General features: G+C 37.2%; 1 protein-coding gene across 1 annotated transcript; it reads right to left on the bottom strand.

Annotated features, from left to right (window-relative positions):
- Positions 1-44,798: 44,798 nt before the first annotated feature.
- LOC131166778 (pollen receptor-like kinase 1) lies at positions 44,799-48,453 on the bottom strand. The gene is made up of 3 exons (XM_058125347.1): positions 47,541-48,453; positions 45,727-46,386; positions 44,799-45,499 (listed from the first exon to the last, which is right to left on the bottom strand). Exons 1-3 carry the CDS (start codon positions 48,451-48,453, stop codon positions 44,799-44,801), a joined length of 2,274 nt encoding a protein of 757 aa, XP_057981330.1.
- Positions 48,454-72,089: the final 23,636 nt, after the last annotated feature.

Here is a 72,089-nt window from a genome sequence, read left to right as displayed (position 1 = left end):
GAGCTATTTGTCTAGCATTTAACTATTTAAATAGGGTGTATGGGCTTGGGGATGTGTAATAGTTGCTAATCTGGGATTTGAATTGATTAAACTAGGAAAAATATGTTTTTAGGGTTTTGGAGCCCTGTATTGCCGTAGGGTGGGCTTTAAGAGCGTCGTAGGAACTGTAGCGCGCCAACCCACCATGTGGGCCCGAAGTGCTAGAAAAATAAATAAACATTCTCTGATACCACACATACACAAATATATAGGAATACAACCTGCCCTAACCAGGGAATCCTGGGTGCACTTGCCAATATTTGAAATAAAACCATACAGCAGAAGATTACTAAAACATCAACATTCTTTACCAGAATTCTAACTGTTCCCCAAATATATACACACCACTATCCGTCTATATAATACAATCCCCAAAAACAATAAAATAGAATAATTGGTATCTCACCAACACTGATAACTACTCCCAAAAGTCTAACTCCCACCTCAAGGCAAACTAGGAACGATTCCCTGAAGGACCTGAAAAATCATTTGTATAATGGGGAAAGATACTTCTTAGTAAAACAAATTATATTAACATCAGTGTGTGACTATCATGGGTTCTCGTGTGAAATAAAATTTCATCATTCAAATATATATGAAAATTGCATTTTAAAGAAAATTGTACTATACTATTTATCAGAAGATACATAATTTACCAGTAATAATGATCGGTTCAGCATAGCCCATTTATAGTAAATCTGCTCATATATGCATAAAAGATGCAACCTGGACTGCCAAAGTAGCATCGTCACGCTATCACATACTCATATGACATGCTTCCCCCTATGACGGGTTGTGCGACCCGAAGGCTGAACTCAACTCGTAGCTGGCGGTTCCGCAGCTGAATCAAACTGTCATCACAAGTACGATTGTACCTACCTATGGTTACCCAGTATACCACGGATGGGGCCTCCCGGAAAAAAGGCCAGAGTAGTACTGCGGCCCAGGTCTCCAATCGACTTATCACACCTCCATGCTCGTGTGATTGCACTCACTACCACATATAGTTATGGTATCGTGCTCACAATATTACATGTCACAAATCCACATGGTTCTAGAATCATATATACCAATTTACATAGTAAAAATTGCATTATAACTCATTTCATATATAAAAATTATCATTCAATAAAACTCAAACCCCCAGCCATCATATCAAACTCGGCCCCCTTCTATTATATCGAAACTCGGCCCCCGACCATTATATCAAAACTCGGCCCCTGGCAGTTATATCATATACAGTGTAAAAACCAATTAAAACACTCTGTTCACATATACCATTTAAAATTGTTCCCATGCAACACAATTTTCATTTGTTAACCATAAATAAAATAACCTAACTGGGAAAAACATGAATTGCTGGAAATAGGGTGTGAACATCTCCAAGGTTTTATTTAACTCAAAATACACATTTAATAGAAAATAGGAAATGATTAACCAACCACAATAATTTTCCCCAAAAACATATACTGCATTTTAACCAGTATACTTGCAAGAAATCCCACTAATAAACCAAAAATCAACGACCTACTGCGTTTGCAGCTCAAAATCCTAAAACCACATTTCCCCCCAGATAAATCAACACAAACCCCATAATATTCCTCATTTAGCATTTTCTAGGCCCCCTATACTCCAAAACAACTATAAAACCTTAAAATATCCTACTTATCCTGATTTTGGAGTAATGCCTGAAAAGTTCAAATCAAAAATCCACTCCACTAGACTTGTAAAGAATCTTCCCTAGATTCTTGTGGTAACTTTCGATCGTCGAATCTGGAAACGAATGGCGAGAAATCGTAGAGAGAGAGAGAGAGAGAGAGAGAGAGAGAGAGAGAGAGAGAATTTGAGTTTCTTAATCACTAAGGAACTAAAAATCCTATTTATAAACCATTGACCCGGTCACATTCATCGACAAAATGATGCCTTCTTTGATGAACTGCAGAAGAATGTTCATCAATGAAAGAAGGCCTTTGTCGATGAAATCTAAGCCTGAAATTTCAGTTGTTCAGGATTTCTTCATCGACGACGCCCTAAACTTCGTCGGCGAACCACAGAAGGGCCTTCGTCGACAAAAATAGGGGATTCGTCCACGAAGCCAACTGAAATTCCATTTTTAAATTTCCTTTTCTTCTTTTCTTATTTATTTCTTTATTTTTCAAGTTCGGGATTCTACAATCTTCCCCCTTATAAAAGTTTCATCCTCGAAATTGCTAATTAATACCAATCACATCCTCCCCTCACAATCCCTCTCTATCGAAGAGTCAGAAGCCACCCACATAGCGGCCCTGTCCCAGATTTATTAAATACCATCACTTATGGCGGAGGAATACCGTGGTTACATATACTATCTTTGGAGATTACAATATCCATACCAAATTCTCCCAAAGACCAACCATGAACAAACTATAACCTGTAGATAAAACTAAACAACCTACCCTAAGAAACCTATATACAAAATTAATACTTACCAATCCTTCTACTTACTTGATTACTGCTGAGCCTCTTTGAATAGTTGTGGATACTTCTGACGTATTTCTACTTCTAATTCCCGTGATGCCTCTTCTACTGCATGATTACGCCAAAGTAACTTTACCAACTAAATCCTCTTAGTACGCAGCTCCTGTTCCTTATAGTTTAGAATCTAAACTGGTGTCTCCTAATATGTCAATGTGTCCCCACGCTCCAAAGACTCGTAAATGATCACATGCGAAGGATCCAGAATGTACTTTCTCAGCATGGATATGTGGAACACTTCATGAATCCTAGACAGTGCTAGGGGTAATGCTATTATGTACGCCACCGGACCAACTCTCTCCAGAATCTCGAATAGGCTGATGTATTTGGGGCTTAGCTTCCCCTTTTTTTCCAAATCTCATTGCCCCTTTCATCGGAGCAATCCTCAAGAATATGGCATCACCTATCTCGAACACCAACTCCCTTCGATGAGTATCCGCATAACTCTTCTGCTTCTATGCTGCCTTTATTCTTTCCCTAATAAATTGGACCTTCTCAGAGGTCTACTAAATAAGCTCCAGCCCCAAAATCAGTTGCTTACTAACCTCGTCCCAGTACAACATAGATCGGTACCTGCGACCATACAGTGCCTCATAGAGTGATATCCCAATACTGGCTTGATAACTATTATTATATGCGAACTTAACTAACGGCAGGTATTTAATCCAACTACCCTCGAACTCCAGTACACACGCCCATAGCATATCCTCTAAGATTTGAATAATCCTCTCTGACTGACCATCGGTCTACAAGTGACAAGTGGTATTAAAAGTGAGTTGAGATCCTAAAGCTTCCTATAGACTCTTCCAAAATCGGGAAGTAAACCGCGAGTCCCTATCTAAAATGATAGACGCAGGCAACCTATGCAGTCTAACTATCTCCTGTACATAAAGCTCTGCTAGCTTATTCATAGAATAACTGACTTTAATCAGAATGAAATGAGTAGTCTTCGTCAGTCTGTCAACAACTATCCAAATAGCATTCTGTCCTTGAAGTGTGATGGCAGTCCCATGACAAAATCCATGGAAATGTACTCCCATTTTCACTTAGGAATGAGATGTTGTTGCAACAGTCTTGTCGGCCTTTGGTGCTCAGCCTTCGCCTGCTGACACATCAGGCACTACTCAACAAAATGGACGATCTCTCTTTTCATATTAGACCACCAGAAAGATTCTCACAAATCCTTGTACATCTTTGTGATCCCTAGATGAACTGTATATAGAAAGCGATGTGCCTCTTCCAGGATAGTTTATTTAATCTCAGTGTCATTCGGCACGCATATCCTGGTGTGAAATATCAACACCCCGTCATCTGAGACATTGAAATCTACATTCAGCCTATCCTGTACTCCACTCACAATCTTTGCCTGCTCTGTATCTTTCGACTGAGTTGTTCTGATCTTTTCCAATAAGGTCGGTCGCACTACCAGGCTAGCAATGAATACTTGGTGATTTTCTTCCACTAATTCCATGTCCAACCTTTCCAGGTCCATTCCAATCTCATGCTGAACCCCAACTACTGAAATTGACACAGGCACTGACTTCTAACTCAAAGAATCAGCTACCACATTAGCTTTTCCAGGGTGGTAACTAATGGTACACTCATAGTCCTTTATTTATTCTAGCCATCTTCGCTACCTCATGTTCAACTCTTTCTGAGTGAAAAATTACTTAAGACTCCTGTGGCTGGTAAAGATATCACACCTTTCACTATATAGGTAGTGCCTCCAGATCTTTAATGCATAGACTACTGCTACCAATTCCATGTCATCCATTGGGTAATTCTTCTCATACTCCTTGAGTTGGCGAGAGGCAAATGCAATTACTTTTCCTTACAGCATTAAGACATACCCGAGTCCCTTCTTAGATGCATCACTGTAGATCACAAATCCACCTTCTCCTGATGGAATAGTCAACACTAGAGCAGTAACTAAATGCTTCTTTAGTTCTTGAAAACTCTACTAGCACTCATCAGACCACTCAAACTTCATATTCTTCCTCATGAGTTGTGTTAGTGGACCTAATAGTTTAGAAAAAACCCGCTACAAACCGACAGTACTATCTTGCTAGACCCAAGAAACTTCTAATCTAATGCACGTTCTTCCATCTTGCCCAATCAACTACTGATTCTATCGAGCTTGGGCCCACTGAAACGCCTTCCCTGGACACTACATGTCCCAAAAATGCCACTTGCACTAACTAGAATTTGCATTTATTGAACTTCTTAAACAATTTCTTTCTTTCTAAGTACCTGGAGTACCAACCTCGAGTGAGTTGCATGCTCCTTAGGACTCCTTGAATAAACCAAGATGTCATCGATGAATACCATTACAAACTTATCTAGGTACTCGTGGAATACCCTATTCATCAAATCTATGAATGTCACAGGAGCATTAGTCAACCTAAATGGCATAACCAAAATCTCCTAGTGGCCATACCTGGTACGGACGTTTTAGGTACATCTTCTAATTTAACTCTCACCTTATGATACCTGGATCCTAGATCTATCTTGGAGAAGACATGTGTGCCCTATAACTGGTCAAACAAATCATCAATTCGGGGTAACGGGTATTTATTCTTACTGCCACTTTATTAATCTCTCTGTAGTCAATGCACATCCTCATCGACCCATCCCTCTTCTTTACAAATAACACCGATGCTCCCTAGGGTGATACACTCAATCTGATAAACCCTTTATCTAGAAGTTCATGCAGCTGCTCCTTTAACTCCTTTAGTTCTACTAGAGCCATTCTATATGGAGCCTTAAAAATAGATGATGTCCCTGGAATCAATTCGATGACAAACTCCACCTCACGATCAGGAGGCAATCTCAGTAAGTCCTTTGGAAAAACATTTAAGAACTCCCTTTGTAGTAACCCGGATTATTATAGAAATTAAATAATAAATAAAGGAGAGAGAAAGGAATTTCAAAAGGGGCCTTAGCAGGGTCTCGTCAACGAACAGCCTTCTTAGACATGTCGACGAGGATGTGAGTCTCATCGACGAGGTGATATCGAGAGGCGTGATTTCAGAGCATATGGATCGTCGATGAGCTCCTTACTTTCATCGCTGAGATACCTTCTACGGCTTGTCGACGAGTCCACGTGGCAAACATCATATATATACGAAAATCACATTTCAGTGAGAGAAATCACTTTCTCTCTCTCCTACACGGCTCTCTCTATTTCTCTCTAAATTTGTCGCCCCATTTCTCCCCGTTTCGATGATCAGAAGTCGCCACGTTGATCCTGGGGAGATTCTCTACAAGTCTGCTAAAGTAGATTGTTGGTTAGGCTAACTTGAGCACGATCCCAAAATCAAGGTAAGTAGATTATTTAGGTATTTTTAGTATTATTAGACTTATTTGAGCTTAGAATTTGTATTGTATGAGAATATACTGGAGTTCTATAGAGTAAAATTAGGATTTTATGATTTCAGGGTTTTGGACTGCAAGCAAGTTGGGGAATCTAGTGGGTGTTTCCAGGAACCCAAGTAAATAATAAATAGTTTGTAATTTAGGAAATATGAGTTTGAGAACTATTCTGGGAATTTAGTTGATTGAAAGGGAAGTATGTATGTGTAATATCAAGATTTTTGGTATTATGGATGTTTAGGTGTGAGTTCGAATTTAGCAGACGAGCCTAATTGTTGACCTTATAGATCACACCCGGTTTTGAAAATGAAAAATACTTAGGTATTTGATGATTTTCAAGTGTTTATGTAGGCTTAGATGAGCATCTTAATGAATGACACTAGAAATAAGACATGAAAATCTTGAAGATTTTAATTTGTATTGCCAAATCAATTTATGTAATACGGGTCTATAATAGTAACTAGGAATATGGTCTATATTACTTACCTGCATATCATGCATATAGGATATATGGTAAGCTCAGTAAGACCATAGTATGACTCTAGGTCCAACAACTCTCACATATATCATACAAAATACAGGAGTGTTAGAAATGCATCTAAATTGAATAATATTAGAGAATTTGAGGGAGCTCGGGCGACCGAACCTTAGGAGTTCAAAACTCCTCGAGCGCCCGAACTGTTGAGAAGTCAACAGTTAACTTAGGCTCTCGGGTGACTGAACCATTTTGTGCATACTATCCACAGGCGCTCGAACCCCTTGAAAGGGACATTCCACCAACACGAGCTACCGAGCTGTTTAGTTCAAACTGAGCCCCGGGCGATCGAACACACAAGTTTGGGCTACCGAAGCAATGACCGGGCACCCTAAGTTATGAAGAGATGTTTTTGACTTTTATTCGGGTCACCGAACTTGAACTCGGGCTACCGAACTGATTTTAATAGCTTTTATTATTGTGTCTATTCATGTAGTGATCCAAAATATACATATATATAATAAATAAATAAACTCAAAATAGAAAATTAAATTAAATCAAATTAAATTAATTAAATAAATAAAAATAATTTATTAAATAATTATTATTAATTAAATTATATAATATAATATATTATTATAATATAATATGTTGTTATTATTATTATTATTATTATTATTATTATTATTATTATTATTATTATTATTATTATTATTATTATATGTGTGTGTGTGTGTGTGTGTAAAGGATCCTGACGCTGGAAGCTTCAGGATCCTAAATTTCTTCAGAGCAAAGAAGGCCGCCACCCCCCTTGTTAAAATCCCTGTGCCCCAGCTTGCATCTGTCTCCGCCTCTCTCTCTCTCTCTTAATTTTTCGACGGATTTTCAACGGATCAAGAAACGGAAGGTGTCGTTGGATTCCTGGTTCTGCTGTCGACATTTCTACTGGAGCAGATTTGTCGTGAAAGTGGTTTAGACACTATTTTTGGGATAAGGAAAATTTTTCCTAATTTCTCAATTTCGCTTTAAATCTGCCGTTAAATCAACGATCGGGCACTACTATGGTGTCCTAGTCACAATCGTCATCATTTTACCTAGAGTAAATTTCCAATTTGGGTTTTCTAGGCCCCACTCCAAAGCGAGAGTGAGATTTGGGAAATTAGGTAAATTGGCTATATTTGAGGGTATAATTAATGATTTGGAATTCATGGGCCTAGGAAATATTAAAATGATATTTTATTTAGGGTTAATTTAATGGAACTAGAATTTTTAATTTTAGGGTCCGAGTGAGCGCCGTAGGCATCTTTTCGGGGTCTCTATTGGTGCAGTGTAAGAAATCAGGTAAGGAGAAAACTATATATTAAACCAGAATTTTTATGAATTTAATGAAAAAATAAATTGTATTATATATACATGTATATGTTTCGATATGGGTTTAAAAATATCAACCATTTAAATTACGTTTTCTAAGCTTAGGGTTGTTTATTAGATACGTATATACGAAAATCAACTGATGAAAGTGAAAGATATTTTTAGGATACTTATATAAGAAATGAAAGGTATATTTTTAGCATATAAATGTCAAATGTAGGTTGGCTTATTTTACAAGAAATATATGTATGAATTTTACTGCTAAATTGTGTGGCATGAGTAAAATAGAATTTTGTGTGGAATTATGTTATATATATGAGACGTAAGATATATAGAAAATGAACTGAGTATGAAAATGATATATGAAATATGCTGCATATGAGTGTTAATGCAATCATGGAAACAACCACGGCTGAAAAGATGCTGAACAACTACGGCTGGAAAATGCCAAACAACCATGGCTGAAAAATGCCGAGACTAACCAACAATGGCTAAAAAGGTGTTGGGAATGTTATGAAATAAAATGAAAATGAAATGAAAAAGAACGAAATGGAAATGAAATGTGATATGTGAACAATGCAAAATGGGAAAAAGTCATATAAAGTGAAATGCTATGAAATGTCAAAGCTAAGAACATGAAGAGATGTGAATTACAGAATAATGAAAGACAGAATAATGTATTATGATATTATTAGTATTTATACTAGTAGAGCATATTACGTTTGGGCGGGGCGTACTCTTTGCCTGAGGGCTTGCTGAGAAAGGTGAGTGCCATGGTTGTATCAGGTGTAGCAGTAAGCTGCATAGCGTGTTAGGGCAGAGGGAAACTACTTGTATGGGCAGGTAGATTTCCCTATTCTTGGGAGCCTTCATCGGTAAACTTTTGGTATGAACAATGTGAGTACGAGATTAATTTATCACTTAAGGGCTTACTGAGTAAGGTGAGTGCCCTGGTATACTTTAACTATGACCTATGGGTTGCCTAATGTATTCGAGCCGAGGTGTGCTACTTGTATGGGCGGGTAATCACCCCTATCCTTAGGTAATCTCGTGAGTAAAATATCTTGCATGTGTTTGAATAAGATCACAAAATGATTTTAGAAATTATGTTAAGGATTTGCAAATGATAAATAATATGTTGTATATACAAACCTCATGTTGGCCACACACTCTTTTAATATATTGTTTCTTCACTTACTGAGATGTGTCTCACTTGAATACGAACTTATCTTTTTCAAGACCTCCACGAGATCAAGCTTTGAGAGCTCGAGCTGTTATTGCACTTTTGAAAAAAATGGTATAATTTTAATAATTTTTTGGGATGTAAATATTTTATGTTTTATGTTTTGTATTTTAAGTCTTATGAGAAATGGATGGTTGTGAAACATACTGGTGGTTGTGAATACTGGAAGTGTTGGTTATGTTTTGGAGATACGTATATATGTGAATACAGGTGGATGTATGATTTATGTTTGAATGTAGATGGATTTAGAAAACTTCAGTATTATATTTGTTGAAAGATTGTAGTTATGTTTTCCGCTGCACAAATGATATTAGAATGTGGATTATCAGGTAACTGAGTGGATTAGTAGCACTCCGAATCCACTTAGGGGGTTAGGGCATTACAAATGGTATCAGAGCAGTGTCTAGCCAGAAGTGTGATTAATTTCACATTGCCTGGATATGGAAATGTTAGAGTGCTATATTAGAGATAATTTATACCAGAGTATAAGAAATAGTTAGGATAAGGATGCTAAATGGATAGGTTAGGTTAGGTGTTTAGAAGTAGGTATGGTGTAGGGAAGTATAAGATTCTGTTTTGTAGTTTAGAGGCAGAAATACATCGATGATTTCCTATGATTTTTCTGAAGCAGTCAATGGCCTTAGAAAAGTCACGGTAAATCTTATATGATTTCGTTTCTAAGCTGCGAGGCTAGTCCTTATATGGAGAACTTGGATGCATATTGGATTTAAATTATATAATTGTATTGTTGAGGTTATGATATGGAACTCTTATCTCTTTCTTGTCCTATTTTTAGGATGGATCCTAGAGATGAGGATGTAGAGGCAGAAGGAAGAGATGATTCAGAGACCTCCAGTGAAGAGGAAATTGATACCTCTATGATGTTGAAAGGTATAGCCCAGCAGGTCAGTGTAGAAATGAGGAAGGATTCAAGGGAACAAAACTGCCCAAATGTAGATAAGGGCAGTAGTATCAAAGAATTTATGAGATTGAACCCTCCTACTTTTGAGGGGGGACCTGATATGGTGATTGCAAAGAACTGGGTTCAACAGATAGAAGAGATATTGGAGGTACTTGATTGCACGGACGAGTAGAGGGTATGTTATGCTGCATTCAAGATGACTGGAGAGGCGAAGCGCTGGTGGCTTTTTGCGAAGCTGCTAGAGGATCAGAGGGTGACAAAGATAGCTCTTACTTGGGAGAGATTTAAGGAGCTGTTCTTTGACAGGTATTTTCCTTCATCTGTTAGAGAAGAAAAGATTGAAGAATTTACTAATCTGACATAAGGGAATATGACGGTCGGTGAATATGCGGCCAAGTTTTATTTAGGGTTAATTTAATGGAACTAAAATTTTTAATTTCAGGATCCGGGTGAGCGCCACAGACATCTTTTCGGGGTCCCTATTGGCGTAGTGCAAGAAATCGGGTAAGGGGAAAATATATATTAAACCAGAATTTTTATGAATTTAATGAAAAAATAAATTGTGTTATATATACGTGTATATGTTTCGGTATGAGTTTAAAAATGCCGACCATTTAAATTTCGTTTTCTGAACTTAGGGCTGTTTATTAGATACGTATATGCGAAAAATGAACTGATGAAAGTGAAAGATATTTTTAGGATAATTATGTAAGAAATAAAAGGTATATTTTCAGCATATAAATGTTAAATGTGGGTTGGCTTATTTTACATGAAATATATGTATGAATTTTACTGCTAACATGAAGAGATGTGAATTATAGAATAATGATAGACAGAATAATGTATTATGGTATTATTAGTATTTATACTAGTAGAACATGTTACGTTTGGGTGGGGCGTACTCTTCGCCTGAGGGCTTGCTAAGAAAGGTGAGTGTCTTGGTTATATCAGGTGTAGTAGTAGGCTGCATAACATGCTAAGGCAGAGGGAAACTACTTGTATGGGCAGGTAGATTTCCCTATTCGTGGGAGCTTTTGCCGGTAAACTTTTGGTATGAACTATGTGAGTACAAGATTAATTTATCACTTAAGGGCTTATTGAGTAAGGTGAGTGCCTTGGTATGCTTTAGTTGTGACCTTTGGGTTGCATAATGTATCTGAGCAGAGGGATGCTACTTGTATGGGCGGGTAATCACCCCTATTCTTAGGTAATCTCGTAGGTAAAATATCTTGCATGTGTTTGAATAGGATTACAAAATGATCTAAAAAATTATGTTAATGATTTTCAAATGATAAATAATATGTTGTATATACAAACCTCATGTTGGCCACACACTATTTTAATATATTGTTTATTCTCTTACTGAGATGTGTCTCACTCGAATACGAACTTATATTTTTCAGGACCTCCATGAGATCGAGCATAGAGAGCTCGAGCTGTTATAGCTGTAACAACCAAGGATTTTTGTACAGGGTTCATTGACGAATACAGGGGATTCGTCGACGAGTTCATAAGGGATTTCGTCGACAAAGTCAGATCTCGTCGACAATAAAATACCGAGAGAGGTTTTGGGGCAGCCTAAAATTTGTCGACGAGGTGACGTGTTTCGTCAATGAATCTGGCCCTGTAAATAGTGAAAAAGTCAGATTTTTATCTAATGTCAAGATTCCTCTCTCCTCTCTCTCTCTCTCTCTCTCTCTCTCTCTCTCTCTCTCTCTCTCTCTCTCTCTCTCTATGTCCCTCTCTCACTTCTCTCTTCGTTTCCAGGTTCGTTTCTCACTGGATTGAAGATCTGAGGCTACCACGATGTTCCTAGCAAAGTTCTTTGCAAATCTGACGGAGCTGATCGTTGGAAAAGTTGAGTTGGAATTTGTCCCAATCTCCGAGTAAGGCATTTTATTCAGTATTTGTCTTTCCCTCAATTATAAGAAATGTTGTAGGTAAGAAAATATAGATATTTTGTTCTAGGGGATTGTGTTTTTAGGATGTTGAGCTAGGAACTCTGTAGGTATAGAGTCAGAATTTTATAGGGGCTTTTCAGAGTTAAGGTAAGGGAAATATGCTATGCTAGGAGTTTTCATAATTCTATCAGAGATTTCATAGACATATATTTATACCAGTTTATTATACAGTATTTATAGAATATGAGTTTAAATGCTTGTGTGGCCTGAGTAAATTTTCATGAGATGAAGAAATTTATATAGCTTTTATAATGTATCATACTATACTGAATACATAGATATAGATAGTATATATAGTTTATATAGTTTTTCTCAGTATATGGAATTATACAGAATATACAGATATAAATATATGTTCACAGAGACTATATAGAGAAATGTACATGCATATACAACTTTTATACAAATAGTTTCATGAGACAGATATATATACAAATACATGTATACAATTTTATTCAGACCAGTATGTATATCACAGCTTTATACAGAATAGTATATACAGAGTTATAGCATACCAAGTATCCTATTACCATAACATACAGAGTATACAAACAGAGTATACAAACAGAGATATAGAGGTAGCATCAAGATGCTACAGATAAAGTATACAGAGATTACAGTATTTACAGTATAAAAAGATAGCATTATGGTAATTTTGGAAACATGATGAGAACAGTAAAAGAGTATATATGTATATATGTATATAGTATCAGATCCCTGTGGAAAGATTACAGACAGATACAGTACAGATATAGATTACAGAGCACGGTACCGTTGCTATATACAAATAGAGTGCAACCATATATCTCAGATAGTGTGTGGGTACCGTCAGCCGTGCTCGGAGAGGTTGCAGCACCTCAGTTCACTAGGTGGAGGGGGCCGATTTGACGAGGTAGTAGCTAGTCCCAAGCCTAGGAGTAGATGCAGTTTGGCCAGGCTGAGGTAGTGTAGATTATATTGACTTATCTGGAGGGCCGACCAGATGAAGTCCCGCCTACGGGCCGCACAACCCTATCATGAGGGGTCAAATGATGATGTACAGAGTCCTAGGGATAAAGCACAGTAATATATATATATATATATATATATGTATACAGTTTTACAGTATATGATGAGTGTAGTATGATATTATCAGTATGAAAAGTGGAAAGTACGGATGATACAGTTATATTTTAAATTGTGAAAATAAATATATGTTTTATAGATTATTTTATTGCATTACAGTTCAGTTGCTATTTAAAAAGTGTTCTTAACTTAGTTGTCACACACTAGTAATAGCATATTTCCACTTACTAAGCATCGACTCATACTTTAACATTTTTCAGGTGAGCCAGTTAGGCGAGCAGATCAGGCTCGCGGATAGAGGATGTTTTGATCACCCTGGTTATAGGGTGAGTTTTTGACAGAGTTGTGTATATTTTTTAATAGATGATGCTGGAAGGGTATTTTGTATGGCTATGGTCTGTATATACTGGATTTTGGTATTGCATAGTATATATTTGAATGGTTGTATGATTTATGTTCCCGCTGCTTAGGTATGGATGTAGATACATATATATATATAAATGGTATGAATTTTGAGGACGTTACAATAGCACTTTTGAGAAAAAAGGGTATAATTTTGACAATATTTTGGGATGTAAATATTTTATGTTTTATGTTTTGTGTTTTAAGTCTTATGAGAAATGGATGATTGTGAAACATACTAGTGGTTGTGAATACTAGAAGTGTAGGTCATGTTTTGGAGATATGTATATATGTGAATACAGGTGAATGTATGATTTATGTTAGAATATAGATGGATTTAGAAAATTCTGGTATTATATTTGTTGAAAGATTGTAGTTATGTTTTCCGCTACATAAATGATATTAGAATGTGGATTATCAGGTAACTAAGCGGATTAGTAGCACTCCGGGTCCACTTAGGGGGTTGAAGGCGTTACAGTTCGGGCGACCGAATCACGGTTCAGCCACCTAAACCTCGCCGGGTTAAAATTATTTTAACTATGATAAAATCAGGTTAAGTTGGGTTAATTGTGTTTAAATTATTTAAAACTTTTCTAGTAATTCTCAACAGGTCCCAAACGATTATAATTTTACCCTTACCTATAAATATAGGCTCATTTGCAAACATTAGCAATTAATTAGCAATTTTCATTAGCCAAAATTTTCTCTTTTGAAAACATTCGCTTTGTCCAAATACTCTTAAATTTTCATTTCCTTGATACATTATGAGATCGTTAGAGCATATTTAGAGTGCTTGTGATTGCTAGAATTTGCTACAAACTCCCATTTTTGTGTTTGATTGTGATATTATTTTTGGGGAGTTTAGTTTAGGTTTATCCCACGGATTTTCATATTATAAATCTTGTGTTGGGATAAACTAAGTGAGCTTAGGATATTTGCATTGTTATTGCAAGTGTTCAATAGCTTTGATTTTTGTTGTGCAAAGATATTTTCAACAAGCAAAATATTTTCAAATTAGTAGTGTGCTTATTTCATTAAAGAAAATATTCTTGAACTAGTTTGAATATCTTATTGATATCTTTGGAATATTGATTTGCTACTAAACTGTGCTTTGCTTAAATTCCAAAATTTTGCTTGTATTGAACACTCTTGAGCATTTCACCGATTATTCCATATTGAGTGTTGATAGCACAACTATTTGCATAACTAAGCTTACACTATATCCATATCTTTGATGTGTATGTGACTGTGCGTATTGGGTACATATCTGCTTTACGTGAAAGCATAATCATTGTACCAGTTGATTAAGAAAATACTGTTGTATTCCAGGCGTGGCCTGAGGGGATGGTAATCCATCCTGGTAAGGATTGTGTGTAAAGGTTGAGGTCAGCCTTGTGCTAATTGACGTGATTGTTTAGGTGCTGCTCCACCCATTTAAGTGAGCATTATAGTGGCAATCCTTGTGCTTGTTAGCCAAGGCGGGGACGTAGGCAATTTTTCGAACCTCGATAACACTCTTGCGTGTCACGTCTCTTTACTACTTTCTAGTGCATGCTTAGTTGATTAAATTGAGTTATTTAATTTTTGATATATATTACAATTGATTTATTTTACTTGCACTAGATTGACTTTAGGGTTGTGAATATACTACTGTTAGGATACCGACCTAGGGCATTAATTTTAAAAATACCAATTCACCCCACCTCTTAGGATCATGGTAAAGCTAACACTAATTGTCAGATAAGGGGAATAAATTATATCAGGTATTTTCAGAAGTTTAACTAATTTAAATAGAGCATGTGATTATGGAAATATTGAATATGATTATTTCTAGAAAAATTTTATAGGTATTCTAGGCAGATCATTATACCTGAATTATCACTCAAGTTGCGTGGCATGAGTAAATAAATATGATATAGCATTTATTTTCAGAAATTACATATGTTATAGTATAGTGTTTGGGAATACTATTGTTGAACGGGAAAATAGATTTAATATGTATTATTAGAGAATGTGATATCAGGGTAGATTTTATGTTTAGAATATAACTTATACTTGTGTGGCACGAGTATGATTTTCTATGGAAATTATGTTATATCGAAATACTACGATTTCCCAAAATAAGCATGTTATAATAAGTTTTCAGGAAAACTGTAAAACAATATAGGAATTATGGTTTAAAAATATTATGTTAACAGAGCAAAAATTTAATGTTCTGTAATATATGATATGACTGACTTTAAACCGTGATCGGTATGAAATGCGATTGTTTATAGAGTTATGTAAATAAGTATAATTGTATTCCCTCCTCATATACGGGCCAACATGAGATTATTCTCCTCGCATACGGGTCAACATGAGGATGGGTATAGAGTATAGTCCCTTCTCATATACGGGCCAGCATGAGGTTATCCTCCTTGTATACAAGTCAGCATGAGGATGAGTATAGTAGAGTCCCTCCTCATATATGGGCCAGCATGAGGTTATCCTCCTCGTATATGGGTCAGCATGAGGATGAGTATGGCAAAGTCCCTCCCTGTATATGGGCCATCGTGAGGTTGTATCCTGCTCGTATACAGGTTAGCATGAGGATGTGTATAGCAAATTATTATAGAAATATGATATGATAGTTTTATATGGAATTATAATATGACAAATGTATGTAGTTTTATGTAATGGCAAATTATAATAGAATTATGTTACGATAATTTTATGTTGTAATACAGTTCAACAGTGTTGTATAAAGTTATCATTATTTATACAGAAATGTGAATCTATACTAGGTTATGTATGCATAGAGAAATATGATTTTATACCAAGTTATAGTTATATAGGCATGTATATATATTTTTGAGAATAAAGTATTTGGTGAACTAAAATACATTTTGAAATGAAAATATGAATTTTCAAATATATGTAAATAAGTGTGAGAACAGTATAAATGATATTACAGTAAAAGTGCATTAATAAGTCATTATATCTTGCTTACTTGACAACTCACCTACCACACACTGATAATAATTTATCCCCCACTTACTGAGAGGTGTCTCACCCCATGAAAACTTTAACATTTTACAGATTCACATGGAGGATAGAAGTAATCAGAGTAGCACAGCAGAAGTGTGCGTGGGATAGAAGGTCTTACCTAGAATTGTATTATTTTATTATGTCTTAATGATTTTTGAGCAATAGGGATGTAATTTGTGAAGTCATTGATGATATTTTATATTGAGATGAATTAGTACTCTGGTAATTGATTATTAAGGTTTTCCATTGGATGAAATGTTCAGGTCGTTACAGGTGGTATCAAAGAAATTGAGCGAAAATTTTTGGGTCGTTACACCCTTACCACGGGGATATCCTCCAATTTAAGTTCCTCCCTTGGTGCTTTTTTTACGAATGCTAAGTACCCTTGGCAACCCTCCAAATGTAACCTCCTTGTTTGCATAGCTGAAAGGATCTGTGGTGCAGAGCGCACACACGACCTGACAAATATAAACTTCGGCTCCTCAGAAGGTCTGAACACTATCTCCTTCTTGTGGTAGTCAATGCTTGCATAGCTAGCTGTTAACAAATCCATTCTTATAATAAGATCAAAGTCATGCATATCAAATATAATCAAATTAGTAGGTATCGTCCTCCCCTGAATTTCCATTGGATAGTCTCGGATTACTTTGCTACACACTACCACTGCCCCTGTCAGTGTAACCACCTATAACTCAGCATCTAATGATTATGTTTCTACTCCGCACAATTTGATGAATTCCCTAGAAATGAAGGAATGTGTCACACCTGAATCAAACAATACAATGACACTATTTGACAAAATGGAAATAGTCCTATCACCATGTCACTAACGCTCTCAGCATTGCCCAGAGTTAAGGAATACACCCACGCGTGGGTCATACCCCTCAGTTAGTTTCCGCGTGGTACCTGCCCACCTCCCCGATACTACTGTTGTCGAGGTGTGAAATTTAGCATCTCACGACATTCTTGCGCCATATGTCCGAGCTTTCCACAGCAGTAATAGCCACGTGGTCTACCCCTGCATTCACTTGAATGCCACCTGCCACACTTAGGACAAACAGGGTGTGATGAGGTACCCTGAAATGCCCTAGTACCTGTATCCTATCACTAGCCTCTACCGTGATCATACCTCCTCCAAGTACCTTGCCTTGCACTTAAATACGAACTAGAAGGCATCGTTCTCTTCTTCGGGTTTTGTACCTCCACATCACCCTATAGACTTGTCTCTGCTACAGTGGCCTTATCCACCAATATAGCAAACTCCTGCACCTGTAGTACAGCCACTTACTTTTTAATCTCCTACTTCAAGCCCATCTCAAAATTTCAAGCCTTCGCAGGCTTGTCTGGTACCATATAGGGAGCAAACCATGACAACTCCACAAATCGGGCAACATATTGCTCAACTATTAGTTGTCCCTGAGTCAGGTTCAGGAACTCCTCTGCCTTCGCTTTCCTGACAGAGGCTGGAAAATACTGATCAAAGAATACCTCTCTGAAATGGCTCCACATCATCGCCACCGGTATCAGTCTCTACTCCACTAGCAGCTTTACTGCTTCCCACCATCTCTCAGCCTCTCTGGTCAACTTAAACACAACATATAGCATCTTATGCTTATTAGTGCATAGCAGTACAGCCAAGATCTTTTCGATCTCCTAAATCCAGTTCTCCGCAATGATTAGGTTGGTACTTCCCGTCAAAGTAGGAGGCTTCAGGCGAGTGAACTTCTCAATAGAATCTCCTAGCTCAGCAATGGGACGATTCTACCCCCAAGAACTCTGTGCAACTTCGGCCATAAACTGCTGGGCAAAATCCCAAAATGCCACTATAGAATCACTGCCACCCTCATGGGCAGCTCCCTCACTGCTACTTCTTCCGGTGACAGCATTACTGTCTTTGGGATCCATCTTAAAGAAAGAACCAAACGAGTTAGAATTCCTATATCCTAACATGTCTGGTGCAATTATAACACAAAATACTCACTTAAATAAATTCCACTACTGGACTAAATCATTTCCCCCTAATTAAAGACATACTCCGCCAATCTCATATTCCAGTTCTAATTTTCAAGTTTCTGCCCCTCCACTTGGAAACAAAAGCATCAATGGATTGTCATGGTTTCCTGAACCCCTCGACTGATCTAGAAAAACGCAAAAGTCTGTTAAGGAATTTCTGCCTCCAGGCTTACAAAGAAAAACTTGAATTTCCTATTCTACCCATTCCTATCCTCATCTTATACTCTGGTAAAAATCATTCAACCTAGTCTACAAAACCTAACAACCTGGGCGCTCTAATACCACCTATAGCGCCCCCACCCGCCACGTGGGCCCAGAGTGGTAGAAAAATAAATAAACATTCTCTGATAACACACATACACAGATATATAGGAATACAACCCGCCCTAACCAGGGAATCCCGAGTGCACCTACCAATACTGAAAATAAAACCATACAGCGGAAGATTACTAAAACATCAACATTCTTTACCAGAGTTCTAATTATTCCCCAAATATATACATACCACTATCTGTCTACATATTATAATCCCAAAAAATAGTAAAATAGAATAATTGGTATCTTACCAGCACTGATAACTACTCCCAAAAGTCTAACTCCCGCCCTGAGGCAAACTAGGAATGGTTCCCTAAAGGACCTAAAAAATCATTTGTATAATAGGGTGAGACACTTTTCAGTAAGACGGATTATATTAACATCTGTGTGTGACTAGCATGGGTTCTTGTGTGAAATAAAATTCTATCATATATATATATATATATGAAAATGGCATTTCAAATGAAACTGTACAATACTATTTATCAGAAGATACATAATTTACCAGTAATAATGGTTGGCTCAATATAGCCCATTTATAGTAAATCTGCCCATATATGCATAAAAGATGCAATTTGTACTGCCAAAGTAGCGTCGTCACACTATCACATATTCATATGACATGCTCCCCCCCCCCCCAAAATTACGGGTTGTGCGGCCCAAAGGCTGGACTCAACTCGCAATCGGCGGTTCCACAGCTGAGTCAAACTATCATCATAAGTACGATTGTGCCTACCTATGGTCACCCGGTATACCACAGATGGGGCCCCCAGCAAAAACCTTGGAGTAGTATTGTGGCCTAGGTCTCCAATCGACTTATCAGACCTCCATACCCGTGTGATTGCACTCACTACCACATATAGCTATGGTACCGTACTCACAATATCACATATCACAAATCCACAGGGTTCTAGAATCATATATGACAATTTACATAATAAAAATTGTATTATAACTTATTTCATATATAAAATTGTTATTCAATAAAATCCGGCCCCCGGTTGTCATATCAAACTCGGCGCCCAACCATTATATCAAAACTTGGCTCCCGAACGTTATATAATATACAGTGTAAAAACCAATTAAAAAATTCTATTAACATATGCCATTTAAAATTGTTCCCATGCCACACAATTTTCATTTGTTAACCATAAATAAAATACCCTAACTGGGAAAAACATAAATTGTTGGAAACAGGGTCTGAATATCTCTAGGGTTTTATTTAACTCAAAATACATATTTAATAGAAAATAGGAGATGATCAACCATCCACAATAATTTTACCCAAAAACATATACTGCATTATAATCAGTCCATATTTCACAAAAAAAAAAAAAAAAAAAACTGACATAATATAATCCCCTTACTTGACTTACAAGAAAGCCCACTGAAAATCCCAAAATCCATGCCCTACAACGTTTGTAGCTCAAAATCCTGAAACCACATTTCCCCCAAATAAATCAACACAAACCCCAGAATATTCCTCATTTAGCATTTCCTAGGCCCCCTATACTCTAAAACAACTATAAAGTCTTAAAATATCCTACTTACTCTGATTTTGGAGTAATGCCTGAAAAGATCAGATAAAAAATCCGCTCCTCTAGACTTGTAGAAAATCTTCCCTAGATCCTCATGGTAACTTCTGATTGTCGAATCTGGCAACGAAAGACAAGATATCATATATATATATATATATATATATATATATATATATATATATATATACACACACATATATATATATATATAGAGAGAGAGAGAGAGAATTTGAGTTTCTTAATCACTAAGCAACTAAAAATCCTATTTATAAGTCATTGACTCGGTCACATTCATTAACGAAATGATGTCTTCGTCGATGAACTGCAGAAGAATGTTTATGGATGAAAAAAGGACTTCATTGATGAACTCTATGCTTGAAATTTTAGTCGTTCTGGATTCATCGTCAACAACGCCCTGGACTTCGTTGACGAACCACAGAAGGGCCTTCGTCGACGAAAACAGGGGATTCGTCGACGAAGCCTACTAAAATTCCATTTTTAAATTTCCTTTTCTTCTTTTCTTATTTATTTTTTTATTTTTCAGGTTCGGGTTTCTATAGGAACTCTTTCAGTAAATAGGAAAGGGGATTAAGTTAAGTCAAGATTTTTCTAAAGTTGAACTGATTAAACTGCTATATATGTATGTTTATGTTTTCAATTATTATTACGAAAACCAATAGTTCAAAAATGGATTTTTCAAACTTAGGATATATGATATCGTATTTTGAGTAAAAAAAAAGGTGGAAAGTTTGGTTTAACCTCCTAAACTAAATATACTTTGTTTCTTGGTTGCCTACGAGTTATGTTCAAAATATTGAAATCATGTGGCAGGTGATTTTTTTTGGGGGTTATTGTATAACCAAATTTGTGAATGTTTGTGAAATACTGGAATTGTTTATGAAAAGTATAGGGATTTGTTATAGCGTCTGTGAGCCAAGTTTTATATAATGGTCGGGGGCAAGGATTTTGTTATAGCGGTTGTGAGCCAAGTTTTATATGACAGCCGGGGGCTGGGTCTCATATGATGATCGAGGGCCAAGATTTTGTTTAACGGGTGTGAGTCGAGTTGTATATAACATCCAGGGGCTGGGTTTTATTTGACAGCCAAGGGCCAAGTTTTATAATATGACAGGTTTTATACGAAATGAGTTTAAACTATAGTTTTTATTACTTAAATTGCACGATATGCTCTGGGAACCCTGAGGACCAGTTGTATTATAAGCATAATACCGTTGCTAGAGATTCAGTACTTGGCCATGTGCGCCCACATCGTTCTGAATAGAAGTATAAGGTGGTTTTAGCTAATTAGCCTTGGTAAAGGGTGTACCTTCCTTGAGGTCTGGACCCGGAAGTGGTAAGCCAATTGGACACCCACATCTAGGTTGCTGATGCTTGCAAACGTAGTTCGCAGATGTATGATTTTGACTTTGTCTCGATTGATCCCCCAAGGCTTAGTCCAGCCTTTAGGCCGCACAACCCGTACAATAGGGGAAGTAAATTTGTTTAGTCCTAGTGATTACGCGTCAAAAATAGGGTAATTCGACATTTAAATTCATGCATTAAAGGTCATAATTTTAATTAAATGCTCGAGTATGTCTATCTTTTTAATCAATGAGCTCATTCGATAATTATCCTATTTTGTCGAGGAAATTTACGGTCATTCGTGTTTTAATATTGCAGGACAATTTTTGGAGATCAAGATTCAAATTTAAAATGTACAGGAAGCCAAGCATGTACTTGTACGTTGTTGTGTTTGGAAAGAGCCGCGTACGTGAACCAAGAATCAAGTAAAGATCCGTGAGAATTAAATGAAGAAGTCATGCAATCCATGCGCATCGATTGAGAATCTACACACCGAAAGTCCCCTTGGACATTTAACGAAAAGAAAATCAAGAAGAAAAAAATATACATGTGAACATATATATATATATATATGTGTGTGTGTGTGTGTGTGTGTGTGTGTGTGTCTATTGTGCAAGAGGGCCGTGTTGGGCTTGAATCAAAATACAAGGTGGGTTGGCAGCTGAAAGAAGACAAAAAGAAAAAAAAAAAAAAAAACCACAAAGCAAATAAAACAAAAAAAAAAAAAGGTGAAGCCGTGTGTGTGTGTGTGTGTGTGTGCAAGAAGAAAGAGGCGCTGGAACCCATGGGCAGTGCTAGGAACTCGTGGGTACTGCTGGGCGCACAAGGGCAGCCCAGCATGTATTGTTTTGGAGGGCAAGAAAGGAAATAGGAAGAGGGGAGCAAAAGAAGGGTTTTTTGGAGTTCTTCAAAGGGGAGCCGTGTGAGAGCAGTTGGGGCTTTTTTTTGGGGGTTTGTGCGCTAGCAAGGAGGGCCATCTGAGAGCAGCTGGGGGCTGTTTTTGGGTTTGTACGCTGCTGCAAGGAGCAGAAGACAGCAGCTATTGCTGGTGTGTGTGAGAGCACACCTAGGGCCTTCTTTCTTTCTCTCTCTCTCTTGCTGCTCCTTTCTCTTTAAAAAAATAGTTTAGTTGTTTATTGTTTACTTTATTATTAACTGAATAGATGTTTTGATGTTGAGTTTGAAGTGATTATGACATTGAGTATTTATATTTAGAGTATTGTTGAGTTTATTAATCTTTCTTTCAGCTTGTCTCTTTACTTTGATGTTTGCCTAAAGATTTTGTTTGAGTTGTTAATGTTGAGTTTAAGTATTAATTTTTACGTTGTTATTTCAGTGATCTATTAGGTTAATTTAATTTTTTCTCTTTGTTTGTTATCTTAAATGTTTTAGGATTGAAATAATTAGTTGTTTTTATTTGTTGTCTTTCATTTTATTGATGCAATGAGCAACCGTGGAATTAATTTGACCCAAAAATTGTGGATTGCAAGCATGAGTGGCTAAGTTCGGTAACTCGGGTTGTGGGTCAATGTCGTTTGTTTTCCATGGTTTATTAGTTATCCTAAGAAATTATTGTTAAACTTTTATTTGGTTAAAACCGAATATTGAAGGCATCATTGATAAATCGCTGGCTCTTATTTCTTGTTTTGTTGTTGACGATAGGCACATCAAAACCTTGATTTAATCTAGGATTTTAATCAACTAATTTTTACATAAAAATTCAGTTGATGCTTAATGAGAGTTTTTATTTTCTTCCGTTTGGATGTGGTCAATTTACTCGATCTTTAGTAATAAAATTTCAACTTATTAATGCCTTGATTGGATTAACAAGAAGAGGAGTAAGGCCTAGGAAACTAGTAAACGGTGGAAGCAAACAGACGTTGAACCCGTAACATGAGTGTTTGATAAAATTGTTTCAGTTAATCTATTTAGTTTTGGTTGCGTTATTAAATTTACATTTTTGGAAAATTGATAAAATTTCATTCTCATTTTGATAGTTTACTCAAGCATCTCCCACTTTGTTTACTTTTTTCAAAATCATAAAAGACCAAAAAGATTTTCAACCCACATTTTACTGCAACAAGATTTCACTAAACTTTCACAAATACTTTGATACTCAGTGGTCCTTGTGGAATACGATCCTGGACTCATCCTTTATACAACTTGACACTTCTGCACTTGGAAGCATAACTCAGAACGAGTCACCTAGGGAGTGTCTTTTATGCATATCTATAGATTTATGTAAATGATGTTACTTATTTACTGAACGGTTTATACTATGGAAACGAGACAAGTATTTTCAACTATGTAAAGCAAGTACAATGTAAAATAGCTATTTTCGATTAAACGAAGGATATATATTTTCTGTAAACACTAAATGCATGTTGACCACACACTAATGTTAACTTAATCTGCCTTACTGAGAAGTGTCTCACCCCCCATATACCAATTATCTTTTCAGGACCATCTTGAGGTCAAGTTTAGCGAACTCCGCGGTGGGATGATACCCAGTTTGTTTTTGAGAGTGTTAGTAAGAATTCTACTGTATTTAAGTCTTGTTTGAAGTCTCTGAGTATGTAATATGGGTGTATGAACGGAGTTCGTTTCTTTCTTTTGGTTGGAATGTAATATCGATATCGAGAGACTTTTGTATATGTTAATAGTTTAGAACTCTAGTAATGGATTTTGGAGAATATTTTATTTACTTCTGCTGCAATTATATAATGATTATAGTATCAGGTACATAGACGTCACTAAAGTAGCACCTCGGGCCCACGTGGCGAGTCGGGGCGCTACATGATTGGTCTAGGTCAATTAGTTGACATAAGTATACCAACATAATTAAATTATTATTTCAAAAAAAAAATTTAAGAATATATGAAAAATAAACAATACAAATAATTTAGAACAATTCTTCGATAACTACATTGTTCCAAAATATTTGTTATATATAATTTTCATGCAAATAAAATGACCAAATATATCTTTTAAAAATAAAATATAGTTTAAAACTCAACTCATATCAGCCAATTTGTCGAACTACAACTCGCTGCTATGTTTGGTTGAATCTTATATTTAAGAAAATAGTGATTGGGATAAAATAAAATAAAAATCGGTGAATTAACTCAATCAAAGGTCAATCAATTAACATTAATAAGTTTTCTTTATCCATTTAGCATTCATATTTTGCACATGAAAGAACTCACATTCAACTTTATAACTTTAGTTTATCAAGTAGAATTTTGAAATTTTAGAATATGTTTTTTTAACACTATATTTGATAGGTTGTTTGAATTTAAAAATATTGGGCTATATTTTATTTGTTTTATGATGTGTTTAGTCATTAAATTTTTCTAAAAATTACATCTAACAAATATTTTGTACCATTATAATAATATATTTTTTTATGTTTTATTGGTAGCTCTAGTTTTCATGTACATGTAAGAACCTGAACCGTGATATAGGAGTTAATTGTGTAAAAGAAGGGTAAAATGGTGAATTGAGCAGAGTTCGTCAACGAGGCCAAGGTTCGTCGATAAAGGTTGAAGGCTCCTCGTCGAAGAAATTCAGACACTTGTCGACGAGGGAATGCCGAGAGGTCCGGAGGAATTGAAATATCCGGCTCGTCAACAAGGCCACCGACTCGTTGACGAAGCTAATGGCAGACTTGTCGACGAGGATGCCAATCCATCGACGAATCCACCCAGGTCAAAGGTTCTATCAATGATATTTTTGGTTGCTTTGGGGCTAAGTTTCCCTGTATTCTCTCTCTCTCTCTCTCTAGAACTCGAAGGAACTCTCTCTCTCTCTAGAACTCGAAGGAACTCTCTCTCTCTTCCATTTCTTCCCCGTTCGTTGCCTGATTTGTAAATCGGACGTTACTGCGAGAATTAGGGAAGGATTCTCTACGTTTCTAGAGGATCGGAATTTCGTTTCGAGCGTTTTTGGGTTTCGGGCAAAAATCAAGGTAAGGCTCTATTTTCGTTTTTGATTCAGTATATGTATAGTAGTACGAATTGTAAGTATATATTGTACTGTGGTTTGAAGGTTTTGGAGTCTCGGTTCGTCGTTTTGGGGATCGTAGAGTTTGTAATTAGAATTCGGGTTAAGGTAAGGGGATTCTGTTTATATCAGTTTATTTTCGAAATCAGGATCAGCAAGCTTGTAGGCTACAATCGTATATATATATATATATATATATATATATATATATATATATATATATATATATGTTTTGGTAACTTATTTGGAGAAATCCATCGGGTAAAAATGCGGGATTTTCGGGTTACAGTTGTCAGGAAAATTAGGGATTTCGGATATCATCGCTACTTTGTTTGGAAAACTGTTGGCTATGTTGAAACTATATTATTGAGGTGACCGTAGTCCATATTTGCATAAATTGTATACTTGAATTTGTAAACAATTTGATTTGCCGTAAACCAAATAAGTGTGGTATGTATGGTTGTATGTATTTGTTTCAGGTATTTGTAAAATAGCTATGTGGCAGCTTATTATCGTACGCTTAAATGTATAGGAACATGAGTTTCAAAATGATTTCAGGTTTTGTGAAATCGGCTAGGGGCGGTTAATTACCGTACGCCGAAATAGCTATGTGCTGGCTAATTACCGTATGCTGCACCATGTATCAGTTAACTACCGTGGGCGAGAGTGGCCGGCTCTATATCCGGGGTGTGAAATATCACCAGTATGTTCCGGCTGGTCACCGATGGGTGTGTTCTACACCGAATGGAGCAATGTAATCACGGTGGGCCTCGGTCGTCGCAGCGTAGTTGCGTATGTAGCAATGTAATCACTGTGAGACTCAGGTGACCATGTGTAGCTGCGTATGGAGCAATGTAATCACTATTGGGCCTTGGTCGTCGCGGCGTAGTTGCGTAGGTAGCAATGTAATAGCTGGGAGACTTAGGTGACCTTGTGTAGTTGTGTACTAGTGTGACGACACTGATCGTATGTTTTGGGTATCGTATGTACTAGAATGGTTTTGTGAAAATACTGGAATTGTATGTAACTGTATGAAACTGTATGGAAATGTTTCGAACTGTACCATATTTTGTCGTGTTATGAAGTATGTAAAATAACACTAGTATGCCACACACTAATATAACCTATTTTCTTCCTTACTGAGAGGTGTCTCACATTGAACGTACGTACAATGTTTTTTTTTTCAAGTCCTTCAGGTAGCTGTATGTAGCATCCTAACGTCTGGAAGCGGGGGTGCCATTAGCTACTGCTGATACCGTCAGGTACGGGTTTTTGTATCCGAGTTGTCGGGATGGTTTTTGGGTAGATGCCTGGAGTATGTTGTAATTATGGGAGTGTATATCCTAGTTTTGTATAGACTCTGGTATGATACTGTATGTGTATAAAAAGATAGTATTCCTCTGCGTATTTTGATGAATATGAATGTTTTTGTGTATGTATATAGGGTATCTGTTCACCCCAGGGGGTCGGACCCTCTTCTATGTTGTATCATGTATGTTTTAATTGATACAGAGACAGGTTAGATTACTATATTCACACTTGGGTCCCACTAGCGGGTTCGGGGTGTGACAGCTTGATATTAGAGCTAACCAAGTTGTTAGGTCTTGTAGACTTGGTTAGGAGTATTGATGTGTACATACCAGAGTATAGGATGTAGGAAATGGGTAGTGTTGGTCGAAGGTTATTCTGTTGCTAGATCGGGATGTGTCAGTGGTATTCCGTGTTTTTCCTGGAATAGGCAGGGCTGACCATTAATGGATTTGTGTCGGTGTGATGGGACTGGCTTAAACCTGTGAGAGTGTTAGTTAACATGATTAGGTTTATGATTGTGTTAACTGCGTACGATATAGGAATTCTAACTGATTCCTATACTATTTTCAGAATGGAGCCCAAGGATAATAACTTGGAGAGTGGGTCTGAGGAGACGGCAAGTGATGAGTCTCCTTCTGTTTCTCGTGGTTTGGCGAGACAGGTGATCCGAGAGATTGGGAGGAGTGTTAGGAGATGCGAGAGCTCTCCTATCGATGCGGGGCGTACCATCGAGAGGTTCACACGCATGCACCCTCTGACATTTACGAGAGGACCTGATCCGATAGTGGTGGAGGTTTGGGTCAAGAAGACCGAGAGGATTTTGGAAGTCCTCCACTGCACTAAGAAGCAGAAGGTCTTGTACACTACCTTCTAGCTGACTAGGGAGGCAGGGCGATGGTGGATAGCAGTGAGTCTGTTTGAGAGACAGAGAGCTGGTCCATCTGGTATGACGTGGGGCCGTTTCAAGGAGGTATTTTTAGAGAGATACTTTTCGGTCTCCACTCGGGATGCGAAGGCTGATGAGTTTTCAGGCCTGATGCAGGAAACTTTGACAATACAGAGGTATGCTACCAGATATATCGAGTTATCTCGATTTGCGCCGTACTTGGTTTTGAATGAGCACGAGAAGACTCGGAGGTTCGAGAGGTGTCTGAGGAAAGACATCCGCCGTCTAGTGGGGATGCTGCAGATCCGTGAGTTCTCTGTTCTGGTGGATAAAACCAACATAGTTGAGACCGACCTTCAGGGAGATGAGGTAGTGCAGGTTCAGGGGAAAAGGCCAGTATCTTCTGGTCCTCAGAGTGGTCCTTGGCAGGGATAGTGGAAGAAGAAGAAGAATTATAGCTCTGGTTATTGGCGGAACATTGAGCGGCCGAGTTCTCAGGGGGATCCATCCTCCGCACCATGCACTAAGTGCCGTAAATGGCATGATGGCGAATGTCAGCCATTCTGGGGTGTCTGCTACAACTGTGGCAAGTCAAGCCACATGGCGAAGAGCTGTCAGGAGCAAAGGAGGATTATGCCTGCATAGAGTCAGAACCGTGGGAGTATTCAGATGCCTCGGGGGAACTACCAGGCAACCACGGCTGTAGTGAGAGTATATTCACTTACTCCAGAAGATGCGGAACATGCTGGGAACGTGGTGACAGGTACCATGTTATTGCTTTCGAATAGAGCCATTGTTTTATTTGATTTGGGGGCAACTCATTCGTTCATATCTGCTAGTTTTGTGAAGTTGTGTGAGGCAAAAACCTGTGTGATGAATGAGATGTTGGATGTGACTACGCCAACTAGGAGTGTAACGATTTGTAGTAAGATGTTAGGAAACTGCCTAATTGTGATTCGGGAGAGACTGCTACCGGTAAATCTTGTAGTATACGATATATCGGGTTTCGACGTCATACTGGGAATGGATTGGTTGTTCTTTAACTATGCGGTGATTGATTGTTGTAAGAAGGTAGCAGTGTTCAGATCTCCTGGGAAGCAGGAGTATAAGTTTGTGGGATCGTGTGTGTGTTCGACGCCACAGATTATATCGGCATTACAGGCGAGGAGGTTTCTCTTAGATGGTTGTCAGGGGTACTTAGCTTGCGTGAAGGAACTGCCATGGGATGAGTTGAGACTCGAGGATGTTTGGGGTGGTCAACGAGTTTTCGGATTTGTTTCTAGATGACTTGCCCGGTTTACCTCTGGATCGTGAGGTGGAGTTTATGATAAAGTTGCTGCCTGGTAAGACACCGATCTCTAAAGCTCCATATCGGATGGCTCTAGCAAAACTTCGAGAGTTGAAGAAGTAGTTGCAAGAACTACTAGACTAGGGTTTTATTCGACCAAGTGTTTCACCCTAGGGAGCTCCAATTTTGTTTGTGAAGAAGAAGGATGGGTCGATGCATATGTGCATTGACTACCGTGAGATCAACAAAGTGACGATGAAGAACCGTTACCCTTTGCCTTGTATAGATGATCTTTTTGACCAGTTGTAGGGAACGCAGGTCTTTTCGAAGATCGACCTATGGTCAGGGTATCATTAGGTGAGGGTTAGGTCTGAGGATGTAGCAAAGACCGCTTTCCTAATCAGATACGGCCACTATGAGTTTTTGGTTATGTTGTTCGAGTTGACCAATGCACCGGCAGTGTTCATGGATTTGATGAATCGGGTTTTCCATAAGTACCTAGACCAGTTTGTACTGGTGTTCATTGATGACATTTTGGTATACTAGAGGAGTTCGAAAGAGCATGGGAAACATTTAAGGTTAGTGCTACAGACTCTGCGAGAGAAGAAGTTGTACGCCAAGCTGAAGAAGTGTGAGTTCTGGTTGAATCAGGTCGTGTTCTTAGGCCATGTGGTGTCTGAGGGCGGTATCTCCATTGACCCTAGCAAGATTGAAGCTATGGTCAACTGGGCTAGACCGAAGAGTGTGCAGAAGGTTCGTAGTTTTCTAGGACTAGCGGGTTACTATCGTTGGTTCGTGGAGGGATTCTCTAAATTGTCTGGACCTCTGACACAATTGACTAAGAAGGGGGTGAAGTTTGACTAGACTAGTGATTGCGAGCAGTGCTTTCTTGAGTTGAAGCACCGGGTGGTTATTGCTCCAGTCTTGACCATTCCTTCGGGGGATGAGGGTTTTGTGATTTATAGCAATGCGTCTCTAAAGGGTTTGGGATGTGTGCTTATGCAACAGGGTAAGGTAGTAGCTTATGCTTCTCGACAACTTAAGGAGTATGAGAAGAATTACCCTACGCATGACTTAGAGTTAGCTGTTGTTGTTTATGCCTTGAAGATCTGGCGACACTACCTATACAGTGTTCGGTGTGAGATTTTCACTGACCACAAAAGTCTTAGGTACTTTTTCATGCAGAATGAGCTGAATATGAGGCAAAGGAGGTGGCTAGAGTTGATTAAGGACTACGATTGCATGATCATTTATCACCCGGGAAAGGCTAATATGGTAGCAGATGCGTTGAGTTGGAAGTCAGAGCATACAGTAGTAACTGCAATTGTGGTTCAGCATCATATCAGACGGGATCTGGAAAGCCTTGGCGTGGAGTTGGTGACTGCTAATCATCAGGCTTTCGTTGCCAACTTGGTAATCCAGCCGACCTTGTTTGAGCGTATTAAAGTCATGCATGCTAATGATGCAGAGTTAGCTGAGATTGTGGAGAAAGCGCAGTAGGGTTTGGCTACGGATTTTAACATCTTTGATAGAGGTGTGTTGAGGTTTGAGACCAGACTGTGTGTTCCAAATGACAATGGGATCAGAAGGACGATTATGGAGGAAGCGCATCGTTCTCTATATACGGTACATCCGGGTAGTACGTAGATGTATCGGTATTTGCGCTAGTCCTTCTGGTGGAGTGGTATGAAGAGGGATATTGCCCGGTTTGTGGAACAATGTTTGATGTGTCAGCAGGTTAAGGCTGAAGATCAGAGGTCAGCAGAGCCGTTGCAGCCTTTGCCTATTCTGGTATGGAAATGGGAGCACATTTCTATGGACTTTGTTACCGGATTGCCGCCAGTGCATCACGGGCAGAATGCTATTTGGGTAATCATGGACAGGTTGACAAAATATGTTCACTTTGTACCGATGAAGGTCAGCTACCCTTTAAGTAGGCTAGCGAACTTGTATGTGCATGAGATTGTGAGAATGCACGGAGTACCGGTGTCCATTGTGTCAGATCGAGATCCAAGGTTTACTTCTCGATTCTGGAAGAGCTTGCAGGAAGCATTGGGGACGAAGCTTACTCTCAGTACCGCGTTCCACCGCTAGACTGATGGACGGTTGGAGAGGACGATACAGATCTTGGAGGATATGTTACGGGCTTGTGTATTGGACTTCGGTGGTAGTTGGATTCAGTTTCTGCCACTAGTGGAGTTTGCCTATAATAATAGCTTCTAGGCTAGTATAGGGATGACACCGTTTGAGGCTTTGTATGATTGGAGGTGTCGATCCTCTTTGTATTGGAATGAGGTCTGTGAACGTCAGGTTTTAGGACCTGAACTCGTGCAGTAGGCATCTGAGAAGGTAGGTTTGATCCGGGAGAGGATTAGAACGGCCTAGAGTCAGCAGAAGAGTTATGCAGATGTTCGCCGCCGTAAGTTGGAGTTTGAGGTAGGGGGCAAAGTATTCCTTATAATCGCTCCGATGAAGGGAGTGATGAGATTCGGAAGGAAGGGCAAGTTGAGCCCGAGGTATATCAGACCATTTGAGGTTATTGAGCGAGTGGGTCCGATAGCCTACATAATTGCACTACCCCCAGCACTCTAGAGGGTCCACAATGTGTTTCACATATCCATGCTGAGAAGGTACATGTTGGATCCATCTCATGTTATCAGTTATGATGAGTTGGAAATCGAGGATACTTTAGCGTATGAGGAAATACCTGTTCAAGTTTGGACCATAAAGTTCAGAAGTTTCGTACCAAAGAAACACCATTGGTGAAGGTATTGTGGCGAAACCACGAGATCGAGGAAGCTTCTTGGGAACTAGAAACAAAAATACTCCAGAAGTATTTGTTGTTGTTTTGAGTAGTATTTGGATAGCAGGGTGGTATGAGTATGTATGTATGTATGTAATACTCTGTTATCGTATTAGTATTGTGTGGGTAGTCTTTAGGGGAGTCTTGTAGTATTGTGAGCTTCCAAGATCGTGTATACATGTAACCACGATATTCCTCCGCCATAAGTGAGGGAATGTATGTATGTATGTATGTATGTATCGTAACGGGGCTACGTATAAATGGCCGCCGTATTCTCTAGAGTATGTGTGTATGTATCGTAGAGGGGACTGCGTATAAATGGTCGCCACTTCACCTCAGTGTGTATGTATGTAGTAGTATGAATGTGTTTGTAATGAGAGATTGCAAATTTCGAGGATGAAATTTTTGTAAGGAGGGGGGATTGTAAGAACCCAAATTGTGATACATGGGTTAATTGTGTAAAAGAAGGGTAAAATGGTGAATTAAGCAGAGTTCGTCGACAAGGCCAGGGTTTGTCGATAAAGGTTGAAGGCTCCTCGTCGACGAAATTTAGAGACTCATCGACGAGGGAATGCCAAGAGGTCCAGAGGAATTGAAATATTCGGCTCGTCGACGAGGCCACCAACTCGTCGACCAAGCTAATGGCGGACTCGTCGACGAGGATGCCAATTCGTCGACAAATCCACCCAGGTCAAAGGTTCTATAAATGATATTTTTGGTTTCTTTGGTGCTAAGTTTCCCTAAATTCTCTCTCTCTCTCTTCGATTTCTTCGCTGTTCGTCACCTGATTTGTAAATTGGACGTTACTACGAGGATCAGGGAAGGATTCTCCACGTTTCTAGTGGATCAGAATTCCGTTTCGAGCATTTTCGGATTTCAGGCAAAAATCAAGGTAAGGCTCGGTTTTCGTTTCTAATTCAGTATGTGTATAGTAGTATGAATTGTAAGTATGTATTGTACTGTGGTTTATAGGTTTTGGAGTCTCGGTTCGTAGTTTTGGGGACCATAGAGTTCGTAGTTGGAATTCGGGTTAAGGTAAGGGGATTTTGTTTATATCAGTTTATTTTCGAAATCAGGATCGGTAAGCTTGTAGGCTACGATCATATGTATGTTTTGGTAACTTATTTGGGGAAATCCATTGGGTAAAAATGTAGGATTTTTGGGTTACAGTTTTCAGGAAAATTGGGGATTTTGGGTATCATCTCTACTTTGTTTGGAAAACTGTTGGTTACGTTGAAACTGTATTATTGAGGTGATCGTAGTCCATATTTGCATAAATTGTATGCTTGAATTTGTAAACGATTTGATTTGTCATAAACCAAATAAGTGTGGTATGTATGGTTGTATGTATTTGTTCCAGGTATTTGTAAAACAGTTATGTGGCGGCTTATTATCGTATGCTGAAATGCATAGGAACGTGAGCTCCAAAATGATTCCAGGTTTTGTGAAATTGGCTAGGGGCAGCTAATTACCGTATGCTGAAACAGCTATGTGGCGGCTAATTACTGTACGCTGCGCCATGCACCGGTTAACTAACGTGGGCGAGAGTGGCTGGCTCTTTATCCGGGGTGTGAAATATCACCAGTATGTTCCGGCTAGTCACCGATGGGTGTGTTCTACACCGTATGGAGCAATGTAATCATTGTGGGCCTCGGTCATCGCAGTGTAGTTGCGTATGTAGCAATGTAATCGCTATGAGACTCAGGTGACCTTGTGTAGTTGCGTATGGAGCAATGTAATCACTATTGGGCCTTGGTTGCTGTGGCATAGTTGCGTAAGTAGCAATGTAATCACTGGGAGACTTAGGTGACCTTGTGTAGTTGTGTACTAGTGTGACGACACTGACTGTATGTTTTGGGTATCGTATGTACTGGAATGGTTTTGTAAAAATACTGGAACTGTATGTAACTGTATGAAACAGTATGGAAATGTTTCGAATTGTATCGTATTTTTTTGTGTTATGAAATATGTAAAATAATACTAGTATGTCACACACTAATATAACCTGTTTTCTTCCTTACTGAGAGGTATCTCACCCCGAACGTACGTATAATGTTTTTTTTCAGGTCCTTCAGGTAGCTATATTTAGCATCCTAGCATCTAGAAGCGAGGGTGCCATTAGCTACTGCTGATACCGTTAGGTACGGGTTTTTGTATCCAGGTTGTTGGGATGGTTTTTGGGTAGACACCCGGAATATGTGTTAATTATGGGAGTGTATAACCTAGTTTTGTATAGACTCTGGTATGATATTGTATGTGTATAAAAGGACCGTATTCCGCTGCTTATTTTTATGAGTACAGATGTTTATGTGTATGTATATAGGGTATCTATTCACCCCACGGGGTCGGACCCTCTTCTGTGTTGTATCATGTATGTTTTAATTGATACAGTGACATGTTAGATTACTATATTCACACCTGGGTCCCACTCATGGGTTCGGGGCGTGACAATATATATATATATATATATATTAATATTTTGAAGTAATAATAGAATTATTTTAATATGTTAATGTCAATTGATTGACCCAAGGCGACTGCGAAATTTAAATTGTTCATTTCAAGAATCAGTCGGGTCTCTAGTTTACTTATTTAATTTTAAAAATATTATACTAACACACTTTATCAATTTAAATTGATATCATTTTAAAATATTATTTTATCGAGTATAAAATTTATTTTCTACATATACTTTATGGTTAACTAGTATCTCACCAACACTGATAACTACTCCCAAAAGTCTAACTCCCACCCTAAGGCAAACTAGGAACAGTTCCCTGAAGGACTTCAAAAATCATTTGTATAATAGGGTGAGACACTTTTCAATAAGATGGATTATATTAACATCGGTGTGTGACTAACATGGGTTCTTGTGTGAAATAAAATTATATCATTTAAATATATATATATATATATATATATATATATATATGAAATTGAAGAAAATTGTACTATACTGTTTATCAGAAGATACATAATTTACTAGTAATAATGGTCGGCTCAGTATTGCCAATTTATAGTAAATCTGCCCATATATGCATAAAAGACGCAACCTGGACTACCAAAGTAGCGTCATCACACTATCACATAGACATGCTAGCCCTAATGACGGGTTGTGTGGCCCGAAGGCTGGACTCAACTCGCAGCCGACGGTTCCACAGCTAAGTCAAATTATCATCACAAGTACGATTGTGCTTACCTATGGTCACTCAGTATACCACGAATGGGCCTTCCAACAAAAATCTCAGAGTAGTACTGTGGCCCAGGTCTCTAATCGACTTATCAGACCTCCATGCCCGTGTGATTGCACTCACTACCATATATAGCTATGGTACCGTGCTCACAATATCACACATCACAAATCCGCAGGGTTCTAGAACCATATATTGCAATTTACATAATAAAAATTGTATTAAAACTTATTTCATATATAAAAATTGTCATTCAATAAAACCTGGCCCCTGGTTGTCATATCAAACTCGGCCCCTAGCCATTATATCAAAACTCGGCCCCCAACCATTATATCATATATAGTGTAAAAACTAATTAAAACACTCAATTCACATATGCCATTTAAAACAATTTCCATGCCACTCAATTTTCATTTGTTAACCATAAATAAAATAACCTAACTGGAAAAAACATAAATTGCTGGAAACAGAGTGTGAACATCTCTAGGGTTTTATTTAACTCAAAATACATATTTAGTAGAAAATAGGAGATGATCAACCAACCACAATAATTTTTCCCAAAAACATATACTGCATAATATCAGTCCATCTTTCACAAAAAAAAACTAACATAATATAATCCCCTTACCTGGCTTATAAGAAAGTCCGCTGGAAACCTCAAAATCCACACCCTACAGCGTTTGCAACTCAAAATCCTGAAACCACATTTCCCCTAGATAAATCAACACAAACCCCAGAATATTCCTCATTAAGCATTTCCTAGGCCCCCTATACTCTAAAACAACTATAAAGTCTTAAAATATCCTACTTACTCTGATTTTGGAGTAATGCTTGAAAAGCTCAAATCAAAAATCCGTTTTGCTAGACTTGTAGAGAATCTTCCCTGGATCCTCGTGGTAACTTCCGATTGTCGAAATTGGCAACGAACGACAAGAAATCATAGAGAGAGAGAGAGAGAGAGAGAGAGAGAGAGAGAGAGAGAAAATTTGAGTTTCTTAATCACTAAGCAACTTAAAACGCCTATTTATAAGTAATTGACTTGGTCACATTTATCGACAAAATGACGTCTTCAACGACAAACTGCAGAAGAATATTTGGGGATGAAAGAAGGCCTTCGTCGATGAACTCTAAGCTTGAAATTTCAGTTATTCAGGATTTCTTCATCGACAACGCCCTGAACATCGTCGACGAACCACAGAAGGGCCTTGGTCAACAAAAACAGGGGATTCGTCAACGAAGCCTACTGAAATTCCATTTTTAAATTTCCTTTTCTTCTTTTTTTTTTTATTTATTTCTTTATTTTTCGGGTTCTGGTTTCTACAGGAACTCTCTCAGTAAACAGGAAAGAAGATTAAGTTAAGTCAAGATTTTTCTAAAGTTGAACGGATTAAACTGCTATATATGGATATTTATGTTTTCAGTTATTATTACGAAAACCAACCATTCAAAAATGGATTTTTCAAAATTAGGATATATGATATCGTATTTTAAGTAAAAATGAATGGTGGAAAGTTTGGTTTAACCTTATAAACTAAATATACTGTGTTCCTTGGTTGCCTATGGGCTATGTTCAAATTACTGAAATCGTGTGGCAGGTGAATTTTTTTTGGGGGTTATTGTATAACTGAATTTGTGAATATTTGTGAAACACTGGAACTGTTTATGAAAAAGTATAGGGATTTGTTATAGCGTTTGTGAACCAATTTTTATATAATGGTCGAGGGCTAGGATTTTGTTATAGCGGTTGTGAGCCGAGTTTTATATGACGGTCGGGGGTCGGGTTTTATATGACGGATGAGGGCTAGGATTTTGTTTAACAGTTGTGAGTCGAGTTGTATATAACGGCCGAGGGCCATGTTTTATTTGATAGCTAGGGGCCGAGTTTTATAATATGACAGGTTTTATACGAAATGAGTTTAAACTACAATTTTTATTGCTTAAACTGCATGATAAGATTATGAACCCTGAGGACCAGTTGTATTATGAGCACAGTACTGTTGCTAGAGATTCAGTATTTGGTCATGTGCACCCACACTGTTATGAATAGAAGTGTAGGGTGGTTTCAGCCAATTAGCCTCAGTAAAGGATCTACCTTCCCTAAGGTCTGGACCAGGAAGTGGTAAGGCAATTGGAAACCCGCATCTAGGTTGCGGATGCCTGCAGACATAGTTCGCAGATGTATGATTTTAAGTTTGTCTAGGTAGATACCCCAGGGCTTAGTCCAGCTTTCAGGCCACACAACTCGTACCATGGGGGAAGTAAATTGTGCTTAGTCATAGGGAGTGTCTTTTATGCATATCTGCAGATTTATGTAAACGATGTTACTTATTTACTGAACGGTTTATACTATGGAAACGAGACAAGTATTTTCAATTGTGTAAAGCAAGTACAATGTAAAATAGTTATTTTCAGTTATATGGAGGATAGATAATTTCTGTAAACACTAAATGCATGCTGAGCACACACTAATGTTAACTTAATCTGCCTTACTGAGAAGTGTCTCACCCCCAATATACCAATTATCTTTTCAAGACCATCTCGAGGTCGAGTTTAGCAAACTCCGGGGTGGGATGATAGCCAGTTAGTTTTTGAGAGTGTCAATGAGAACTCTATTGTATTTAAGTCGTGTTTGAAGTCCTTGACTATGTAATATGGGTGTACAAATGGAGTTCGTTTCTTTCTTTTGGTTGGAATGTAATATGGATATCGGGAGACTTTTGTATATGTTAATAGTTTAGAACTCTGGTAATGGATTTTGGAGAATGTTTTATTTACTTCCGCTGCAATTATATAATGATTATAGTATCAAGTATACAAACGTCACTAAAGTAGCACCTCGGGCCCACGTGGCGAGTCGGGGCGCTACATGATTCGTTCAGATCAATTAGTTGACATAAGTATACCAACATAATTAAATTATTATTTCAAAAAAAAATTAAGAATATATGAAAAATAAACAATACAAATAATTTAGAACAATTTTTCGATAACTACATTGTTCCAAAATATTTGTTATATATAATTTTCATGCAAATAAAATGACCAAATATATCTTTAGAAAATAAAATATAGTTTAAAACTCATATTGCCCAATTTGTCGAACTACGACTTGCTGCTATGTTTGGTTGAATCTTATATTTAAGAACATAGCGATTGGGATAAAATAAAATAAAAATTGGTGAATTAACTTGATCAAAGGTCAATCAATTAATATTAATAAATTTTCTTTATCCATTTAGCATTCATATTTTGCACATGAAAGAACTCACATTCAACTTTATAACTTTAGTTTATAAAGTAGAATTTTGAAATTTTAGAATATGTTTTTTTAATGCTATATTTGATATGTTGTTTGAATTTAAAAATATTGAGCTATATTTTATTTGTTTTATGATGTGTTTAGTCATTAAATCTTTCTAAAAATTACATCTAATAAATATTTTGTACCATTATAATAATATATATTTTTTATGTTTTATTGGCAACTCTAGTTTTCATATATATATATTTTAAAATTTTGAAGTAATAATAGAATTATTTTGATATGTTGATGTCAATTGATTGACCCAAGCGACTACAACATTTAAATTGTTCATTTCAAGAATCAGGTCTCTAATTTACTTATTTAATTTTTAAAATATTATACTAACACACTTTATGAGTTTAAATTGATATCATTTTAAAATATTATTTTATTGAGTATCAAATTTATTTTCTACATATACTTTATGGTTAACTAATAGTTAATTAATGGAAGATTCATTGGTGAGCTTTTGACAATTTTTAGAATAAACATACTTGAAAATTTTAGAAGGTGTGATTGAATTTTATCCTAAATAAAATAAACAATAACAATCTATATGGTCAAATCTATGGGAGAGATGTTAAGTTATGCCGTCAAATCTGGGTCGTATTTTATGCATGACTGAAACTGGACTATGTGGCTTCATCAACTGCATTCCCGACCTTTCTAGTAGTGTCAGCATTATGTCAGACAACGTCATGCTACTATAAGCTCTACAAGGTACAGTAGGTTTGGCGGCGTCACATATCTTTTTAATAAGTAAATGACAAATAAACTAAAATGAATTTGAAATGATGAAATATCATAGATAATTCATAAAAAAGAAGTTTAAAGTACAAAAAAAAAAAAAACAATTTAATTTAATTTTTTTTTTTTAAAATCCAAAATAAATTCGTGAATTTCTAATTTTCAAAAAATTTCATAAATAAAAAAAATTCTTAGAACATTGAAAGAAATTCCTTACAATCAAGAAAATATTTGAGAAATTATTTAAAATATAGAAAATTTTTGAAAATATTTTAGCCTCGTAAGACTTTATTTCGGCATATATTCCTTTCTACATATCTTTTTTTCAATTTTATCTGATATTATGTGTCTTTTATTAGCTAATCACATGGGTCATGCTCTCTAGCTTTTGCTTCTTAATTTCTTACTTTATTCCTCATTTATACCTCTAAATAAATATGACGATAGACCTTGAGGTTATGTCTATGCATGAGCTTGGGGATATAGAGGTAAGAGAAGATTTTTTTCATGTGCATTACTTCTCCACATCAAATGGCATGGTAAATAATAAAATGGAAAAGCACGCAAAAAAAAGAGTCAATTCTATAAGGAATCTTTGGGGCATGCCTTTAAAGGTCTCAAGGAAAGGGAAGATTTGTGTCTTGTATATGGTGGCCCAATATTAAAAAAGAAGGAAATATTTTGAATCTTGATTGATTGATTTCAAAAGTAATCTCAAATTAGTTAAATCCAAATCATATGAAAAGTGTGTAGGTGCGCTAATACCTTTCCCATCACATAATCGTACTCCTAGACTCAACTTGATTGTGTGACCATCACTACATCTTCCTTGGATTTGGGTCAATTAACTAGTTAGTGATTAATTATATGATCTAATCCCACCTACAATAAGCTAGATAGGTTAGTGGCAACTTCGTTAATTCATATATTTGACCCATACTGGATACGCATTTTCCTATTAATTCAATCTTTTCATTTGTATATATCTAGGTTGTTCAAACATACACATTCAATAGGGTCGCCCCTTTGGGATGTCCGACACTCTAAATTGATAAATCCTTCTAGCCATCAAAGCCCTTCATCTACTAAATTCAAGTAAATAATAAATGGAATTTAGAAAGGACGGACCCTTTAAAATGTATGACTAACTTGCATCAATCACACTATTCCCTTGTCCACAACAATTCAAATCCTCTATATATATATATATATATATATATTTAAAGATGTTTAAAATGAAGTCTACGATTTCATTAAAAGCTAAATTAGTTTAGCATCACCTAGATTCTATTGAGGATAATTAATTGTTAGACAATCTTCATCTTTTGAAACGGCGCATGTCCTTGCCCGCCTCAAAGTTAAGAAACCATGAAGAGGAGTAGAATTCTCTTCACTAGTAGAATATTAATTAAAATATCAAAATTTGAATCTTAAGAGTTATAATTTTTTATTTAAAATAATACTTTTATATTTAAGTGTTGGAGAAGGATAGAGGGAAGACTCATTATCTAAATGGATTAGTTGAGATCTTAAAGAGTTTCAAACATTATCGTCCAAAAAAAAAGTACTTGCAGAATTTGCGAGTGCTAATTAAGTTCAAAAGTTGTTTCTAAAAAAAGTGTCTGTGGCTTCTTTTTCTTCTTCTTCTTCTTCTTTTGCTTTTTTTAAAAATTGAATTTTATTTTTCATTTTTAAAGTTGTTTTAATTACCACATTCATAGAGGTAGTTTTTGTGTTTGGATGTCGTAGATGGACTTCTCTCCCTTGTAAAACAATTTCATATATGGACGATTAGTTTATTCCCATGCTAAAAACCCGAGTTTGTAACCTCTATACTCTCCCCCTTCAGTTTACTAGATGAAAAACAATTAAAAGTGTTGCAAGATAAAATGGTGATGACTTACAACGTTGCTCTCCGACTTCCGATGACCTGAAAAGGATGAAAACAATGCAGGCTTGGATGACCCGGGGTGTACACTAGGGGGTCACTCTGATGCCTGAGTAAGGGAATGCTTTTAAGAGGTCGAATGTAACAGTAAGATTGGGTTAAAAGTAAGTTACCTTGACTTATCTGCATCACTGTTCTTTATAGTGGCGAGGTTTGTGATGCAGGGATGTGGATCGCTCTAGAGGTTTAAAGCGTCAGCGTGGATTTCTCTCTTCATTATTGGATTAGAGCTAATTGCTCCTACAATCAGCTATTCGTAAGCACATTCTGTCGAGCTGATCTTTGTGGCCATTTTTGCCAAGTTGTTTTTGCTGAGCAACTCTTCGTGGGCTTTTTCTGCTGAGCCGTTTTTTCCAAAAAACTCTTTGTGGGCTTTTTCTTCCAACCTAATCTTCGAGGTAGTTCTTGTCAAGTTGTTTTTGTCGACCCACTCTTCAAGGCAATTCTTGTTGAGCCATTCTTGCTGAGCAGACTTTGCCAAACTAATTCGGTCGAGCTACTCTTCAGGGCAATTCTTGTTGAGCCATTTTTGCCGATCAACTATTCATGGTCACATTCTACTGAGCTGATCTTCATAGCCATTCTTGCCAAGCTTTTTTTGCTGAGTAGCTCTTCGTGGGCTTTTGTTAGGCATCCTTCTGGCCTCACAGGCTATGCTCGTCAGTTGGGTCGATTACGCTTAATGTGCTATACTCATTTGTTGGGTAGTCTTTTGGCCTCGTGAGGTTTGCTCGTTAATTGGGCTGATTTTGCCTAATGAGTTGTGTTCACTTATTGGGCAGTATTATGACCTCACGAGCTTTGCTCGTTAGTTGTGTCAATTTCGCCTAATGAGTTATGCTCATTTGTTGGGAAGTCTTCTGGCCTCACGAGGTTTGCTTATCAGTTGGGCTGATTTCGCCTAATGAGCTATGCTCATTTATTGGGCAGTCTTATAACCTCACAAGGTTTGCTCATCAGTTGGGCTGATTTTGCCTAATAAGTCGTGCTCACTTGTTGGGCAGTCTTCTAGCCTCATGAGCGTTACTCGTCAGTTGGGCTAATTCTTCTTTACCTAATGAGTTGTGCTTACTCGTTGGGCAGTCTTCTAGCCTTATGAGTTTTGTTCGTCAATTGGGCCAATTTCGTCAAATGAGCTATGCTCATTTATTGGGTAGTCTTCTGGCCTCACGAGGTTTGCTCATCAGTTGGACCGATTTTGCCTAATAAGTTGTGTTCACTTATTGGGCAGTCTTTTGGCCTCATGACCATTGCTCATCAGTTGGGCCAATTCTTTTTTTCCTAATAAGTTGTGCTCATTTTTTGGCTAAAATCGAATAGCGTGAGAGAGAATGCAGTTATAGGTATGTATGCAAAATTTGATAATTTAATAAAGGCATACAAAATGTTCGAGATGACTGACAGAGATGCAATTTTATGGAACAATTTCCTTGGGCATGCTAGGTTAGGTCAGAACCCCCTATGGCATTGGTATGCGAGACATCTAGGGGAGTGTAGGACTGGAACTTACTTGTATGTCCTAATCCCCCAAGGACTACTCTACAACTTGTTACTCTCTTGCCTCTTCCCTATTTTAGAGGCCTCCTCCATATCCCTCGAACTCTTTCTCTTTAGATAAGTTCGCTCTCTTTTTGTGTCCATTACCTCTTCCAGATTAATATACTTCTGCACTCATGCCATCAGCTCCCCCATGTCAGCTGGGGGTCTCTTTCCTAGAGAAGATAAAAGGTTTCCTGACTGAAGGGCCGTGGTCAGGGCTGCCAACGCCACTCCAATGTCCAGGTTGCGGATCTACACGGTCACGGTGATGAAGCGATGCATGAACTTTTTCAGCGTCTCGCATTCTCCTTCAACTAAGTTCATCAAATGAGCCGAAGTTTTAACAATTCTTCGACTGCTCATGAAATGGCTGGTAAACTGCTGTTCCATCTCAGAGAATGAGCCGATCGATCCAAGCCATAGGGTTCACTACCAATCCCCTGACACTACCTTTAAGGGTGGCTACGAATGCCCGATACATGATGGCTTCAAGTGCACCCTGCAATTGCATCAACACCTTAAAGGTGTCCAGATGATCAACCAGGTCAGTCAAAGCCCCGTTCCTTTTAAAGGTCGGCATTTTGAATTTGTTGGGCAGCGGGGCCTACATCACTTCTTTGGTGAACGGCGGCTCCAAGGATCTTAGAGAGGTTTCCCTGTAAAAGGGGTTGGTTAAACCCTCTTTCATCATTTTCTCAATTTGGTCTATCTTCTTAATCCTTTCCTCTAACTCGGTCGATCTCTGCTCATTCACTCTTACGCTATTCGCGTCTTCCACCTTCTTAGTGAGGTTAGTTTTTTCATCACTCTCCTTTAGTTTCTCTGCTTTCTTAGGTGGGTTGGGGCTAACCTGTTGTCGGTGGGGGACATGCTCCTCTTGACTCTTTTGGTGCATTAGTAGGTTGAACATATCCTCCATTTTCTTTTGGAATGCGATAAATTTCTCCCTGGTGACCCCCGAATGCTCTACAGAAGTGGAGTGAATGGACTGGGGTGATTCTTTTCCAGCGGTAGGGCCGGAGCTTGAGGCGTGAGTGGTTGTCATCATTTGAGTGTCAGAGGTCGGGAGCAAAATGAGCACCTCTCAGAAGCAGTTCCCATACACAGCGCCAACTGTTGGGAGATAAAATGGTAATGACCTGGGACGTTGCTCTCCGACTTCGGATGACCTGAAAAGGATGAAAACAAAATAGGCTTAGAGGACCCGAGGTGTACTCTGGGGGGTCACTCTGATGCCTAAGTAAGGGAATGCTTTCAAGAGGTCGAATGCAATAGTAAGATTGGCTTAAGAGTGAGTTATCTTGGCTTGTCTACATCACCTTTCTTTACCTTGGATCGCTCCAAAGGTTTAAGCGCCAATGTGGATCACTTTAGGCATTTAAGGTGCCAGTGTGGATCTCTCCCTTCATTATTGGATTAGAGCTAATTGCTCCTACTAGAGAATTCGACGTGGGTAGTGATTGCTGAGTTTTGACTTTCTTTTATAAGCTGATATATTTATGGCATATAAAAAAGAAAGGATTTCTCGGCATAATAATAATAATAATATAGAAGGAAAGATTAACATCTCCATCCCCATAATCTTTAACATTAATTTGTTCCTGTGTGCACATATACGTAGTGAATGAAAAATACATATTGGTCAAGAAGTCACATTATAGTGTCATCATCATTTAAAATATCTTCATATTGAAGAAATGTTGCCCATCTTTTCTATAAAGTATGTTAATTAAATGGCAATACAATATTCCAAAAGTCTGCAGGACAATACCCAAGGAAGATCGATAGTCAACATATATATATATATATATATATATATATATATATATATATATAAAATGAATTAATTGATTGACTTCAATAAATTAAGCAACACCGCCCATGCACGCACGTACCCTTCCCTCTCCATCCCATGCACGTAATTCCATGCACCCTCATTGCCTCGTTAATTAATTGGTCCTTCATCTTCAAATCATTGAATCCATCCTCCAGTTCCAAAGTATTTTCAACAAAACCCATTCCCTGCCCCCACAAAATTAATATTAATGAATTTCATCGTTGACGAACAGCTGACATATTTATATTTATGCAAGATCATGAGGATGGATGGATGGGTACATGCATATGATCAATTAATTAATCTCATTCTCAGCTGCATAGCTACATGTCGAAATCATCGGACAACTTTCTGGTGGAATGAAACTTGTCGTTGTCGACTTCGGTGATAGCAAAGGATCGCGAGGAGTAGAACTCTTGGTCATCAAAACCTTCTCTCACCTCCTCGATCCTCTCCACAGCCTCCTTCATGTCCCACCTCTTCTCCACGTCCCCCACGCAGCACGCCAACCCTATCCTCAACAGCTTCATCATCTCCCTTTCGCTCCCCACGCTCCTTCCTCCCCCCATCGCCTTGTCCAACACCTCCGCTCCCGATGCCTCCGCCTCCTGTGCCACTGAGCTTACCCACCTTGCCAAGTCCGACTCTTCGCTCCCCTTCCCTTGCCCCCGCTGCAACATGTAGTTGGCCGGGAACCGAGCCGTGAGGATCTCGATAATAAGGACGCCGAGACTCCAAACGTCGGTCCTCTTAGTGACGCGGTGGAGGTCGCGGTACTCGGGTGACTTGTAGGCCACCAGGAAGTCTTGGGCGTGCTCTTGGTTAGTGAGTGGAACAAGTCCGTAGTCGGCGAGTAGAGGTTCGAAGGACTCATTGAGGAGGACATTCGAGGATTTGAGGTGACCGTGCGGAGTGACAAGGCTTGAAAGCTCGCCGTGGAGGTACGCCAGCCCCCTTCCCACTCCTTTTACGATTTTCAACCTACTTGGCCAATCTAGACTCGGTACGCCTTGAGCATTGTTGCCTGCATTAATTTGCATAAGTCAAAATACAAAGTATATATTTGCAATGTTCGCTACATGAGAATGTAAAAATAGCTAACCGTTCCCTCAAAAAAAAAAAAAAAAAAGTAGAAATAACTAATTTTTGTCATATAGAATCAAATTGATAACCTAATCTATATTATATGCGCTATATATGTTTGTCATATAATTTTTTATTCTATCGTACTAATTTTAATCCATTTCATACCGTGAAGACGAACGGCAAGGCTGCCATTGTGAACAAAGTCGGTGACCAAGAGCTTCTCTTCCTGCCTGTAGTAGTAGGCAACAAGAGGAAGCAAGTTGGGGTGTGTGAGCTTCCCAAGCCTTCTCATGTGCTCTTGAAACTCTTCCCTCCCAACATTGTTCATCTCCTTAAACCTCTTCACCACCATCACCGGTCCATTCACCAGTGCTGCCTTGTAGGATGACCCGAAGCACCCGCTCCCCATTATCTCCGCCGACGCCTTCAGCAGCTCCCCCAGCTCGAACTTCTCCCTGTCTTGCCTAACAAATGACAACCTCCCACCTGCCGCTTGTCCCCCGCCGGCACCACCCTTCTTGCCCTGCTCCATCTGGTCCAGCTCCCCGGACCCCACCTTCTTCCCCAAGCTTGACGGCAGAGGCCGACCCTCCGCTGCAAGCGGCAATTGATGCCGAGCTGACCGCTGGTGGCTCCGAAGGATGACGATCGTCAGGGCGCAGATGGCCACCAATGCTATCACCGCTACTACCACCGCCACCGCGGTTATTACCACAGTAGATGTCTTGGAGCCACCGCTGCCGCCGTTATGGCCGGAGTTGGTGGAGCTGGCATTGGCGACAGGGCAGATGTTGGCCAGCGGTGCCCCGCATAGACCCCGGTTGCCTGCTTCACACGTAATCAAAGGAATATCAAGTGGTCAAATTTAGAGTATGATTAATGGGAAAAAAATAATAGATATAGCAGGCATATAGTAACATGATTTTATCAAGTAGAAAAATTGTGTAAATTAATTAAATACATACATTTGGCGAAATTAAAATAAATTTGTTGTGTATAATTTGTGTATCTAATAATTTCTCGGTTAATGGATGCCTCCAATGGAACCAAAAAAAATAAAGATTAGATGTGGCAATCCAATAAGTATACATATAATATCCTTCTTTTTTTTTCCTTTTTTTTTTTTGAAGTACAATCATATTGCTCTATCTATTTACAACATATAAATATCTTATCTTTGAATATTTTATTTCAATTTTGTCTTCATTTATATCTATTACCATCATGATAGAACAACATATTTTAATTCTCTTCTTTGAGCTACAACTGTAAAATTTTGATTTCTTCCTTGATTACTTTACCGAAACAAAAAAAACCACATACAATTAAAAAGGCCTTTCAAATGATTGGAACAGCCTTTTCCACTATGAAAAATAGCTTTTAAAATATTTTATATGGGTTTGATTATTTGTCACATACTAGCCTTTGTGAGATTATTTTCTTTATTTTTTACTATAAAATTAATTAATGTCCATATTCAACATGGATGCAAAATTTTTAATGCATGCATATCTAAAAATTTTGAGCATATTTCATGAATTTACTTATTATTAAAAATTTATGCACAGAAGTGCAGTTTTCAAATTGAAATTAAATTCTGTTTGAGAGATAAGTAAATATATGATTTTCAAAAAATAGACTCTAAATTAATTAATTATATACGTACTAAGTGCGTTTTGAAAACTTAAAAAATGATTTTTAAATATTGAATACAACTTTTTCCATTTATCTAAAACAAAGAAGAAAATCATTAGCAGATCGATTATCTAAATCAATCATAAGTAATCTGATGGTGTTGATCCCAAAAAAAAAAAAAATGGTGATTAGTAAATAATCAATGCCCGCATTAGCCTTCCTAGAATTTGTATCTTAAAAGGCATTCAACTGTTAAGATACAGGGTTAGGCTGTGAAACCAATTCGGCCCACATCGGTCATATGTTTGTCCCCCGAATAGAAATAAACAAATGAAGTAACTAACCTGAAAAGTTGGTTGGATCCATCTTGGAGATGGTCGGGGGAATAGGACCCTCCAACAGGTTGTTGGAGACATTCACCAGGTAGAGCTTCTTGTCATTGTGGAAATCTGGTATTCTACCAGCAAACCTGTTGTTCTCCAGCTCCAACTCCAAAAGTCTGGGCAAGCGGGTGAGCGACTCCGGGATTTTCCCGCTCAACCTGTTGTTTGCCAAGTGCACCTTCTTCAGGTTCAGCATTCCCGCGAACGCGCCGCCCGCGATTTCCCCGTCGAACTGGTTGTCCGACAGGTAGATCGATTTCAATGCCGGAAGGATTGTGCTTATGTTGGGCAAATGGCCGCTGAGGTTGTTGCTCTTCAAGCTCAGGGATCTCAAATTGGGCAGCCTCCTGAGGGCCTCCAAGCTCAGCGCGTCGCTCTTCAGCCCCTTGTTCTCTGCCTGCAGAACCCACACCGATCCGCCGTTGCAGACTAGGCCGTCCCAGTTCGCTTTGTTCCCCCTGCACGGGCTGCTTGTATCAGATAACCACGGTGCCAATCCTCCGGGACTATCGAATTGGGAAATGAAGGAGCGCAGGGCTTCTGATTCCGGCGAACTGCTAGCCGCGGAACCGGCAGCAGCCATCCCCGGATCAACGTTGGATAGTACTACCAATATGAAAACGGTTAACGTCGGGAGGCGCAGCTGCAGCAGAGGGTGCAATGTGGACGGAGGCGCCCGATTCTGTTTAATCATATTAAAAGCGGTACGGGAGGCGGTGGGGGCCATGGAAGCGGCGATGATGGTGTGAGGTGGTGCACGCACTGGTGGGGCGGCGTGCGTGCCCTCCACGGGGGCTGTGGGATTTGAGGATGGTTGCCGTGGCTGCAGGGGCGAAGATGGCCTTTGTGGGGGATGGAGTAGTTTTAATGGCATAGCGTTGCTCGTGAGAGAGAGAGAGGAGCTAGGTGCTAAGAATAGATAATAAAATTAAAAAGGGGGGGGGGGGGGGGAGGAAGGGATGTGGTGCATGATCAAGTGAGGGCAGCATTGCTTTGCATGCATGCAGAGTGGGTTTGACGAAGTCTCCCAGTCCTTTATTTTCTGCATCAATCTACGTGTATGCGTGTGGTATGTGAGAGATTTGAGCGGACAGCCTAGAGTTGTACGTCTTTTTACTTTTACCAGCCCAAGCCCAATGCGGGAAGGGTCAAGGGCACTGCTGTAATTAAACTTGTTGGCAACGGTAATATCTAGTTATATTTAGGGATGTACAGCTGTCCGCGGCTATTCCTTGTCAGTGCATTCCCCGGTTGACCTCACTTCCTCCATCTCTTTCAGTTATCATAAATAATCTTTTTTTTTTTTTCTATTATCCAATTGAATTAACTATTTCATTTTATTTACCATTAAACCTTTGAATTTAATTATTCCATATAAAGTATCAGAAACTATATATAAAACCAAATCCCTTCACATATGTATATGAGTTGAAAATATCCTATGCTAGTAGCTTCACCTACATAGTTTGAGAGTCATTAACTGATTAAGAGGGATCATTACTTTTCATTGTATTAAACAAGAATATTAAGGAGTATAACTTACTTATCTTCCATAATAACATATAATACTTTATTGATTTAACTTCAATGAAGTATTTAATCCCTTGGACCCTAGACGAATGGATAAAAAGCACATTCTAGGCGAAGGGTGGGGGGACTCTAGGAGGACCCTAGATGCATGGTACTCCAAGATAAGGTATTTTATAGAGAAACACTATAATTACTTGGTCTACACACTATTTCAAGACTAACTTGAGCATTGAATAAGGTTCACGAAAGCCACCGAGAGTCTCCTAATTCACTATTTCTTTTTCTTTAGTTTCAGATAATCACTGGGATTTTTGAATGGGGAAATGAACTTCAATTTTTTGTCTAAGCAATTTGCATGTCAGGCAGTGGAACTTCGTTAGAAAAAAAGACAAGAAGTGCTTTAATTTGATGAAGATCATATATTGTCTAAGTATAAGGTATTGAATTGAAGAATTAACAAAAATAGATTTGATGAACATTCATGCACACACCTAGACACTGTAGGAAAATATGTTGTTAGAAAAAAAAAAAAAAGAGAGAGAGAGAGATAGGAAGTACTTTGACGAAAGCCTTTTATTGTCTAAATTAGTCTAAAATAATGAAGAAGTAACAAGGACGGGTTTCACAGTCATTCACTCAGACTTAACATCAAAGTAGTTCTTCATATTTAAGATTCTATTTGTTTAAACCCTAGTTTAGGGGGGGGGGGGGGAAGGTGTGAATTTTGAAACGAATATGCTGCTTTAGTTAGATATTTTATTGACATTAATAAAGTCGATTGGTATTTTATCCTCGTCAACGACTTGGTTGTCATTATAGTTATATTTATTGCATATGTTCTAAGGGCATACCAATTGTGCATAACTAGCATTTATGCACATGATTTACCAACTAATATGAGTTTATGCTAATCTATGAATAGACAGTCTATTTGTCCTCATGTTAATATCATCTACCTTTACTTTAATCACATTACTTAACTTTATATAGTTTTAGAGATTGCCTCACTTTTCTCGCAATCAAGCCCCATCAATGATCAACCTTTCCACGACAAACTCTATTTCTACCTATATATGCTAAACGGCTCAATAAAAAAATGTAAATTCAAGTCTTTGCTCATTCTATGGCAAACTCTATTTCTACCTATATAATACAAACTCTATTTCTAATTCTCTTGAAACTTTACCTTCAATCATCCCTTTGCTTCATTTTGCAACTCACGTTTTTTTTAATCCCATCATCTAAACTAAAATATGCATTAACAATCAATTAAACAAAAAGGAAAAGGAAAATATCATATCAAAGCTCTTCATTGCAAGGAGAGCACAACTCCCAAAAGGACAACAAAAAATAAAAGAAAATTGGGTGGTTAAATGTCCATAAATATATATAAGGAAGTAAAAAAGAAAAATCATAGATTAACTTGCCGAATACACCATTTATCTTGATACTAATTAATTATGCTGCATATGCTTCTGGCAATCCTTCCATTAGAATTACATAACATTCTAATATAAGGTAACGTTGTTTATGCTATTATTAGAATATTATATTTATTAGAATTACATAAATTTGCATATGTTTAATAAACTACTTAAGTAACAACACTATCTTTTTTGACAATAATAAATTCCCTTTAACAAAAAATAATAAAAGATTGACCACAACAGTCTTGGGACTTAGCACGGCATATCTTGAGGTCGTGCAATGGATTTAAGACATGAGCTTAATTTGTTAAAACAATAGACAATCGAGCTCCACTCAGATTTGATAGATGAACTCTACTCATATATTGATGAATTTGCTTACTCATAATTAAGTAACAAATGAGTTATGCCCACGAAGTGATAAATGAGTTTCCTCATATAAACAAAATATGAGTTATGCTTATAAATTGTTAGATGAGCTTTGCTCATGATACATAGTCAAGCTCTTCTTGAATTTGACAGATGAATCCTGCTCATAGATTAACAAATGAGTTTGGTTTGCTCAAAAATGATAAATAATGATAGATGACCTCTACTCATAATTGAGACATAAACTTGATCTTCTCATTAAATGGTAAATGATTTTTTATTATGATTAAAGAATATTCTTTAAATGAAAAATGAACTATGCTCATAATTATCAGTAAGCTCTACTTATAAATGATAGAGGAGCTCCATTCATAATTGAAATATAAGCTCTACTCATAAAATGATATATGAGTTCTACTTATAACTAACATATGAACTCTAATGAGTAGCCCAATGGGGTCATGAAGACCAACATCTAACTAATTGCTCTACAAGACTATAATGACTGAACCCCTGTCAACCCCAGAATCTAGAAGTTACATGACAATCCCCAAACAATAAACCTAAAGAAAGAAAAAAGACCATAATTTACAAGACACAAATGATTGAAAAAAAAAATCGCCATCTTCATTTTTTTTAAAAGGAAAAATGAAGGGAAAACCCCCAAGAGATTTAAAAATAAGAGATTTATGAATTAAAGAAAGGATTTGGGAGTACACTTGTGCATAGGGAAGGTCGGCTAACCATTCTAAAGAAGATTGATTAGCCAGCACCCCCTATTGAGGTTAGGAATGATTTATACCAGAGTATAGGATTGAGTTGCGATAAGGATATGAATGGGTAGATTAAGATACCGTTAGGAATTCTGAGTTGTGTTTCGTAAGCTTGGGAGCAGAAATCCCTTGATGGTCTTTTATGTTTTTCTGAAGAAGTAGCTAACTTTAAAAAATCATGATAAATCCATCGATGGTGATGTTTCCGAGCGGAGAAATTCGAACTTGGGATTTGAACTCGAAGGTTAGGTTGATTGATTTGTAAAGGAAAATCTTTGAAAGAGAATAATTTAGGTGTTGTGATTTAACGATTTGTGGTCAACTTGGGTGTTTGTTATTTTAATTGGAGGATATGGAAATGTGTTGTATGAGGTTGGCTAGTTGATTTCAAAGGTTAAGGAAATGATTGATTAGTTAGTAAAATTTCGAGGAAGAAATTTCTTAAAGAAGGGAAGAATGTAATAACCCGGAAAAAAAAATTAAAAAATTAAAAAATAATTAATTCATTAAAATTATTAATAAATTAATTAGTTAAACATTATTAAATTAATGTGTTAAATAAACAAATAAAAAGAAATAATATGAAAAAAAATTAAGACTAATTATTAATTAAATATTATTAAATTAATTAATTAATTAAATAAACAAATAAGAGGAATAGTGTGGAAAAGAAAAGAAAAATTGAAATAAAGGTATATAAATATATACAAGGTTATTATATAATATAAGTTAAAGTAGATATATATATATATATATATATAATATTAAAATAATATATATAAAATGTAATAAGATGGATTGGATTTCAATTTGAAATCCAATCCCATCCATCTTCACGCATCTCAAATTCTCTTTTAGTCTCCTTCTCTCACCCTCTCTTGCTCCTCCGTCTCTGTCTCTCTCCTTCTCTTAATTTCTCGATGAGTTTATGGCGGGTCGGGAAACGGAATGTGCCATTAGATTTCTGGTTCCGCTGTCGACATTTTTACTGGAACAGATTCGTCGTGGGAATGACTTAAGCACTACTCCTGGGGAAAGGTAATTTTTTTTCTATTTTCTTAATTTTGCTTTAAATATGAGGTTAAATCGACGATCGGGTACTACCACGTGATCCTAGTCGCGATTGCCGTCATTTTGATGTAGATAAATTTTCAATTGGGGTTTTCTAGACCCTACACCAAAGTAAGAGTGAGATTTGAGAAATTTGACAATTTGGCTAAATTTAAGGGTATATTTATTTATTTAGGAATTATGACCCTAGAAAATATTTAAATAATATTTTATTCAGGAATAATTTATTGGAGTTAGGATTTTTGATTCAGGGTCTGGGTGAGCGCCGCAGGTATTTTTCCAAAGTCCTTATTGGCGTAGTTCAAGAAATCAGGTAAGGGAAAAAATACATATTAAATCATAATTTTTATGAATTTAATGAAAAAATAAACTGTGTTATATGTACGTGTATATGTTTTGGTATGGGTAAAATGCCAACTGTTTAAATTATATTTTTTCGAGTCTAGAGCTGTTTATTAGATATGTATATGCGAAAATAAACTGATGAAAGTGGAAAAATATTTTCAAGGTAATTATGTAAGAAATGAAAGGTATTTTCAGTATATAAACATTAAATGTTGGTTGGCTTATTTTTAGGCAATGTATGAATTTTACTACTAAATTGTGTGGCATGAGAATCTGTGCAAATTATATGTTAAATGTATGAGATGCAGGCTAAGTAAGTAAAGTAATGAGAATAAAATATGATATGGACAATGTTGCCTGTGTATGTTAAATGCAACCATATAAAGGTACGACAGTTGAAAGTCGGGTTAGCAGATCTAGCTCATTTTTATGTGGACTAACTGATGACAGTTCAAAGGAGTTGTGTTAGATTCTAGCGCATTTTTATGTGGACTAACAAATGACGGCTAAAGAGCGGTTGTAGTACAAATGAATGAAATGAAAATGTTATGAAATGAAATGACAAAGAATGACAATGCAATGAAATGAAATGTGAAATGTGAATGATACAAATGGGAAAGAGTCACTTAAAGTGAACACAAGGAAATGTTAAGTTATGAACATAAAAGAATGTGAATGATTGAATAACGATGGAAATAATGATGTATTATGATGTTAGAAGTATCTATGTACGTAGAACATGTTACGATTGGGCGAGACATACTCTTCGCTTAAGGGCTTGCTGAGTAAAGCGAGTGCACTAGTAGTTTCAGATGTGGCAGTAGCTGTATAACGCGCTAGGGCAGAGGGAACCTACTTGTATAGGCGGGTAGAATTCCCTATCCTTAGGACCTTTACCGGTAAACTATTGTTGAATGCGTGAGTGCGAGATTAATTTATCACTTGACGGCTTACTGAGTAAGATGAGTGCCCTGGTACGCTTTAACTGCAACCTTTGGGTTGCCTAAATATCAGAGCAGAGGGGTGCTACTTGTATGGGCGGGTAATCACCCCTATCCTCGGGTAATCTCGTGGGTTAAACATTTGCATGTGTTTGATTAGGTTCAGGGAATGATTTTAGAAATTATGTTAACGATTTTCAAATGTTAAATTTTATATTGTTATATAAACTCATGTTAGCCACACACTGTTTTAATATATTGTTTCTTCCCTTACTGAGATGTATCTCACCTGAATATGAAATTATCTTTTTTAGGAGTTCCTCGAGATCGAGCTTAGAGAGCCCGAGATTTTATAGCATTTTTGGTAAATAGAAAGAGAAAATGGAATATTTTTATGTAATTTTGATATGTATATTTTATGTTTTATGATTTATGTTTTAAGTTTTATAAGAATTTTGAAGACATGTATATATTTGAATACAGGTGGATAATCAATTTATTATGGTTGGTAATTAGAATTAGTAAACTCTGGTATTATGTTATATGGAGATTATGGTTATGTTTTTCGCTGCGTATATTATGGGTTATGGATTATTAGGGATTTTATCAGGTATAACGCGCCAAACCGGGTTTAAGGGTTCGGGGCGTTACATAATGGTATCAAAGCCAACACCCAGTCGGAAGTGAGATGAGATTCACATCGCCTAGGTTTAGAAATGTGGGTTCCCAACGAGAACGTTACGTTCTATAAGTGGGGGAGAATGTGATACCCAATGGATGAAAGACTTAAAAGACTAGATGTTACTACCCATATCAATAAGGTGTACCTTTCTTTTCGGGAGTTTTTTCATAAGAACTTCACAATTAAGCGTGCCTGACTTGGAGCAATCTTGGGATGGGTGACCTCCTGGGAAGTTTTCCCAAGAAGTGTGTGAGTGAAGACAAAACACACTAAAAAGGATACGTGTTAGTCTGTAAGGTCAGTCATTAGTCCGATAAGACCTGTCCCCTGTTGTCTAGTCTAAGTAGAGGAGGAGAGATGTAGTGCTCCCTGGCAGACCCAGGTTGGGGAGTTACAAAGAATGATTACCACTTTGTTTGTGTGTGTGTGTGTGTGTGTGTGTGTTGTGTGTGTGTGCACGCACATTAAACAAAAGAAAAAAAGAAAAGGAAGAAAAAAAGTTCTCTTTTTTATCATCCAATGAAATATCGACGTACAAAGGCTTCAAAAGATAAGGTTAAAACCCCTAATATACTTTTATTTAAAAGTATATTAAAATGAGGGCTTGATTTGATTTGAAATCAAGGATTAATAGACGAGCTCCATTCATAATTGAAATATAAGCTCTACTCATAAAATGATATATGAGTTCTACTTATAATTGACATATGAGCTCTAAGGAGTAGTGTCACGCCCTGAACCCGCGGATGGGTCTCAAGTGTGAATATAGTAACCTAACATGTCTTTGTATCATTTAAAACATACATGATCCTATACTAAATGAGGGTCCGACCCCGTGGGGTACACGTAAACCCTATATGCAATTACATACATATTCATACACATCAAATATGAAGCGAAAATGTTCTTTCTATACATACATCATACCATACTAGAGTCTATACAAAACTGGAATATATGTTCACAAAATACAATGTATACCCCGGGTGTCTACAAAACCCAATACTAACAACCCAGTTACAAAACCCATACTTACACAGGTACTAAACGTAGTTAACCGACACCCACACTTCCGGACGCTAGGATGCTAGTTTCAGCTACCCAAAGGACCTAAAAAACATTTGTATATTTGGGGTGAGACACCTCTTAGCAAGGAAGAAAGTAGGTTATATTAGTGTGTGGCATACAAGTATTATTTCAACATAAAACATAACACAATACAGTTCCAGTATTTTCATAATTCAGTTCCAGTACATACGATACCAAATATACGGTCAGTGTCATCACACTCAAGCACACAATACCCTACAATAACCGAAGCCTCACAGCGATACCGTTGCCAGTACGGTGTCCACTCACACCCATCGGTGACCAGTTGGAACAAATTGGTGATATTTCACACCCTTGGATATAGAGCCGGACATTCTCACCCACGGTAATTAACTGAGACATGGCGGCAGCGTACAGTAATTAGCCAACCATAGCTGTTTTACGAAACCTGGAACAATTTTAGGACTCATGTTCTCATACTCATCAACGTACGATAATTAGCTACCCCTAACTGTTTTACAAAACCTAAAACATTTTACATATAACAGGTCATTCCACACTTATTTGAGCATACACAAATCATATCGTTTTTAGTTCGAGAAACACAATTTAATACAAATACAGGTACCGTCATCTCAATACTACAGTTTTATACAACATATGATTTCCAACAGAAATAGAGATGATACCCGAAATTCCCAATTTTCCCAAAAACTATAACCTAAAAATCCCTCATTTTCACCCAAAAGATTTTCCCAAATAAGTAGCCAAAACATACATATGATCGTAAACTACAGGTTTACTGATTCCGATTTCAAAAATAACTGATATAAACAGAATCTCCTTACCTTTTCCCGAATATCAAAATACGAACTCTACGGCTCCAAAACTACGAACCGAGTTCCCAAAACCTAAACATCTAAGAACTATACTTCACTATAATTCTTACTACTACATATATACCGAAACGAAACTGAAATTAGACCCTTACCTCGGTTTTGGGTCAAAACCCAAAAATCCTAGAAATGAATTTCTGGTCCATTATAAACGTAGAGATTTCCCTCCTAATCAACGTGGTAGCATCGAATCGTTAATTCCAGCAACTAACGGCCTGAAATCCTAGAGAGAGAGAGAGAGAGAGTTTTAGCTTTCTTAGCAATGAAGCAACAAAATATCCTATTTATAGACACTTGAGCTGGTCCAATTCATCGATGAGACGGCACTTTCATCGACAAATCATCCACACATTTCGTCGATGAACCGACACCTTCGGTGACGAACCCTATTCCGATATTTTACAACACATTCGGTATCTCTTCATCGACAAGGGTCTGAATTTCAGCGACAAAGAGTATAAGGGCCTTTGTTGACGAGAACAATGGCTTCATTGATGAAGCCTACAAAATTTGCCTTTTTACCCTTTCTCATTTAGTCAGTCTACATATCTCGGGTCGGGTTCTTACAAGTAGCCCTATGGGGCCATGAAGACCAACCTCTAACTAATTGCTTTACAAGACTATAATGAATGAACCCTTGTCAACCCCAGAATCTGAGAGTTACAATACAATCCCCAAACAATAAACCTAAAGAAAGAACAAAGACTATAATTTACAAGACACAAATGATTGAAAAAATGGAATTGTCTGTGGCGACCTACTTAATTTCCATATTTTTTTTCCTTTTATTATAAAAAAAATATCATATATCCAGCATATCATAATCCACCTGGACCCGTGGGTACCAGGGATAAGACAAAACCATATAACGGAAGCCTAAACAGTAGAAAACATAAATCCATGTACATACCTTTATATCATTTAATACAATACCAGAGTTTAATCTATCCATATTACACATCCCAAAATAACCAAAAATCAATCGTAGGGCCGATACCTAAAAACCCAACATCAGACCCTAGCAAACGACTTACTCTTCAGAAAGGGCAGGTCAACTATATCTACCTCAGCGGAGCTTTATCCGCTTTGCTATCCGGGGCTCCTGAAAAGTTCATGAAATTTTGGGGTGTGACACCTCTCAGTAAGGGAAATAAACTAATACTAGTGTGTGACAACATAAGTATTCCGTATTATATATATACCATATAGAACATATTTAATAAATTGTTATGTCATATCTGGGAAAACATACATATCATCGTAGCATGGCAGAACATACTGCATTTTCATAAATGTATATCATCTCATAATAATAATAATAATACAAAAACATTCTTGGTAGATTAGCTGGTTGTTGTCATGTATTAGCCCCACATGACTGGGTTGTGTGGCCCGAAGGCGAGACCTAACAATGGTTGGCCGACCACTGCCAAGTCAAAAGTACAGTCTGTAAGTCTGATAGGTCTGCTAGACCTGGTCCGTACACCAGGGGCACTCACACACTTCTTAAAAACCACAACGACCATCCAATCTCACATCAGTCCGTACAGCAGCGTTAACACAAATATCATGATCACAATAACCGTGGACACATAGCAGTAGTACCATGCAAGTGCTAGCCTAGACCAAGCCAACCAAGTTCTGATATCATATAACATATACTGAAACTATGATACATAGATATTTCATATCATTAATTATCAAAACAATCATATCATTTTGTATATATACGTATATTATGAAAATCATTGGCCCGTACATACGTATTTCACATTTTACCATAGCTCAGCCCGTATGCTGGCAAATCATATCCATAGCACAGCCCGTACACTGGAAAATCATACACATAGCTCGACTCGTACGCCGGCAAATCATATACATAGCTCAGTTTGTACGCTGGCGAATCATATCCATAGCTCAGCCCATACGCCGGAAAATCACATAGCTCAGTCCGTACGCCGACAAAACAAATCAAAATCTCGGCCCACACACCGGTTTTCCATTATAAAAATTCGTATCATTAATAATACATTCCCAGAAAACAGTATTTCGTAACAATTTCTACTCATGCCACACGAAACAGGTTTTTCATATATTTAACATACCATCATTTTCAGTAATATTTTCTAAATATAAATCATATATAAATATATTTATTTTCCTAAAATCAAATGCTATGATAATATACATAATTTTCATAAAATTACTAGCTTAATTTATCCCCTTACCTGATTCTTGAAAAGCCCATAAGAGAAATACTCCTTTACCCGCAGGGTTCCCCGTTCAACACCCTGAAAACGGAATTTCCTAGAACTAAAGTTCAATATTTCTACGTGTACTACACTTTCTACAACTTTCAAATAACCAAATACTGAGTAGAAAGTCTTACCCTGGATTTGGGATGGTTTCCAACTCAGCCCCATCAACGATCTGCTCCGAAAAATTTGTAGAGAACTTTCCCAAGAGCATCGTGGTGGCTTCAGATCGTCGAACTGGCGGAAATCTGACCAAAAAACTTAGAGAGAAGGAGGAGAAACCGAAGGATGAGAGAGAGAGAGAGAGAGAGAGAGAGAGATTCTACGCAAGAAAATGAACTGAAAAATCACATTTAACCCTATTTATACTACATGATTCGTCGACGAGCCACGTCACCTTGTCGACGAGTCCTGTAAAAATTTCATCAACGAACCTCAACCCTCGTCGACGAATTTCAGCCTTCCAAAAATCCTCTCTCGGTATCTTCTCGTCGACGAGATCCTGAAGAACCCTCATCGACGAAGCCCCTGTGTTCACCGACGAGGCGTGGAAAATTTCTCAGGATTATCCCATCAAAAATACAACGTCGTCGACGAAGTCGACCGCCTTCTTTTGTTCCTATTTCCATTTCCCTTTATTTTTATTATTTAAATACCATTATTCTTTGGGTCGTTACAGTCATCTTCATTTTTTTAAAAGGGAAAATGAAGGGAAAACCCCTAAGAAATCTAAAAATAAGAAATTTACAAATTAAAGAAAGGATTTGGGAGTACACTTATGCATAGGGAAGGTGATAGGCTAATCATTCTAAAGGAGATTGATTAGCCAACACCCCCTATTGACACTCGTACTAAGAATGATTACCGCTTTGTTTGTGTGTGTGTGCGTGCGCGCGCGCCTTAAACAAAAGAAAAAAAGAAAAGGAAGAAAAAAAGTTTTCCCTTTTTTATCATCCAATGAAATATTGACATACAAAGGCTTCAAACGATAAGGTTAAAGCCCCTAATATACTTTTGTTTAAAAAAAAAAAAAAAGGTTGGCCTCAAGAAACCTTAAATTTTGAAAATAAAAATAATGGAGAAAGTGGAAAACGGATGAAAAAGCTTTGTTTGATTGCAATCGATGATTCAAAGATGATCAAATCTCAAAAACTAAATTATTATAAAAAATGGAAAATGGAGAAAATTTGGGTTGCCATCAAATTCAAGATGAGCTTCGACTTGACTAAAGAAGATGGTTGGATTTTGAAACTAGTGTTTTTTTTTTTTTAAATGGATCGATGTAATAATAAAAATTGATTACCAACCAAATAAAATGAGGGCTTGATTTGATTTGAAATCAAGGATTGAAAGTGGCTAGAATTGAAATATCTTGATTAAAATCATGGATTGAATTATTTGATGCAAAAATCTATTGATTAGAATTAGGGATTAATAGTGATTGAAAGTTTGAAATCCATAATTGAAATCAGGAGTTTATTGTGATTGATGTGAAAATCACTTACTGAATCAAAAATTAATGGTGATGAAGATTTTTAATCCATGATTAAAATCATGCTCTTAAAGGTGATTGAGTTGAAAATCCCATAATTGAAATAAGAAATTTATGGTGATAGAGATTTTAAAATCCAAGATTAAAATTAGAGATTTTAATGGTGATCAAGTGAAAAATCCCCTATTTGAAATCAGGAATTTATGGAGATGAAGTTTTCAAATCCAAGATTAAAATCAAAGATTTAATTGTGATTGAGTGGAAAATCCCCTAACTGAACTCAGGAATTTATGGTGATGGAAGTTTCAAATCCAAGATTAAAATCAAAGATTTAATGGTAATTGAATGGAAAATTCCTTTATTGAAGTTTGAGATTTAATGTTGATTGGGAGAGAATCTGTTAATTGAAATCCCCCATTGGTGGTGATTAGGAAGACTTATGATTTGCATTCAATCAAAAGGATATATTTTTTTAAGAAAAATAATATTCAATTTGATACTACTTACTCTTTGTAAACTGATGGTTCAGGTGTTGGATCGTTGAACAAGCGAAAGGGTATTTTTCACTTGAGAGGTAACTCCACCTAAGTAAAGGAAAGAGGCGACTTTGCTTAGTGACGGAGTGGGGTTCTCCGCCCAAACAAAGGAGAGAGGTAACTCCACCTATGTAAAGGAGAGAGACAACTCTGCCTATTGAAGGAGGGTTTGTAAAAGGCATCTCCACCTACTAAAAGAGAGAGGTTTCTCTTCCTATTGAAGGAAGTATAGTGAATCCTCGTAGCAGGTTGCTTGAGGCAAAGACATAGGCACGATTTCCTAAACCTTCTAAGAAATATGTGTCACTCTCAACCTTATCTCTTTTATATTTCTAAGCATATTTATCTCGAAATATATCTGCTGTGAATGTTGAAAATATTTTACTTTGATTTTTGAATGTTGTGAATGATTTGAATATTCTTACTAACATCTGCAGTAGTTACTAAGATTATGTTGATTTATTCTACTGGGAATGTTATTGTGATTGGTATAAATCTGTTGGGAATGATATTGTGATTGGTATATCACTTATTCAAGATATAATATAAACTATCTCGTGGATTGAGAATTTTTTGAGTGATATTGATTTGTTATAAAAATTGTTAATATTGTGTAGTCTAATTTAATATTTAAATCATAGCATAAACATGTTTATATTCAAAGCATATTTTGATATACTTATTTGTTGAAGAACACTGCTGTTAAGAAGTTAGATTGTGTGTGAAATAATAGTTTTTTTTTTTTTTTAAAGATTGATTAAAGCTTCCATGATAAATATTTAAATACCCAAGTCACCCCTTCTCTTGGGATCACACCTCGAGCTTCAATTGGTATCAGAGTCAGGTTGCAACAAATCCTAACAATTAGTTGCATAAAAATCTAAATGGCAAACCTAGGTGTCCCCATTTGGTGAAGGTCAATCCTCCACAAGGCCTCCAACATTTTGCAGTGTTAACTACAATTAGGAGTTATCCACACCATGAGGGGTCATCTGCTCATGCTGGTGTTGTGTCAGGCACCCCACTTGTGCCAAACACAAATACTATAACTATTGCTATTGAATATATAAGAAACTAAAGTAATATAAAAACTAATAATAAAATACTAAAAAGAACAAGACAAGAAATTAACGAGGTTCGGTATAAAATTACCTATGTCCTTAGGCGCCGACGATCAATCCACTACTTCTTGATAAAGTACAACTTTGAGGTGTGTTTTACAAATGAAGAGTTGAGCTCTTTATAGAGTTTCAACCTCAAGTCCAAAAAACACTTCTCTCCAATGTGGGACAAATAATACAAAAAATTCAAAACAACTTTTTATACTAATGTGGAATTATTCCACCAATATGGGACGAAAAATAACAAATCTCCACCTTGACAATAAATTAAACAAATTTTTCAGTCACCAACATTTTCTAGAGTTCCACATCATCGACGCCTTCAAAAAATATTCAGACTTGCAGGATATTGATCAAGTCCAAACAATGTTTGAACTTGACTGTTGTCACAATCTTGGTTAACATATCTGCGGGATTTTCAGTTGTAGCAATCTTCTGAAGAAGTATCTTGCCTCCATCAATAATATCCCGCAAAAAATGAAACCGAACGTCGATATGCTTCGTTTGTGCATGATAGAATTGGTTCTTTGCCAATTGAATAGCACTCTGGCTATCACAAAACACAACAATGTACTTCTACACAACTCCCAAATTTTCAAGTAAATCCTACAACCAAATAGCTTCCTTAACAGCCTCAAAAGCTGCCATGTACTCTGCTTCTGTTGTCAACAAGGCAATGGTAGACTATAAGGTAGACCTCCAACTCAGTGGACCATTAGCAAATATAAAAACATATCAAGTAGTTGATCGACGTTTATCCAAATCACTTGCAAAATCAAAATCCACATATCCAACAACACGTTGATCAATAATATTATTTTTCTCAAATACTATACCAACATCAATTGTATTCATAATATATCTCAAAATCCAATTCACAGCTTGCCAATATCCTTTACCCTGATCATGCATATACCTGATCACCATACTAACAACTTGTGAAATATCAGGTCTAGTACAAACCATTGCATACATCAGACTACCAATAGCACTTGCATAAGGAACCTATGACATATACCTACGTTCCTCATCTGATTTAGGAGATAAAGCTGCACTAAGTTTAAAATGAGGAGTAAGAGGAGTGCTTACTGGTTTTCACTGCTCAGACATGCCAAAACTCTATACTACCTTCTTCAAATGTTGTTTCTGAGACAAACTAACTCTTCCTATCATTATGTCTCTGCGAATCTCCATGCCAAGTATTTTCTTTGCTTTACCAAGAACTTTCATCTCAAACTCTTGATTTAACTTACTTTTCAACTTGTTAATTTCTTCCCTATTCTTTGAAGCTATCAACATACCAGAGTAAATATATAAAAGGTCCATTTTGTAGTCTGCGAAAATAAACACAATGATCATGTTTATTTCTGATGTACTTCTGACCCATCATAAACTGATAAAATTGTTCGTACCACTATCTTGGAGACTATTTTAAACCATACAATGATTTACCCAGTTTACATACCCAATTTTCTTTTCCAGCAACCTGAAATCCTTCTGGCTGAGTCATATAGATTTCCTCTTCCAAATCACCATGTAAAAATGCAGTTTTTACATCGAGTTGAACTAGTTCAAGATCAAATTATGCTACCAAAGCCGAAAAAATTTGAATGGAAGAATGTTTAACAACTGGAGAAAATACCTCATTATAATCAATGTCTTCCTTCTGTGCATAGCCCTCAGCTACCAATCTACCTTTGAAGCAAACATTATTTGCATCAGGAAATTCTTCTTTCTTTACATAAAACCATTTGCAACCAATTGCTTTCTTACCCTTGGGCAGTTGGGCTAGCTCCCAAGTTTAATTCTGATGAAGAGACTGCATTTCTTCATCCATTGCTCTTTTCCACTTGTCTGATTGAGAGTTCCTTATTGCTTCTCTGAAAGTGTAAGGAACATTATCATCCACAACTAGAAGTGCATAGGCCACCATATTAGTATACCGAGCAGGTTTTCGAATTTCTCATCTTGGCCTCTAAGAAACAATAGATTCTTGTTGCTGTGAAGATTCTCAAATTGAAATCTTCTCTTCTTGTAAACTATTCGCCACCGTAACTGGAGAGTTATCTTATGTAGTCTCATTTCTCACTAGGCTTCTCAAAATTGTCTCAACCTCCACCTGTTGTTGAGTACCACTGGTCTTCTCTTCAACTCATGACTCCTTTCGTATTGTTTTCTTCATCATCGCTAGTTCAACAAAAGTCACATCCCTACTTAAAATCATTTTTTTTGTCTCTAAACACCAAAGAAGGTATCCTTTGACTCATGCACTTATGCCTAAGAATATTGCTTTCTTGACTCTTGGATCTAACTTAGATTCTTTAACATGATAATAATCCATAGTACCAAATACATGTAAAGAATCATAATCACTAGCAAGCATTCTAAACCATACTTCATAGGGTGTTTTTCCCCCTATTGTAGATGATGGTAGACGATTGATGAGATGACACGCATATCTATCAACCTCAGCCCAAAACCTTTTGTCTAACCTAGCAGTAGACAATGTACATCGAACTTTCTCCAGCAAAGTCTGATTCATGCGCTCTGCCACCCCATTCTACTGTGGTGTATCTCAAACTGTGAAGTGTCGAGCAATAACTTCATCCTGACATACCTTTATAAATGGGTTACTCGTGTATTCACCACCATTATCTGATCTGAGCCGTTTAATCTTTCTGCCAGTTTGAGTTTCAACTAATTTTTTCCACTTAAGAAAAATATCACACACTTCATTTTTATGCTTCTTAGAATACACCCAAAGTCTTCTGGAAAAATCATCAACAAAAGTGACAAAATAATGCATACCACCCAACGAAACTATTTTTTTTGGGCCCCCATACATCTGTATGGATGTAGTCTAAAATACCTTTAGTCTGGTGGATTGCAGTGTCAAATTTCACTCTAGTCTATTTTCCCATAATGCAATGCTCACAAAATTCAAGTTTGCACACCTTTGCACCCTTTAACAAACCTCACTTAGCCAATTGTTGTAAAGATTTTTCTCCTACATGTGCTAATCACATATGCCATAACCTGGTTGTATCTGAACCTGCATCTTTCTCAGAAACAACAGCTACTGAGCCAATAATTGTACTACCTTGTAAATAATACAAGTTATTCTTCCTAATTCCTTTCATCACCACCAACGCACCTGATTTAATCTTTAAGGTTCCATCTTTTAAAGTGATAGTGAACCCTTTTGATTCTAAGGCACCCAATGAAATCAGATTCTTCTTTAGGCTTAGAACATACCTAACATCAGTCAAGGCCTTAATAGTTCCATCTTGACATTTCAACTATAATGATCCTATTCCAGTTGTTTTACAAGTATTATCATTTCCCACAAAAACAACCCCACCATGTAATTCTTCAAAATTAAAAAAACCATTCCCTATTGGGACACATATGATAGGAACAACCAGAATCCAAAATCCACTCACCAAAATAATGTGCAAAGATGTTCCAACAAGAGAAAAATCTGACTCACTTCCATCATCATTGGCTATATTGGCATTAGAATGTGCTTTGCCCTTATTCTTCTACTGTAATTTAGGGCAATTTTTCTGCTAATGCCCTCTCTCACAACAAAAGTCGCATTCATCTTTAGCAGGTCTCCCACAAGATTTACTCCTCCCATGAGATTTACTCTTCCTTCCAGTCATACGACTCTGAGAACGTCCCCTTATTATTAGTGCTTCTGCTGTTTCCTTGTGGACCCTCTAATCCTTCTTTATGCATTCAATACTAATCAATGCAATACAAACAGCATCATAAGTAACTTTAACTTTCCCATACAATAAAGTGATGGTCAAATGTTCATACTCATCACGGAGAGAATTCAGCAATAATATGGCTTTATCCTCATCTTTCACCTTTTCATCCAAATTTAACAAATCGGCCAAAATTCTATTGAAAGCATTTATGTGGTCATTAATCAAAATACCTGGCTGATATTGGAAGCGAAACAATTTCTTTTTCAAATAGAGCCAATTTTCCAGACTCTTGGTCATAAATGTATCTTCCAATGTCTTCCACAATTCTTTGCAGATGTCTCCCTTATAACACAATATTTCTGATTTTTAGCGAGACACAGACGAATCGTACCACATGCCTAACGATTGATCTTTTCCCAATCTCTATCACCCATATCTACTAGTTTATCATCCAAAGCAATATCTAGTTCTTGCTGATACAAGATGTCCATCACCTCACATTGCCATATACTAAAATTATTGGTACCATCAAATTTCTCCACCTCAAACCAAGCATTAGCGATGATGATGTCGAAGCCAAAGGGGTTGGAGTTCGTGTGGACAGAGTTTCTTCTACTACTGCACTAGTTTCTGCCATTTTCTATATAATCAATAGCAACCAACAAAGCAAAAGGCCTAGGATGAATAGTACGTACCAACTCTGTCTACTATGTTTTATCCTATGAAATTCCATTTTGACCAGGCAGACCTCCAGGGAGCGACTGAGCCGCAATGGTCTCTGAGCAATCACTTAGACAAGGTCTTTCTTAGGCATCAAACGTGGAATCAAGGATCCTAACAGAGGAACACCTCCGTATCGACAATATTCAACCTAGCTCTGATACCAATTGTTGTGTCGGGCACCCCACTTGTGCCAAACATCAATACTACAACTATTGCTATTCAATATATAAGAAACTAAAGTAATGTAGAAACTAATAATAAAATAGTAAAAAGAACAAGACAAGAAATTAATGAGGTTCGGTCTAGAATTACCTACGTCCTCGGGCGCCGATAATCAATTCACTACTTCTTGACAAAATACAACTTTGAGGTGTTTTTAACAAATGAAGAGTTGAGCTCTTTATATAGCTTCAACTTCAAGTCCAAAAAATGCTTCTCTCCAATGTGGGACAAATAATACAAAAAATTGAAAACAACTTTTTATACTAATGTGAAACTATTCTACCAATGTGGAACAAAAAACAATAGCTGGTCCAGCTACTACTCCTTCTGATTATGCCTCCAACCTAGGAACTCTCCATAATCTTCATCAGTATATGGACTTCAGATTTGAAACTATGCAAGATATTCACTCTAACTTCAATTCCTTTAATCAAAGCCTTATAAGGATTGAAAGCAATATGGGTAGTGCTTCCTCGTCTAAAGGGAAAGCACCCATGGAAGCAAGCTTGAGTGAAGAGGACAAAGAAGAGGATAAAGATGATGATGAGGAGGATGAGAGCTCATCCAGTGGAGATCCTATTGATGAGGACTAGATAAGATTTTTGCTAGTTATTCGAGAGAGATATCTTTGAAACTTTTTGTGACTATTTGTACTTTGATTGTACTTATTTTGTTTCTTGTTCAGTTGAAAGTAGCTTCGTAATGTATGATTACTGATATTAATATATATATATATATATGATTGGTTAGCAACCATTATGAATTCTATGTTGAAATGTTGACTGTGTATGCATGTTGATTGCTGAATGTTGGTTGTGATGTAATGTTGAATGTTGACAAACTTCTCCTTGTTAATGTATACTTCTCACGTATTGTTGGTGATCATATCTTTGTGAACTGCATGCTGGTTATTGCCAAACATATGTTTGCTCTTGCTGTCCATTTGCATAGTTGTATTATAATACTGAATTTTTGTTGAGATTTTTTTGCAGATGTCCAAAGGGGAAGAATAATAAGAAAACTAAGTGTTAAAATAATACTGTTTATTTCTATGTCAAAAAGGGGAAAACATTTTGACCATAATGCAAAAATTATTTATAAAATACCCTTCTGAATTCTAAGTAAAAAGGGGGAGGATTCTAACTTAGTATGAAGCATAATACATTTTGAAAGATAATCAAAATTGAGTTTAAATGCCATTAAATTAAAAAATTTTAAGTCATAATCTCAATATGCCTAGCTATTTTACATTGCTTATTATTACATTTATGCATATTGCAAGGGAAAGTCTTATCAAGGCTACTACACTTTACTCCTTATTTTTCATCATCAAAAAAGGGGAGATTGTTGGCCTAACTAGGCTTAATCTCGTTTTGTTAATGACAAACCAAGACATTTAATTGTGCTATCAAGTGTATTTACAGGTAGTACTATATAAAAGTACAATATAAGATGCATAATGGAATGTCATAAAGAACACAAGTAAATGAAAGATGGTTATTGGAGGAAAGCTTAGATGAAGACCAAGCTTAAAGACATGAAGACCTAAATAGCTTATCATGTGTATTGTAAAAAAGGTTTCATGTAAATACGTCTTATTTGGTTTTTGTTATGAAGCTCTTAGGTTATATATTTGAACCCTAGATACCTTTTAAAGACTTGGAAATATATTTTTACAAAGTCCAAATGTTATTTAAAACGGTTAAAAATCATTTTTGGAATCAAAATTTAAAGGAATATTGAATTTCAGGATGTTCGGGCACTTGAGGCTAATGCTCAGTTAACCGAATGCAGGAGTCTGTACAAACTGGTCTTGTAATGCCCCAACTTGGGTCTGTCAGGGAGCACTGCGTCTCTCCTCTTCCACCTAGACCAGACAATAGAGGCAGGCCTTATTGGACTAATGATTGGCCCCATAAACCAACACGTTTCCTTTTAGTGTGTTTTGTTCTCACTCACACACTTTCTGAGAAGACTCCCTAGAAGGTCACCCACCCAAGATTACTCCAAGTCAGGCTCGCTTAACCATGTAGTTCTTTGTGGGAAGGCTCCTGAAAAGAAAGGTGCACCTTGTTGATATGGGTGGTAACATCTAATCCTTTTAAGCCTTTCTTCCACAGGGTATCACATTCGCCCCCACTTACAGAACACAACATCCTCGTTGCAAACCTACATTTCCCAACCTAGGCGATGTGAATCTCATCACACTTATGGCTAGGTAATCAGCTCTGACACCATTTTATAATGCCCTAACTTGGGTCTGCCAAGGAGCACTACGTCTCTCCTCCTCCACCTGGACCAGACAATAGGGGCAAGCCTTATCGGACTAATGACTAGTCCACAAATCAACACGTGTCTTTTTTAGTGTGTTTTGTCCTCACTCACACACTTTTTGAGAAAACTTCCCAGAAGGTCACCCATCCCAAGATTACTCCAAGCCAAGCACACTTAACCATGAAATTATTTATGAGAATGCTCCCGAAAAGAAAGGTGCACCTTATTGATATGGGTAGTAACATCTAATCCTTTTAAGCATTTCTCCTATGGGGTATCATAGGACTGGCTTCAGAGAGTTTGGGCGACCAAACCTCAGGTTCATTCGACCGAATGGCTACTGTCATTGTTAAAGTTTCAGGCAGTGTTAGTTCCGACAACCGAACCTCAAGTTCAATCGACCAAATGTGTTCGGATAACCGAACTTAGAGTTTAGTTGACCGAATGGCTACTTCTAATTTTGAAATTCATATTTAAATTGGTTTGGACAACTAAATTGTCTGTTTAGTCAACCGAAACGCTGCGATAAGTTTCACAAACGGCCTAAAATCTTTTCAATTCTCAAATACAATGTTACCAAAACATGCACAACGGCTATAATTCAAAAGATGATATAAATAGCTAATCCTAAACATGCTTTGGACGAGAGATTACACATATTGTTGAATACCAAGTATGATTCATTCCTTTTGCTGAACAATTTATGAGTTTTTTCTTCAAGTTTTTAGCTTTTCAAAACTAGAAAACCTAGCCTAATCGCTTTTGATTGTGTACTAATAGGAATGGTGTGATCCCAAGAGGGGTGAATTGGGTATTATAAATTTTTTTCTAGGTTCAATTCAAATCGCAAACAGTATTTCTCAACCTAGGTTCTTTCTAAGCAATATTAATTCCCCCAAATGATCAAGTATGCAAAAATTTAAAACATAATGGCATTATTAACAAATTAAATATTTGCATACATCCACCGCCTCATATCCCATTCAAATATAAGAGTTGTTGGAATTGGTGTATTCCCAATAGGGGGGTGAATTGGGTATTTAAAAATTTATTCCTAGGCTTATTCGAATCAGCAGCAATAATACACAACCTAGGGTCTGTCTATATAATCGTAAACTCAATAAACACATGTACAACATATAATGAATAAAGCATACAACATATGTAATGACCTGCTTATTTTACCAATTTTTTTTTCCATAACAACAAAACTAGTATAATAAACCCCACAGATCATAATCAACCTAAATCCGTGGGTACCAGGGATACAACAGAGATACCATACGGAAGCCTAAGCAGCAAGAAACATAAAATTATATACATCTTATAATTCCACTCAACATAATTCTAGAGTTACTACATTCATCATTTACAACCCAAAACAGTCAAAAAAGGCAATCCTAGGGTCTTCGCCCAAAATCCATTTGACCCTATCAAAACACTTACCCTTCAGAAAGGGCATATCAGCTGTAACTACCTCTGCAAAGCCTTATCTGCTCTCCTATATAGGGCCCCTGAAATGTTCATATAATTTGGGGTGAGACACCTCTCAGTAAAGGAAATAAACTAAAACCAGTGTGTGGCAACATGAGTTTTTCTGTGTTATACATAAAAGCATACATAAGCATATTTAGTAAAACTGTCTATATCATTTCCGGAAAAAAAACATGTATAATCATAGCATAGCAGAACATATTGGTTTTCCATAAGCATAATTCATCTCATATAATAATAATACAAGAACCACCCTGGAAGGTTAGTTGGCTGGTGTCATGTCTTACCCCCACATGACTGGGTTGTGTGACCCGAAGGGGGGACCTAACAATGGGTGGTCGACCACTGCCAAGTCAAAATAAATGTTTGTAAGTACAATGGGCCTGCCAAACCCGGTTTGTACACTAAGGGTGCCAACACTTCAATAAACCACATCAACTATCCGTCCTCATGCTGCCTCGTACGACAGCGATAACACGATATCATGATGATCATGAACACATAGCTACGGTACCATGCAAGTGCAAGCCTAAACGAAGCCAACCAGGTTTTGATAACATATAACATATTCCAAATTGTGATACATTGCTATTCCATAATAATAATTGTCAATTTAATATCATCATATCACATTTCATATACAATGTGAAAATCATCAGCCCGTATGCCAAAATTTCATATTTTATTAGTCACGGACCCGTATGCTGGCTCATTCACGGCCCGTATGTCGTATCACATATCAAATAAGAGACTCGACCTGTACGCCGACTCATTCACGGCCCGTACGCCGTATTACATATCAAATAAAACTCTCAGCCCAAACGCCGATTTATCATTATAAACTCTGTATCATTTAACATTTTCCCAAAAAATAATAATTCATAATAAATTCTACTCATGCCACACATAATGGATATTATGTCTATTCAGAACATATCGTCATTTACAGCAGTATTTCCTAACATAACACACACACACACACACACACACACACACACATATATATATATATATATATATATATGTATTCCTGAAATCAAATGCTATAAAATTATACATATATTTTCATAAAACAACTAACTTAGTTTATCCCCTTCCTGATTCCTGAAAAACCTCAGAGATAAATTGTCCTGCACCCGCAGGGTTCCCCGTTCAACACCCTAAAAATGATATTCCCCAGAACAAAAATTCAGTATTTCATTGCGTACTACATTTTCTACAACTGTAGGGAATGCCAAATACTGAATAAAAGTTTTACCCTGAATTTGAGATGAATTCCAACTTAGCCCCACCAACGATCCACTTCAGTAGGGTTGAAGAGAACTTTCTCAGAAGTATCGTGGTGGCCTCGGATTGTTGAACCAGCAAAAGATTGGCTCGAAATCCAAGAGAGAAGGAGGGAAAACCGAAAGGAGAGAGAAAGAAAATTCATGTGGCCAAAATCAGCTAAAAAATCGCGTTTAGGGCTACTTATACACTGGCCTTCGTCGACGAGCCACGTCACCTCATCAACAAGGTCAAGAAGGACGTTCGGTGACAAACATCTGCTTCTCAATGACGAAATTCATAGATGGGAACATAGCCTCTCAGTAT

This window comes from Malania oleifera, chromosome 10, assembly GCF_029873635.1.
Source record: "Malania oleifera isolate guangnan ecotype guangnan chromosome 10, ASM2987363v1, whole genome shotgun sequence".
Lineage (NCBI taxonomy): Eukaryota > Viridiplantae > Streptophyta > Magnoliopsida > Santalales > Ximeniaceae > Malania > Malania oleifera.
The sequence above is the reverse complement of the archived record's forward strand: the minus strand, read 5'-3'. Positions and strand labels throughout refer to the sequence as shown.

Coding starts and splice junctions, on each gene's coding strand:
- LOC131166778 (XM_058125347.1), bottom strand. CDS start 48,453: ATGCCATTAAAACTACTCCATCCCCCACAAAGGCCATCTTCGCCCCTG. Junction 46,387..47,540: donor GGATCCAACCAACTTTTCAG/GTTAGTTACTTC, acceptor CGTGTGAAGCAG/GCAACCGGGGTCTATGCGGG. Junction 45,500..45,726: donor CCTTGCCGTTCGTCTTCACG/GTATGAAATGGA, acceptor AAATTAATGCAG/GCAACAATGCTCAAGGCGTA.